We start from the raw sequence: 71,713 nt of genomic DNA, 5'->3' as shown, positions 1-71,713 counted from the left end.
AGTGATGCTGCTTTTCCACAATTTCAGCCCGTGCACGTCGACGGAAGCAATCTATGTGGAAGTCCAGTCTGTTTTTTTGACCTTCAGGAGGAGTCCACGCAGAATCCTTCTTTTTGTAGTGTTGGTAGGAAGGATTCTGTGGGTTAGTATGTTGTTCCGAGGTGTTTTGGAAATATTCTTTGGCTTGTGCTCAAATAAATTTGTTAGTCTCTAAGGTGCCACAAGTACTCCTGTTCTTTTTGCAGATACAGACTAACATGATTGCTACTCTGAAATCTGATTGATTAGGGTTTTTTGAAAAGTTTGCTCCAGCTTAAAGATGAAGCCAGCTGTGGACAGCACTGTCGAACTTGGAGATTCACTGGGCAGTTGAATAGGTGACCATATGTCCCGTTTTGGCTGGGACAGTCCCTTTTTTAAACCCTGTCCCAGCTGTCCTGACTTTTTTGGCAAGAGTGGGCATTTGTCATAAAAGTGGGGTGCAGAAGAACATGCGGGGTGGGGGGGGACAAATGGTGATGCCAGCCCCATGGGGGTGGGGGGGTAGGGCTCCAGTGAGCAGCAATGCATGGTATCCTGTTTTCCCTTTGGGGAATATGGTCACCCTACAGTTGAACCACACGTTGTGTCATCATAAGTGGAATTAGAAGCCTTGCGACCTACATTAGAAACTATCCTTCTTTCTCATAAATGGCTTAAGAGCAATTGTGCTCAACAGAAAAAAACTTCCCCAAAGAGGCCATTGGGGCACTTAGTCCCTTGTTAACCTCACTGCTAGTTCCACAGGAGAAATGTTCAGTTGTTTCTTTGTAAAATGTTAATCTTAGTGATGAACTTTCAAGAGTCACTCTGACGGAAGGCTATAGCAAAAGTCCAATTGTTTACTAAGCTTACTGTCCCTGTGGACCAATGAATGTTAAAATAGCCTCTAACGAAACCTTAGCTTCTGGCTGGCTCCTGGCCTGTTATCCAGCTGTAACAGCTATGCCACTTCAGCGCCAGTTTTCAATTCTACTTGATTAACAATTCACACAGACCATGGGATGGTTGGGATGGATATTAAACATGCTGACACACTGAGGATTAGCTCTGCCTTCATTGTTGGCACCTGGAAGCTGCTATTTTGATACCCATTGTTACTACATCAGTGATCAGATGAGAGACGCGTGGCATGCGACACTAGAAGCGTCTAAAACAACGATCCGCTACGCAGAGTATGTCTCTGCTGCAGTAGCAGTGTGAGACTGAAGCTTGAAAACAGAGCCAAGCTGGCTCAGACCCCAGAACAGTGAAGCTGTGGCAGTCCATGCTTCAAGCACAAGCTCACCCAGAGCCCTGGGAAATTATGGGACTAGGCAGTGCCGAAGCTTGTGCTGCTGCAGCTTCACAGCTCTGGGACTCGCGAGATAGTTAAAGATAGCTCAGGTGTGTCTGCACCAGCTCCACCCACAGCCTGGGATTTCAGTGTAGCCATACCCTCAGAAATATTGATATGGACACTTGAAGTATACAGGTTTCAGAGTAACAGCCGTGTTAGTCTGTATTCGCAAAAAGAAAAGGAGTACTTGTGGCACCTTAGAGACTAACCAATTTATTTGAGCATGAGCTTTCGTGAGCTACAGCTCACTTCATCGGATGCATACTGTGGAAACTGCGGTATGCATCCGACGAAGTGAGCTGTAGCTCACGAAAGCTTATGCTCAAATAAATTGGTTCGTCTCTAAGGTGCCACAAGTCCTCCTTTTCTTTTTTTGAAGTATACAGACCACTTCCTGTTTAGAATGAAAAACAAAAATATCTTAAGAACTCTGTTTTGCTATAAACTATAAATACCCTGGAGCTGTCTCAGCCTCTTGAAACTAAGACAGTTTGAAACTGCAAAACACACATTAAAATACATCAAGCTTAATATAAAAATGTCTTCATGAAAAGCCTGCAAGGGTCGCAGACACTGGTCTAACCCAGGAGCTGGAGTAGCAGGTGCAGAATGGCTGTCCTGCCCTGTGCTCACAGGTTGGGGTAGATTCCATCTCTCTAACCTGCCCTATGTAATTTCTCCAAACAAAGCCTTTCATTCTGGCATCAGGCATAGATGGCTGGGATGAATTTAACCCACAGAAAAGTATTTTTTTAACCCAAAGAACAATTTCACACTAAAGGGAAGTTTCCAATAATTGGTGTTAAAATCCGCATGTTGGATGTAATGACTTAGATCTGTCTTATGCTGGTGTAAATCAGAAGTAACTCCATTGAAGTCTATGAAGCTAGCCCTTGTGTAAAACCAGGTTAAGTTAGAGGAGAATCAGGCCAGGGAGACAACTTGGGTCTTTCTTTTAATTCATTCTAAGCAGGTCCCACTCTAGTGCAGGAACAGAATTAGGTGTTGTAGATTTAAACTTTCACAAAGCTATTCAGAGCCTGTTTATCCTTATGGCTCTTCTATGGCAAAATGGCTTTAGTCCAAAAAAATGGCTTTAGTCCAATGGGAACAAGAAGTAAGCTCTGTACTAGAAAACTATTAACAGCTAAGAAATTAGTAAAAGGATTCAGAGATACAAAGAAAAAACTATCAAAGAAGAAATGCAGGGACAATTTAAAATGGTTGTTTTTCCAGTGGACTGAAGTTATTACATTGGCTAATGCTGAATCTCATTTGTCATTCTTAAATAATTAGTCAAGTAACCAGCTCAAAGATCTCGATAACGTAGGTTGTATCTCTGAAATCAAGGAGAGAAGGAGAAAGCAAGTTAAGCTTATTGAATACGTAGAGAGAGATGTTGGAATGGTAGAGTTACAATTATTGTGCTGTACCTAGTTTACGTGCTATTTCCTGACCTGAGACTAAACACTTTCACAGTTTCTTTGCTTCAGTAGCAGTTTTCATGCTGTGCAAATATAAGGCTTCTATTGCCATGGATAAAGTAGTATCAGTTCAGCTACATGGACAGAGGACAAACTGACATTTGAAAAAGAGGATTGTTTATTTTAAAGCTTAATGTCTTTTTCTTTACTTTATTTCCTTACTGGCCAAAATTCAGAAAAGATCATGACACATCCTGCTGTTGGTTATAACACAGACCTTTCCATTGTTTTCATTGGAAAACTCGATGTACAGATTTCAGAGTGAGGCTTCTGGCCTATAGAGTAAGAACACAAATGTGCAGGGGAACTGGATATGGAGCCTTTTCCCCACTAGGTTGCTGCATCAAGCTCAGGGGTTGTACCGTGTGATTGGAGAATTGCTAACATAGTTCCTATTTTTAAGAAAGGGAAAAAAAGTGATCCGGGTAACTATAGGCCTGTTAGTTTGACATCTGTAGTATGCAAGGTCTTGGAAAAAAATTTGAAGGAGAAGGTAGTTAAGGACATTGAAGTCAATGGTAAATGGGACAAAATACAACATGGTTTTACAAAAGGTAGATCCTGCCAAACCAACCTGATCTCCTTCTTTGAGAAAGTAACAGATTTTTTACACAAAAGAAACACAGTGGCTCTAATTTACCTAGATTTCAGTAAGGCGTTTGATACCGTGCCACATGGGGAATTATTAGTTAAATTGGAAAAGATGGGGATCAATATGAAAATTGAAAGGTGGATAAGGAATTGGTTAAAGGGGAGGCTACAACGGGTCCTACTGAAAGGTGAACTGTCAGGCTGGAGGGAGGTTACCAGTGGAGTTCCTCAAGGATCGGTTTTGGGACCAATCTTATTTAATCCTTTTATTACTGACCTCGGCACAAAAAGTGGGAGTGCGCTAATAAAGTTTGCGGATGATACAAAGCTGGGAGGTATTGCCAATTTAGAGAAGGACAGGGATATCATACAGGAGGATCTGGATGACCTTGTAACCTGGAGTAATAGTAATAGGATGAAATTTAATAGTGAGAAGTGTAAGGTCATGCATTTAGGGATTAATAACAAGAATTTTAGTTATAAACTGGGGACGCATCAATTAGAAGTAACGGAAGAGGAGGAAAACCTTGGAGTATTGGTTGATCATAGGATGACTATGAGCTGCCAATGTGATATGGCCGCGAAAAAAGCTAATGTGGTCTTGGGATGCATGAGGAGAGGTATTTCCAGAAGGGATAAGGAGGTTTTAGTACCGTTATACAAGGCACTGGTGAGACCTCACCTGGAATACTGTGTGCAGTTCTGGTCTCCCATGTTTAAGAAGGATGAATTCAAACTGGAACAGGTACAGAGAAGGGCTACTAGGATGATCCGAGGAATGGAAAACTTGTCTTATGAAAGGAGACTCAAGGAGCTTGGCTTGTTTAGCCTAACTAAAAGAAGGTTGAGGGGAGATATGATTGCTCTCTATAAATATATCAGAGGGATAGGAATTATTTAAGCTCAGTACCAATGTGGACACAAGAACAAATGGATATAAACTGGCCACCAGGAAGTTTAGACTTGAAATTAGACAAAGGTTTCTAACCATCAGAGGAGTGAAATTTTGGAATAGCCTTCCAAGGGAATCAGTGGGGGCAAAAGATCTATCTGGCTTTAAGATTAAACTCGATAAGTTTATGGAGGAGATGGTATGATGGGATAACATGGTTTTGGTAACTAAATATTCATGGTAAATAGGCCTAATGGCCTGTGATGGGATATTAGATGGGGTGGGATCTGAGTTACCCAGGAAAGAATTTTCTGTAGTATCTGGCTGGTGAATCTTGCCCATATGCTCAGGGTTTAGCTGATCGCCATATTTGGGGTCGGGAAGGAATTTTCCTCTAGGGCAGATTGGAAGAGGCCCTGGAGGTTTTTCACCTTCCTCTGAAGCATGGGGCACGGGTCACTTGCTGGAGGATTCTCTGCTCCTTGAAGTCTTTAAACCATGATTTGAGGACTTCAATAGCTCAGACATAGGTGAGAGGTTTTTCGCAGGAGAGGGTGGGTGAAATTCTGTGGCCTGCGTTGTGCAGGAGGTAGGACTAGATGATCATAATGGTCCCTTCTGACCTTAGAATCTATTAATCAAATTTGGTCCCAAGCTTGTATTGACAGAAATTTGTTCTTGAAATAAGGTGACAGTTGCAGCCAAGTTCTAAATGGACAGGTGTCTGCATCACACCTTTGGCACTCACCGGCACTGCGGAGTCTCAACAGAAAGACCAAACTGAATAAGCACTGAAACTGAACACACTCCACCTTGAAGTCTATCCCTTTGGCTCAGAACTGAGGTGAGCTGGAGAAGCTGCCAGTGCTATTTATACAGTTCCCAAAGCACATTAGGAAATTTACAGAACAAAGAGATGTGATCCATGCAGTGTATCTTTACAATCTAATTTAGATATCACAACAAACAGCAGAATGGGGGTGGTGCAAGGGGGCATGAACAGCACCTAGGCTGTGCTCACGCACATTTTGGTTTGTGCATAAATAGGAGTTGGGTCTGAAGGCTTGACAATCCAGCACATTTTGGTCACCCCTATCCCCAAGCACAAAAATATTGTATTATTTAAAATGTCTGTTTAGAGTAAGTTGAATGCTCAATAAAGGTGCTAGATTGACAGCCCTGCAGATCAAAGTCCTCGGCTTATTAATAGACTAGGTAAAAAAACATAGAAGAGTGGCAGCTTCCCCTCACGGCTCTGCCAATGTACCTCAATAGACAGCAATGACCTCAAGGAACCTTCTCCATAGTTGAGACGGTAGCTCATATATTCAAAGCCCATTTGATTGGTGACCCCTCTGCCCCAGCTGCCAATAGAGGGGTCAAATGTAATGGTGGTTCTTGCGATGCCTGTGTTTGGTCATTCATGTGAAATTCATGTTACATAGACAACAGAACAGCTGTTAGATGGCATCCACATTAAGGCCTCAATCCTGCAACTTTACAATTGTGACAGAGTGCTGTCCCTGCATAGAGCCTACTGAAGTCAATGGGGCTCCATGCCTGGATAGCAGAATGTCGGTATGTAAGTTTCAGGATCAAGGCTTAAGTCACTAATAGCGTTAACTAGATTCAATTGCTTAGAACTGTCTGTCTGTGTACCTGTAATCAATACCATAGGTCATCCAGCTACCATTAAAAATGTCTCACCAGTGTTTGGGTGGAATGAGCATGTGAGTGAGTTTGGTGGTTCTGGGTACTGTTTGCTGTTATATTGCTCATTGGAACTCTTCATTTCCATATGCATCTTTGGGATCTTTATATTAAGCATGTGCTTAAGTGCTTTACTGAATCAGAGCCTAAATACCTAACTCTGTTTCTAGTAATAAAGTAATGAGTCACACCCTCAAAATAAGACACAATTTCTACCTATATTCAGAACCCAAAGTACATTTCATCTTGAAATCTCTTGGGTATTACTGCTAATGCTTAAAATAATGGGTTTAGATACAGAATGTTTTCAGAATTTTTTTTTTAAAATGGGGACTTTGACAGGTGGAAGTCTAGAATTGTAAGAACTCCATAACTGGGAATTCCTTTAGGTTTGACTGACAGGGCTATGCATGTGACCAAGCACTCATCATCCCACAGTCATCTGACATAAAAAGTTTTGTCCCAGAAGTTTCATCAGTCACAATGTTGGGGTGACTGACTACTAACTTAGAATGAACAATTTTATTTGACTAAGTAGCAGGAAAATACTATGTAAACATGGAACTGACAAGACAGAGTAGTGATTATTGAACACTGTCTGTTAGCTTAGCTCCCTGACTCTTCCAAGAGAAAAAGTACATATTTAAATCAATTCATATTCAAAGGGTGAGCTCCAGAGCAAAGTTGGCTGTCTTCCAGAAGCATTTGCTTCATCCCTGAAACGCAATATGACCATATAATTTTAAAATAACAGTGTAATTACTGTCCCATTTTTGAGATGTCTACCATCAGTGGTTTTTGAAGCTTAAATATATCTGAAGATCAACCATTCGGGTAGCCTCAGATATGAATGGCAAAGCAGAACATTTACTTCTTGTATCCAAAATTTCTTCCTATGTCTTTGTACGGTGCCTGTCACAATGAGGCCCAATCCAGACTAGGACATCTGAGCACTACCTCAATACAAAAAGTAATTCCTGCAAGGAAATGACCATTCCCATGCAGTTACTGATGCTGTTCTTTTATTCCACTTTCTGCACTGCTTCTGCTGCTCTAGAAATTGCTGTTATTACATGAAGAAAAGGAGTACTAGTGGCACCTGAAAGACTAACCAATTGATTTGAGCATAAGCTTTCATGAGCTACAGCTCACTTCATCCGATGCTTCCGATGAAGTGAGCTGTAGCTCACGAAAGCTTATGCTCTAATAAATTGGTTAGTCTCTAAGGTGCCACTAGTACTCCTTTTCTTTTTGCAAATACAGACTAACACGGCTGCTACTCTGAAACCTGTTATTACATAGTCACAGTCACAGGTTCTGCCACAGGATCTCAAGACATTCCTAATCAGGTTTCCCCTCAGAAGGAAGGGAGAAGAAGAGGTAAACCAAGTACACCAAGAAGAGGTAAACAGCTTGCTGCCACAATCCATTTCTACATCCTCCTCCACTGAGCTGGAGAGCTAAAGGGTGAGTGTCAAAAATGCCATCAGATTTTTTGGCTGCTGTTCTTATCATAATTGTATCTCAATTACTTGTTGTTATATGTCCTCATATCAATACGGACAGCAATGTAAAACAGTTCAGTGGTTTCATAAATGGATATGTTTATTGTTCTGCCAAAAAATTGCAAACCTATACTTTAGCAGAGCTTGTAATTATCTAGATGTGCTGGTGGACGTTATAATCATAGCGTGTGTGTGTGTATATATATCTCAGTGCATTGGCAAAAGAACTGCTTAATAGAAATGGAGTACTGTCTTCTGAATGTAGGGTCTTTATTATTGTCCAGTTTGTCCCACTCCAATCTGCTAACCAGGCCAACATGGTGGGCATTTTTACCACTCTTTTCCTATCCTCACACACAAAAGAGCTGAGTCTGATTAGCAATTGCACTGATGTAGATCAGGAGCAACTTCAGTTAAGTTAATAAATGCCAGTTTCGCACCAATGTGAGATGACAGTCAGCCCCCAGTCCAAAAGTTCTTCTTTTTTGATCTCTGATGTAGTTAAAGCACAATCCGTTTCAGCTTAGTGTTTGTGTGGACAGGCTTTATGTCATACTTTTACCTCCATAACACATGAAAACTTTACCTTGAGTTTTACTTATCATCTTCGGCATTCTTCCCTTCTATGTCACAGTACCATGCTCACTACTTTCAAGAGCAAACAGACTGTAATCAAAATGAATGGAAGAGATGGAACATTTTCACTGACTGTTCCTCCAGGCCTTTCAATAGCCTTCCTGCAAAAACAATCCCAAGTGTATTCTTTAAATGAAAGCAGGCAGACACGCACTTCATGGTTAGGTACACATTGTTTATTGTGTGGGGTATCCACACACAAACCTGACAATGTGGTTTCACCCTAAAAGTGACTTTGTAAAGACAGCATTTGGGGGTCCCATATTCACTGGGCCTCATTGATTTCCATATTAAATAGACTCAGCTAGCAAGTGACAAGTTTTTTGTTTTCCTACCTGACATTTCCATATTTATTGGGTTTAGGTGCAAGGAGCGGAGAAGGAGAACAAACTTGTGTCAGGGTGAACGTAGCCTCCCAGTTCAATGGTTGCACTAACTAAACTGCTGAGGGGGCACTGACCACCCACAGCAACACCCTTCACCACAGCACCACAACTCTCATCCCAGCATGCAAAGGGAAGGCTCTGAGGGAGGGGGACAGCCCTGCACTCCCCCCACAGCAGTGCCTCCTGTCCCGTGGGGCTATGCCCAGCTCTCTGCTCCTTATGTTGCAACCTGGCACACAGGATCACAGTGTCACTCTGGATTGGCTCAGCCACCCTTCCATCATGACGGAGGGGTAGCTGGGCCTACCCTGAACAGCGCTGCAACCCTGTGCACCAGGTGGCAACGCCTGGAGCAGAGAGCCAGCCCAGCCCTTTGGGACAAGAGCCACCACTGCAGGGAGGGCTTGCTCTTCAACTCCCACTACCCTGGGGCCTCTGCTTCGCAAGAGGCTGGAAGAAGTGTATGTTCGCCTGTTTTTACACCCTTGCTTTCATGATTTCTCTGGTTGCAACTGAAACCATGAATCCCCGTAAAAGACCTCCCCCCCACCGCTCCCCACCTTGTGTAATATTACAGGCTTTGATATTGAAGAGTAAGAGGGGATGACCAGAACACACGGAATCAGGCTTTTCCATACTTATCCCTTTCAAGAAAATAGGACAGAGGCAGCAACTAAATCCCCTGGAAAGCAGTAACTCTGACAAGAATTTAGGGGTCATAATGGACCAACAGCTTACCGAGAGCTCCCTGCACAATGCTGTTATAAAACGGGCTAATGCCCATAATGGAGATGTAAACAGGAGTAACGACGTGGTTTTATCTTTGTATACAGCATTGGTGAGAATAATTCTGGAACATTACGTTCAGTTTGGATGTCTACATTTTCATAAGGATATTGAAAAAATTGTAGAGGGTGCTGGAATAAATACCTTACAGCGAGAGACGTAAAGAACTCAATCTGTTTTATCTTATCAAAAAGAAGATTACAGGGTGATTTGATTATAATGTATAACTAGTATAACCACAGGGAGAAAATACGGGGTACTAAAGGACTTAATCTGGTAGAGAAAGTGTAACAAGAACCAATGGCTGGAAACTGAAGCCAGACAAATTCATATGAGAAATAAGGCACATGTTTTTAACAGCAGGGATGATTAACCACTGAAACAAACTGTTAAGGCAAGTGTTGGATTTTCCATCTCTTGATTATTATTATTTGTATTATCGTAGAGCCTTGGAGTCCAAGTAATGGGCAAGGATCCCCTTGTGCTGTACCTGCCCAAGTGTCATCCATTAAGAATAATGGATGCTTTAGCCAAATACAAGTAAGTGAGCTCAATACAGGAGTAACTGGGTGAAGTTTAATAGTCTGCAATGTGCAGGAGGTCAGACACGATGATCTAATAGTCCCTTCTGGCCTTAAACTCTCTGAATCTATGAAAGACAGGATGTGGGAAAATATTCCAATTCTGGTCTTTTTCTGCCTCTTCACTGCTCAGCTCTTGTTGTTTTTTCAGAGAATGAAAATAGCATTTCATACTTACCTGCTCCCTGAACCCAAGGGCCTCTTGATTTAAAAAAGGAAAAAATGGGGACATGTAATATTGCATAGTTTAGTAGTATTAATAATAGTGAGTGACTAGGATTAAGTGAGTCTTACAAGAAAAGACCTCCTTGGAGATATTTTAAGACATTAGCTCATGTTTTCTAACCAACAGCATTTGGTGTGGCATCTGAACAGACCCTTGCGTTATAGATCAGGGCAGGTGCAGAAGACTGTACTATAAATACTTTCACCTTTAAGGAAACTAGCAGACTGTCGGGAACTGCCTTCTTGGATGACAAAAGTTCCGATGGGAACAGAGTATTTTCTAAAGCAAAAACTGTAAAATAATTTTAGAAAATGCCAGTGGTTTATTACCCACTTTGTTATTTCCCAATCTTAAATTAACATCTGCACTGCTCATCTTAGAAACATGACTGAAAACATTCACAGTGGTGACACTGAGAGCTTTTAGTACATGTAGCTGTAATATTCACAGACATTTTTGCATGTGCGTATTATCCAGTGCATTGAGCAGGGAACTGGGAGTCAAGACTCCAGTGTTACATTTCAAGTTCTACCACTAACTTAAGCCTTGCAACACTGAAGTCAGTGGGAGGTTTTGCCATTGATTTCAGTAAGCCCAAGCTCAAGACTGAATTGTGGAACTGTGGGCAGGTAATTTATCCTCTCAGTCGCTTCCGTTTTATTTTCTCACTTTATGCTCTGTATAATATACCTATCTCGCCATAACATTATGTGGTTTAGCTAATTTATTGTAAAGCTCTTTGAGATCCTTAGATGAAAAGATCAATACAAACTGTTGGCAAAGCCTGCCTAATTGATCAGTAGTTATGATCTTTAGTGTTGTATTTGTTGTATATTTTATTTTAATATATAAAAATTTAGTGATGTTTTTTTCTGACCCCCAAAATTCATGTCGTTCTCTCCATCCCAAATTCATTTTTATGGACCCTAATTATAAAAATGTTTCAGATCTCTGTGAGACCTTTGTTCAAATCAGGTTTTGCCTGTACTGAAATAAATTAGTGTTGCTAACTCTCTCCCTGCATGAAACAGACCTATGAGCTCATACAGCTGACCTATTTGAGTGCTTAATCACCTTTATCTGTTTGCCAAGAACTGGCAAAACCAGTCCTCATCAGTAGCTAGGTGTCATGTCTTAACAGCTCAGACAACAGCCATCTAGAGAGAGAAGAACAATTTTTTAAAGTGTAAGTGTGTGTGTGTGTAACCTGACAAATTCAAAAACCCTGTTTGAAATGCATCTGTGATGGTGTAAAGTTTTATTCCTAAAAAACAGCCTTATCAGGGATGTGTTTCAAGGCAATATGCATATGAATACTACATCCACTTGCTCCTTTGTGTGTTTTCAGACTTAACCTGAGCTCTGAACAAAGAGAGACATCCCTCTCAAGTTACATTCCACTGCTGTACTTGGTCTAAGAAAAGGCAGCTTCCAGTCATGTTCTGAGAGGTAACACCATCTGGCAATTAAACTTACTAGATAACAGAATCTTTGTTGCAGGGAAAACTAAAAGTATTGTTTAAACATAGGTTTCGGAGTAACAACCCTGTTAGTCTGTATTCGCAAAAAGAAAAGGAGTACTTGTGGCACCTTAGAGACTAACCAATCTATTTGAGCATAAGCTTTCATGAACTACAGCTCACTTCATCAGATGCAGCATCCGATGAAGTGAGCTGTAGCTCACGAAAGCTTATGCTCAGATAAACTGTTTCGTCTCTAAGGTGCCACAAGTACTCCTTTTCTTTTTGTTTAAACATACTCTTTCTGTATCTTTCTTCTCTGTATTGTCCAACTTTTAAAAAGCCTAATTTATTTAACAAAACACAATATAACTGCAATAGGTATTATCTTTTAGCAATGTCCATTATCTTTTGTCATCTTGCCAGAGACAGGTAAAACTGTTGTTAAGGAGCCAGTGTGCTGGTTGTGAATTAAGAGGGATTACAACCTCAGCTCAGCCGAAGTGCTATGGCAGAGATCTCTGGCTGAAAGTGGTGAAAGAGTAACTGTAGCTACCAGTAACGTATGAGTATTATCATTATCTTGGAAAATCAGTGTTTGTGCTGCATCTTTTTTCAATATTAATAAGTAACTTCAAAACATACTTTCCTCAAGTATCTCTTTTTAAAGCATAGAGAGAGAAATTAATCGTGTATATCTCTTAAATGCAAGGCCTACCTTTTCTAGCCAGATGGAGCAGAAATACCCAAGCAACTTGAAATGTTCAGGTTTCAGAGTAACAGCTGTGTTAGTCTGTATTCGCAAAAAGAAAAGGAGTACTTGTGGCACCTTAGAGACTAACCAATTTATTTGAGCATAAGCTTTCGTGAGCTACGATGAAGTGAGCTGTAGCTCACAAAAGCTTATGCTCAAATAAATTGGTTAGTCTCTAAGGTGCCACAAGTACTCCTTTTCTTTTTGAAATGTTCAGTGAAAGGTAAGATGACTATGTTTGTACATGTTTGTGCTTCTCTTCGTCTCTATCAGAAAAACAATTTAAATCACCTCTAAAATTCAGATCCATGGGGGACCTTGGAGTCATGATATAAACAAACTGCACTAATCAGAGATTTTAGTTTGAGAAGAACCTCAAGATTTCCTTTTTCCTGGGGAGGTGGCAACTTCCTCTAGGTATCTTCCAAAGATCCAAGGATTGCCTCCCCCTTTTCCCCTCCTACCCCTCCCAATATACACGTTACTTTCCAACTTCCCCATCCCACCCTTGAGGCTCCCGGTCAGGGCCAACATCCTTTCAGCTAAAAGGAACTGGATGTGAGTCTTGTCCATGCCTATGAGTCCCACTCCTTAATTGCTATTCAGAATGTTATTTTAATTTGGCAAGACATTAATTCTACCCAGAGGCGACAGAGCTACCGCATAGTATTCCCAATCCCACAGCATTTTACACTTTTAAAGTCATTTTTGGTTTTGGAACCCTAGCATCTGCATGAAACATATTGCTGCATTTCAAAATAAAATCGGTTTGCCATGCAAAATGTAATTTTTTTTAAATCCATACTAACCCAGATAAGAGCCCGATGCTGCTCCCACTGAAGCTGATGGAAGTTAGAGTTGGTCACAAATAAATGACTAAGCAGACAAATTAATTTACAAAGGATTTTTAAAAACAGACTCTTTGTTCCTATCTAGGTATACTTAAAATATCTTTCCCAAAATGTTGTCTTATGACACCTCATCCAGATGGAATTAACCACTGACACGCAGGCTCAGTTGAAATCCATTTAAAAGGAAGACAGAGGGAAGAATTTCATCCTCTAGAGATATCCCTATTACTAATTTTTACTCTTGTAGGACAATCAGATACCATTGCAATGAGCACTACAATTAACCTTTATGCTAGGGATAACAATACAGAAAGCATATCCTTCGCTGGGGAAATTGTACATTCTGTAGTAGAGATTGGTCCAAACACCTTTGACTTTACACCATTTGATATGTGAACTCAGATCCTGCAAATAGCCACTGCCTTTATAATGGGCTGAAACCAGCCCACAGACCCAAACTCTGGTGGGTTGAAATTTAGGGTTGGTTGTTTTTTTGGTTTGTTCCCCCTTCCCCCCTTTGATGCTCTGACCATTGAAATTCAAAGGGAGATGGGTACTTACCTCCCTTGGCTCCTTTGATTCACACCTCTAATTGCCCCAGCTAGGGTGACCAGAAAGCAAGTGTGAAAATTTGGGACACTTTTTTTTTTTTCCAGGGAGGCAGGTATAGTTATCTATACAAGACAAAGCCCGTAATATCGGGACAGTCCCAATAATATTGGGATGTCTGATCACCCTAGCAGAAGGTAAGCATGCTAGAAGCTGTTGGAGCGTGGCATCTGCTATGGCTAACATTGATTCAGTTGAACCAATCATAGCCTCATTGAGGAATTTTCTGCTCAGATTCCTTAATCTGGACAAAAGCCACATGAGGTTGGTTCATTGCCACCTTTGTGCAATCAAATCCTGCAGATCATGCACTTCCCCATACAGCACAATTTACTTTCTTAAATTGTGAGAAGGTACACCTGTGTTGTGTTTGTCAGGGTCAGAGAGATCCTGTTGTATCTTGCTCCTTTTGCTAATGAGACATAACACCTTATTTCACTATGGAAAAACCACAATAGGGAAAATAAGTCTCCATTTAATTATACATCATTTTCTTAATTGTTTTCAGGGTTGCTTGAGTCTCTCATTTTTAACTTAAACGATCTAAACATTTCCTTCATACATTTCAGGTTTTGTGTAAATCTTTTAATTTCGTATGAGAAGAGCCCAGGAGTAGCAGCCATCTATCATTTCACACGCATCTACTTGTCTTCGTTCTTTACAGCACAAACTGTACAAAGATTTACAAGATCTGCCCAACTCCCCATACCCAACCAGTTGCCTCAACATTTTCTGTAGTTTAACTGCCCAGTGAGCCCAAAATAAATTGCTAGAAAGTTAACACTTTTATGTGTAACAGGAGTTTCCCACCCACCCCCTCCCTCCTGGTTGAGCATGTGATGAAATACTGGCGAGGAATATGATAGACCTCAGAAGTGCTTACAAGTTGTTTGGTCAACCTTATCAACTCAGCTATTTTCAGAGGGCCAAGTCCATATCTCTGGGGGCACTGAACAGACTCCTCCTCCTTGTCACAACTACTTTACAGGTTTCAGAGGAACAGCCGTGTTAGTCTGTATTCGCAAAAAGAAAAGGAGGACTTGTGGCACCTTAGAGACTAACCAACACTCAGAGAAATCCTTCTGGCTGCAACATTCTTTTGTCTGGGGGTTGGTTGCAGTGATGCTTGCTCACTGAGAAAACAAATCGGAAAACTGTTGTAAAAAAATAAAATAAAATAAAATAAATCGGTCTATTAGAAGGGACTGTGGGAAGTAGAGATGCCTGTTTATAAATCAATCCCTATTTACAATACTGCATGTTTTACTTAAATTATTATTGATATTACAGTCTCCTAATTGAGTTTTTGTAATTGTAATTGATATTACAGAGGTCCTAGTCAGGATTGTGCTAGGCACTGTACAAACACAGAACATGTGACAGCCCCTATCTCTAAGAGCTCACAGTCTGCCTCCATTCTATTAGGAATATAATTTCCCTCTCCAATCAGATAAACTGATGATTTTTACAAATTTGTCCCCATGTGTGTGCCAGGAGATGAAATATTTTAAATGAATCCCTTTTCTTAAATGCAGAAAGTTAACCTCTAGCAGGCCCTCTTGCCTTCTTTCCCCCTACTGTATTCCCAAATCTGGTAGTTCCAGTAGAAATGTAGTAACAAGCCAGAAGATGATCGGTTCCAGTTGTGGTTGCAAAAATATGACTTCCTCCCTGCGCAAAGGGCAAAAGCGAAGAAAATTTCACCAGCCCTGTACATCATTGAGCCTCAAGGCTCTTTAAGGTTTCCTTAAAGCTGTGTGTGAAAACTGTGAATGGATTTGTGAGCCAGAGAGCCCTCCAGCCTTCACCACACCCCAGGGAATGACCCGACCGAGTTAATGCCTATACCTTGTGGTCTGTTAGAAAGAAGCCTGTATATTACAGGAAGGGAGGAAAGCTCGGTGGGCTCCCGGTGACGTTGGGGCTGGGATTTATTGGAGGGTCCGGGATGGGACGCGCCAGCCCCGCTACGGAGCAGAACAATCACCCAAGCGCTCGGCTCACGCCAGTACTTTGCAAGACGGGCAGCTCAGGCATAACTTCGCTCCCTGCAGACAGTCCGCCCTGGCTCACAGCATCACCCGCGCAACCCGCTCTGGCCTGCCCCCGGCAGCGGCCAACGTCCCGTCCCCCGTGTTCAGGGTAGACACAGGCACAAAACTCTGCCCCTGCCTGCCTGCCTTCCCTCCCTGGCCCATCGGATCCCATATATAGTCATATCCACGGTCAAATGGTAGGCGGCAGCGAATGGGAGAGCAAAGGCCGGAGGTGGAAAAAAAGCTGGGAGTGATGAGAGCCAGGGGGTAGGGACGAGGCCAGGGGGCGGGGGGGAGAAAAGCCCTCTCCAAAAAAGTATTGGATGGCTGGCTTGAGGAATGCAGGCAGCCCCCGTGGAACGTACATATCTGCGCGGCGCTGCCCGGCCGGCGCTCCCACTGCAGCCCGGCGCTCAGCCCCAGCACAGACCCGCCTCCCGCAGCCCGCCCGCCCCGTCCCTTCCTCCGTGTGTGGACTCCTAGCCCGCCGCCACCATGGATGCCATCAAGAAGAAGATGCAGATGCTGAAGCTCGACAAGGAGAACGCCCTGGACCGAGCCGAGCAAGCCGAAGCGGACAAGAAGGCGGCGGAGGACAGGAGCAAGCAGGTCTGCATTTCGCCGCGTGCCAGCGCGCGAGTCGGTAGCCACCAGCAGCACCCCCTCGGGGTCCTCATGCGGCTCGCAGGCTGGAGCAGCAGTCTGTCCCAGCTCTCCGCCGTGTGGGCTCTTACCGGCTGCCTGGACTTTGCTTCATGGGATTCCCCTCCCCGCCCAAAGAGACTGAGTAACTCGAAAGAGCGGAATTTACACCAGTGGAGTAGATTTGAATAACTACCCGAGGGATTTGGGGAGGGGAAAAGGGGGCCAGACAGACTTAAAATGTCCCTTAGAGCCGGAATAAAGTGTAAAAATTAGTAGCTGGCTGGTGATGGACAGCTCTGCTTTGATTTAGCTAAGTGCAAGTTAGCCCATGTGTTCCCCAGCCTCCTCTCCCCCATTTTATGCTAAGCATCGGAAAGCAGAAGTGTTCCCTTGCAAATGCAGCGCCGCTTTCCAGATGTGTTCCACTCCTTTCCTGGGATGGAGTTGGATTTTTTTTTAAATTGCATTTACGGGGAGGTTGGGGAAGGGAAGAGGGGGAAACACCCAGAAAAAATGTATCTGTGCATTGTATTTCCTCTGTGTGCGCCTAGTTTGAGGAGGACATTGTGCAATTGGAAAAGCAATTGCATGTGACGGAGGATACGAGGGACCAAGTGCTGGAGGAGCTGCACAAGGCTGAGGAAAGCCTCTTCTCAGCAGAAGAGAAGGCCACCAAGGTAGCGTGCCTCTGCCAAGAGCAAAAGGGAATCTAACTCTTTCTCTCCTTTTCTCTCTCTGTCCGTCTGTCCTTTTCTGTCCCTCTGCACCCACACTTCTCCTTTGCGCGATCACATTGCCTGCTGCACCCTTCCCCCTCCCCTTCTTCCTACCCCACCACTTTCCACCCGTCTCGCAGCTGGAGGACGAGTTGGTGGCTCTGCAAAAGAAGCTGAAGGGCACTGAGGATGAGCTGGACAAATACTCCGAGTCCCTGAAAGATGCCCAGGAAAAGCTGGAAGTGGCTGAGAAAAAGGCCGCAGACGTAAGTTAGTGCCCCCCTTCCCCCAGTAGACACACACAACGCCCTCTCTACCCTCCCAAACCCTACTGCCCTCTGCACAGGACACATGCCTGTGCTTCGGTCCAGCTGCATCCCAGGGACATGCTTGCTGTAGGGGCCAGGTGTTTCCTGGTCAGAGGTGAAACCACGCTGCCTTCTTGCATGAGGTGCACACACCATCAAAGGCACAGACATGGATTTCTGCTCACTCAGCACATGTGCATTTCAGATGTACTCACCTCTCTAGACAGAGCTTGTAAGTAAGGGGTGGGTGGGATGTTTGTTTAGACGATTAAAAGGAGGGGAGAGGAAAAAATTACCATTTCTCCTGTCTGAGAAAAGTATTTGCAGTCATTTAAAGATGTTTTTATTGGTGAGTTATTTGCATCTGTTTTTCCCTAGGCCAAGAACAGTAAGGATTGCTGTTTTACTCTTAGTACAGGGTCTTTTAACATATACACAGCTACCTGCTGGGGTACAAAAGAGGCCTAACATCAGCTAGGCCTTCACTGAATCATTACAGCTTAGGTTACCCTAACTCCGTGGTTCTTAAATTGAAGGCCATCTCCTAGATTTTAATGTCTGGAGATATTTGAGGTTAATAATTCACCTGTTAAAGGATAAGACAGCCCTCCAGAAGATGATACTTGCTAGGTCTGCAGTCAGTGGGATAGAGATCCAGAGAGCAAGCTGGGGGTTATATATAGCTCCTTGCTTTATATGGTATAGTGTGAAAGCTTGCACCCCACCCGAACCCTCATCCCACCCATCTGTTTGCCCCTTGACAAGCATTAGTTTCATGCATGTAGTACGTACAAATTTAGCATTTCTACAGCTTTACATCCAGATCCCTCTGGCCACCATTGTAGGATTCGATTCCCTATGAGTGAATTTCACCTCTGAATTATAGAATTAGGTGATGCACAACTCTTCCAAATTGATGATGTATTTCCCCCCTTAACTCAGCTTTTAAAATGAATCTCTAAAAATAATACAGTTGGGAAGGAGTTTTAGAGATGATGATGAAGCAAAGTATTTTAGGTGCAGGGAAAATACTTTAGAGGATGAAATGTAAACAAGAAAGATCTAATTGTGTGTGAAAGAAGACAAAACATTTCTGTTTACTTTTTTTTTTAAAGTGTTTCAGTCCCAGTATAGACTGTACAACTTGATTCTTAATTTTCAGATGGAGCTCAGGATCTTAAAAAAAGTGTGTGTGAGAGAGAGAGAGACTCTGTATAATATGGATCAGATGTCTTTCTTTCTCTGTATAAGGCTAAATGGATGAGAGGCAGCTCTCCCGCAGGACGTTTATTTAACTTGTTCAAAGGAGCCGCATATAGATCCAGGGAGATCTTCCTTATAAGGAAAAGTATGCAAACTATTTGGGAATAGCTTGCCTGAAGAAGAAGGCAGGAGAGGGGAGAGACATGTTACTAGATTGCTTTCATGAAAAGAGAGACGTCTCCAATGCAGTCATGGTGCCATTTCCCTTTACTTGGAAGAAAAACACCATTTTGGAATTGGTGTGGAGAAAGCAGTTTTATTTGCAGTAACCGCTCAAGCAGAGGGTAGCTAGGATGCCTGGCTTGTTTTCGAGACAAAGGCAGAGATTTAAAAGCTGCTCTGCAATACTGTGTTTCCTGGTGTATGCAGTGTCTCCTGTTGTGATAAGAGGTTGTGGTGAAGCAGATATGTAGAGTATCTTTGGGAGCACAAATCGTTTATTCAGAGTATTCCTCCTCCTACTGCACATCGGTCCAAGCTTTGAGAGAGAGATCTGTCCCAGGGAGGGAGGGGAAGAGCTCCTTGGGGTGAGCTCACATGAGGGAGTGAGTAAAGTCAAATGACTCACCAGTGCAAAATTCAGTCACTCCTTAAAGCACTTCCTGAGCCTGAGAGCCACCAACCCACCTCCCCTGGGGGCTAACAACCCCCTGAGCATTGCTCGGAGATGTTAAAACCGCTCCACAGCCTCCCTGGCAGGCTCCAGCCTCTGTGCCTTAAACCCCACCACGTGGCATATGCGGTATAGCGTCCCGAGCGACTCAGTCAGCTAATCGGGCCCTTGTCCCTATTCAGTGTTCCTCTGCGATGTAGGGGGAGGGTGGGGAACTCCTGGCCTGCCACCCGCTTTGACTGGTGACTTTTCACACACCGCCACCGTCCGTCCCTTCTCACGCCTTGGGGAACAGCCCGTGGACAGAGGGTACGATGGGTCTCAATGTGGGCGGCAGGTGGCGCTGCCGCCCCTCGCTGCCAGGCTAGATGCTCACTTCCCTCCGCAACGCCCATGCACGCATGGAGGCACCAGGACCGTGCCCACCGGCCCTGCCTCACACCGGCCGGGCTAGCGTCTCCCCGTCCTCCCAGCCTGTTTAGAGTCCAGTGCCTTCCCCCACCCACTGCACGGGCTACTCTGGGATCTTCTCGATCTCCACCCCCCATTGCACATGCCATGCTGAATCCACCGGTGCCGACCCCAGACTGGGTCCGTGTGTCCTCCATCCGCCCGCGCCCATTGCAGAGCCCAGCCTGGGTCCATGTCTCTCTCCCCCTCCATTGCAGAGCCCAGCCTGGGTCCATGTCTGTCTGTCTGTCTGTCCCCCTCCCCAATTGCAGAGCCCAGCCTGGGTCCATGTCTGTCTGTCTGTCTCTCCCCCTCCCCCATTGCAGAGCCCAGCCTGGGTCCATGTCTGTCTGTCTTTCCCCCTCCCCCTCCCCCATTGCAGAGCCCAGCCTGGGTCCATGTCTCTCTCCCCCTCCATTGCAGAGCCCAGCCTGGGTCCATATCTCTCGCGCTCTCTCTCCCTCCCCCCCGTCATTGCAGAGTCCAAGGGTCCTGGTGTCCTCCCTCCACCCCACCCCCCATTACAGGGTCCAGCCTGGGTCCTCCCTCCTCCCCCCGCTCATTGCAGCGCCTAGCCTGGGTCCCTGGGGCCTTTCCACCACGCCCCATTGCAAAGCCCAGCCGGGTCCCTGAGTCCTTCCTCCTCCCCTAACCCCCATTGTAGAGCGGAGTCTGTATCCGCCCCTCCCCCCATTTGCAGAGCCCAGCCTGGGGCTCCCTCTGCCTGCCCCCGCACGCTCCCTGTGGCACCGGCCGGTTTGGGGCTCCGTGTGCAGCCCCGTTGCCCAGCCCGCGGGGCAGCCCCGGGCGCTGTGCGGGCAGCGCAGGGGGAGGCGGGGGAACTTCCGGGGCCGAGGCGGGGCGAGGGGTAGCCGAGCCGCAGCGCAGGGAGCGGCGGTGGCGGCGGTGCGGAGCCGGGGCCATGGCCATGGCGGGGCTGAGCTCGCTGGAGGCGGTGCGGAGGAAGATCCGGAGCCTGCAACAGCAGGCGGACAGCGCCGAGGAGCAGGCGGGCAGCCTGCAGCGGGCCCTGGACCAGGAGCGGGCTCTGCGAGAGCAGGTACCGGACCCCGGGCAGCGCCTCCCAGGGCTGCTGCTGCCTTCTCCGTGGGGTCGGCACCCGGCCCTTCCCGCTCCTCCCCAGGGCTCTCTGCGCGCCCCATCCCCTCTGCCCCCAGCCTTTGCCCTGCGCCCTGCTGGCGGACACACCCAGCGACATCCCTGTCTGCCCCTCCTGGGGCTGGGGGCAGGGCAGAGCTGATTGCAGGGCAGGTTTCTTCTCGCTCCCTGCATGTGGCCTCTGCAGGGGCTGGGGTGGGAGCGTGTGAGTGTAGGGGAAGGGAAGGGCTGTGCTTAGATTCGTAGCAGAACAACAGTATCCTGGAGACAAATCTCAGAGGTGGTGGGAGAGACTAAATTATACCCGGAGGCTGTCCCCTGTTCCCCTTTCCCCCACCCTTTCATTCAGTTCTGTGCAGCTTTTAGGGGCTAGGCAAGGGCACAAACACCCTTTCCCTTTAAATTAGTTTTTACACTGGGAAGCCTGTAGCTGGCCCTTTGCTGTGGGCTGTGTTCTGCTCAGTGGCCTAATGAAGCTTCATAATCTCAATTCCATTGTGAAACTCAGTGCTAGTGTTTGTGATCCTCCTAATTCCTGGGAGGATATCCTGTTTTTCAGATTTGTGATCACTGATGTACAGCAGTCTGTACCTGATCGGTTGCAAATTTCAGAAGTATTTATTGTTGCATTCCTTTTCCTGGACAACTTAGACTTAGAGACTTCATTGACAGTTTTTTCTAACACAATGGTTACTTTAAATGCCAGTTAAATGGGTTCTGTTTTTTTCTGAAGAATGTAACATCAGGCTTCAGACAGACACCTCAAGACAAATATCATTTTTAGCAAGTATGGTTTGGATTTCAGATAAGTACTAGATAATTGTGGCTATTAGTCTAAAATGTTAAGTTTAAAAATAAAAGATTCTGAAGATATTTTAGGTAGACTAGGTTGTCTAGCATAAACGTTGGTACTAAAGAACCGTGAACAAAACGTTCAAAGTTGGGTGCATACAGTGGGGTTCTAAGTTTATATTTAGGCATCTAAATAAGTGGCCTGATTTTTTGAAGTGCTGGGTACCTACAGTTCCCACTGAGGTAAGTACTCAGCTCTTCTGAAAATCAGGTTACTTTTACTTAGGTGACTATGAACTGAGGAAGCCAATTCTGAGCATTTGGCAACAATGTCTCTAAATGCTATACAAATCTGTGTGTCTAAGGTGCTTAGATGGCCCACATTACCCTAGTATCTAAGTGTCTCACAGTCTTAATATATTTATCCTCACAGTACCCCTGTGACGTAGAGAAGTGCTATTATCCCCATTCTACAGATGGGTAACCGAAGCACAGAGAAACTAAGTGACTTTCCCAAGGTCACACAGGAAGTCTGTAAGAACAGTAGGGAAGTGAACCTGGATCTACTGAGGGCCAGGGTAGTGCCTTAACCATCCTTACTCTCTCTAAAGTGAACAAACTCTTTTTTTCAGGCTAGCAAATTATTTAAAGGTCAGTTAATGGCTTAGGTATAAAAAGTAGGAACCAAGATACTCCTTACAGAAATATTTGTTTTGCTCAGGTTTTTATACAGAATACATTACAAAAAACAAGGAGCATCACCCAGTATGTGTCTAGGGATGTGGTTTTGTCTACTGGTTACTGCAAGGGACTGGGAGTTCTATTCTTTGCTTTGCCACTGTCCTTTGGTACTGCTTTTAGTATCTCTATACCTAAATAATGACAGGTTTCAGAGTAGCAGCCGTGTTAGTCTGTATTCGCAAAAAGAAAAGGAGTACTTGTGGCACCTTAGAGACTAACAAATTTATTTGAGCATAAACTTTTGTGAGCTACAGCTCACTTCAGAAAGCTTATGCTCAAATAAATTTGTTAGTCTCTAAGGTGCCACAAGTACTCCTTTTCTCTGTACCTAAAGTTTCCCATATGTAAAAAGGTAAAAATTTACCTCACAGAGGTGTTTTCTGTCTTCAGTGTTTATAGAAAACTTTGTTCTTTGATAATGACAGGTTTCAGAGTAGCAGCCGTGTTAGTCTGTATTCGCAAAAAGAAAAGGAGTACTTGTGGCACCTTAGAGACTAACCAGTTTATTTGAGCATGAGCTTTGCTCAAATAAACTGGTTAGTCTCTAAGGTGCCACAAGTACTCCTTTTCTTTTTGTTCTTTGATGTCACTTATCAGCATTCATTTATTTCATTATAATAGAAAAACTGGTTGTAGGGTCTCTAGTGGCCTTTCCCTATAATCTGGAATTTTGTACGTGTTCTAATCTAGGCAGTAAATGCACAAGCGTGTTATCTGAGGTCCATCAGCAAGTGGAATGCTTCCTGATTGGTTGCAGATGGCCTTCTCAGAGACAACAGTGATGGCTCATTCGAATTCTGTAACATTCTCACCTTTACATTCTCACCAGTCACTTCACATACCATTTTCACAGTTAGAGGCAGATCATGTCATACTTTTGCTAATTTAATAGTTCCCATATTAAACATCCTTAAATATGGATTCCTCTTCTAAGACCTTGAGAACAATAATAAGATCCCTGGAGTAAAGGACCCTGATTTCCCCAATTGAGGTAATAGCTTGATTACGGTGGAATCTTTTAAGTATATAACGAGTTTTGCTACTAAATTATTAGGGCCTGGTCTTACACTATTGAAAACAGTGGCAGTTTTGCCACTGACTTCACTGGAAGCAGGATCAAATCCATACGAGCGGTCTTAAGTATTTTATCAAGTGTTGTCGTTAGAGGAAGTTAGAGGTTTTCTTCCTTTCCTGGAATATTTTATTTAGATTGTGGAAATTCTCCAGAATTTATTTGCATGATATTTTAAGTTCCTTTGAATGAGGTCAGCACTGATGTGAATAAATGGAGAAAACAGAACTGATGGGCACATCTAAATATGTGGCTCTGCTATATGAAATAAGCATCCATGCTGAAGCTGCACTCTGATTCCATTTTTCTTCCCAGAGAATGAACTGCAGCAAGCAGTCTACATGATCCTTTCCATAGTGTATTGCTTGACTTGTATGGCATGTGACCAGCTAGATATTTTTTCTTTTGTGCAAGGTACAGAAATGCAAACAATAAAAAAGCTAAAGCTCTAGCCAAACGATATCATAGCTTACCACTTTTGAACACTAAACCAGACTGTCTTTTCTTGCACCATTGGCTGCCATTTTCTTAAAATATAATAAGTGAATGATGCTCCATTCTACCTTCCCCTCTCTGCGCGGCCCCCTCTCCCCCCACCCCCCCATTTTATACATTGCTAGTGACCACATTTGATGATACATTTTGCACTCCACCCCAATCTGTTATATGACTTCTCACTGTAAAAGTATGCAGTATATAGTGAATGCTGTGGCATCAGTGCAAAGGGTTGTGTTTATCTATTAGCCATGGGAGTGCCCCTCCATGTCATCAGTAATTTTTTCCTTTCCTTACCATATAAGGACAGAAGTCCTGCTCTGCAGCAGAATAACATAGGCCTTATAAGGCCAGTTGGTAAACCCTTGCTGAGTTACTGCTTGTAGAACAGGAAGTAAGACTTGAACTTTAATCGTCCTGTGTTTCCTAAGTATGTTGTGTGCTCTTATCACATTAAGAATAGTTTTAACATAATTGTTAACTTGTAATATTACCACTTTCCCAAGGTGTTTTTAGACTAACATTTGAAAACCCCTTCCCCCATAAAAAGTTGTACTTTTCAAGTTAAAATATCCAAGTGCTTTTCATAAAACCTCTGGCCTTTAATAAGAGTTCTGAACTGTAGTTTGTGGTTGGGAAAAGAATAAAATTGGAGGGAATACTGACACTTAGGGATTTTTTATTTTATTTTATTTTGGCCCTAGTCCTGGAGTCCTACTGTCAATGCTCCCATTGACTTCAAATAGATTACCAATTTGTGCCCTTGTTGTGTGTGCATAATTTCATTCATTCTAGTGGCGGCTGTGCATCAAAGGATAGATGCTATCCAGTACGTAAGCGATCCTCATTTACACCTTGCACAATGGGATCCTGGTCCATGACAAGCATTCCTAGATACTACTGTGATACAAATATTATTGTTATTATGGCTGTAAATGATGGATCCTAAAAAACTTTAATTGCAAAAAGGCACTGACTTGTACCTTTGCCATGAAAGAAATGTGTAGTTTCAATTAGATGTGATTTTTTTAATTTTTTTTATTTTTTTTTTTATTTTCACCTATTTTATTCTACACAAAAACATGATCAGAGAATTCTACTGAGGAGGCTGACCACATCCATGACCGAATCCACCTCTAAACTGGAATTCAGTGATGGCAGGCACCATAATCACACTTCCTTGTTAGAGCAAAGTTAATAAATGTTGAAATAGTTTTCAGCGCATTAAAAGTCATTTGTATTCCTGGAAGTAATTTTCCTTTTAAAATAGTGACCCTTTATTCTAAACACTACTGCCCTTCATATCCTTTGGAAAGAAACAGAGAGGCTTAATAAGGGAGTTGTTTACAAAATGCTGTCACAGTACTTACTCTGTGACTAGAACAAATGTAGCTTGGAAAATGTCAGAAGTGAAAGCTTGTAAAGATAAGAGGCGCATAGTCTTGGTGTAAATGTTACACAGAAGATTAAGCAAATCTCTAATGCAAGTAAAGCAAAGCTGAGGGTAATATGCAGATAGTATTATTAAAATATGTAACCAAATGTGTTGTGAGAGTTGGTGAGGCCAGGATTCCTGTGTTAAAGTAACATAGGCTAGACTCTTGTTTTTCAGCCTTGTGTCCCCTCCTGTGAACAAAACTCATTAGTATCCAGTACTGCATGTTTTATTTTTGGGGTTTTTTTTTAGTGTTCTGTTCACCCTTTATGAGCTGGATATTTGCAAATACCTTCACCCATGTATTGTAATTTTGGGTGTTTCCTCTATGCCTTGTCATAGAGATGCTGCTTCCTACCTTTCTTAAGCTCTAGGAAATGTTCATACAACTTCCGTTGTTAAAAGAAGGGCAAGTTCCCACATACAGATTTAAGATATAGGATTTAAAACCCTTTATATTCCTATAATATGTTCTGGGTAAAGTGGGCAAAACGTAATTTTGACATTGTTTAATGTTTACGTAAAGATTCTGTAATCTGAGGATATGTGCAAGCTGAATACATAGTAACCAAAAAATAAACATATACTCACTGAACACTTGAGTTTCTTAGGGCATGTTGTACAGTATTTAGGTATTTCATATCAGGTGAAAAATCGATCAGTTGTCCTCCATTATGAGATAACTACACAATTCAGTGAAGGAGTAGGAGAGAGAGAGCGCGCAAGTGAGTGTGTGCTCGCAGATCTGTAGAGATACATAAAAAATATCTGTTGGCCACTTAACCAGTTAGACTAGTGTTCTCTCTTAGTACATTCTCCCAACTGTTGTTCTAAAACCATCTAAATGGTCCTTTACAAAAGAAGACTCTTAGGTTGTATTATGGATTCATTTTCTTTTCTGCTTCTACTTAGGCTGAGAGCGATGTAGCTTCTCTGAACAGACGTATCCAGCTGGTTGAGGAAGAGTTGGATCGTGCTCAGGAGCGTTTGGCAACTGCTCTGCAGAAGCTGGAGGAGGCTGAGAAGGCAGCAGATGAGAGTGAAAGGTGGGTATGGCCTGATTCATGTTCTCATTTGAGCAGCAAGCTATCTTTATGACAAGCCAAGTATTGTCCAGATGTGGGTTGGATAAAAATAAATTAACCACCTTTCTATATCTTGTGATTGCATGTAATCTACTGTGCCTTTACATGCGTTGACTTCAATCAGTTAAAATTTGGAGGAACATGTTGAACGTGCAGACTTTAGTCCTTGTTTATATGTCAGGTTTTGAGATAACTTTACAGATATCCTGTGACCATTAAGCTTGGTGCTTTGGCTTTTGATGTGTTCTGCTACCCTTTTGAGAGACCCAGGTTAATCCAACCCCAAGACTTTTGTATCTTGGGCCAGGAGTTCTGTGGTGGTGGTGCACACTCAGTCTCCTGATGGGAGACTGTAGAGTCCATCTCTCCAGAGCATCCAACTGAGAAGCCCACCCAGAGACTGGCAAGCCTTTGAAAAGACTGCTGCTCTGCCTGTGCATTAATGTGCATTAATGCAGTTTTGTGCTTTCATGGCCAAGGAAGGGGAGAGAAACAGTCAGTCCAGACTGGGATTTGAGGTAGGGTTTTCAAAAGTACTTAAGTGAGTTAGGAGCCCAGGGTCTAAGTGCTTTTGAAAATCCCACCTGTAGACTTGTAAAATTATATTTAATACCCATAATAGTGCCTTTCGTCTGGAAAGGTCGCTAAATGTTTTCCAGACTCACTCTACACCATTATTCATCATGCAGCCACCTTTTGAGGTGGGAAGCATTTGACAGACACACAGCACATGGCACAACAGTTGGGGAAGGGAATTTTAGTTTAGCAAACTGGGCAAATCCTGGCTCTTGAAAAAATGCTAAATGTTTTGTTTGTACGGATCAGAAAGGACTTTAGGTTCTAAGGTGCAGATACAGTAGCTCACAAAGAACTTTATTTATCTACCTCAGAAAAATACCCAGCAGGGAGTTGAACGTGCAGTGCCAGAGAGTTGAGGCTTAAGCTACATACTTTCACTGAATGCATCCGATGAAGTGAGCTGTAGCTCATGAAAGCTTATGCTCAAATAAATTTGTTAGTCTCTAAGGTGCCACAAGTCCTCCTTTTCATATTGTCCTTAATCACTTTCTTAGGATATCAAAAGCAGTTCCCTTTTGTCATTCACCTTTGGGTGAGGGAGCACTTTAACTGAATTGAAGAAAAATGTGGTCAGGCTGCTGATTGCAAACTTTCATGTAATGCTGAGTTGTGCAAGCAGCATAATGAACCACTCTTGTTTAATTCAGATACCATTAGTTTCTTATCAACCTCCTATGAAAGCACGCAGGGAGCCAGGACTAGACCTGAGAAGTTTTGCCTCACAGTTTGTAAAATAAAATGACACCTCTGACATGCTGCATCCATCTCAGTCTGTCTTAGAAAGATGCACTCCAAACGGTGTCAGGATTGGAGATAAACTAGGAAGCACTAAGCCTTGTATTTCCTGTTTTTCCTGACTTTCAGAGGAATGAAGGTCATAGAGAACAGAGCCCAGAAGGATGAGGAGAAAATGGAAATCCAGGAGATCCAGCTTAAAGAGGCCAAGCACATTGCTGAGGAGGCTGACCGCAAGTATGAAGAGGTCAGTTCCTGAGTGCAAATCGAAGAGCTGAGGCCTTACAGGCTTTGACTACAGCTTTTCTCTTTTGTTTGCCTTAAAGTACAAAAGGTCACAAGCATCCCTGTCAATAAGAGAGCAGCACTGTTCCCACAAAGGTTTGATATGAGAAATAGGCTCCTGAGTGCCTCGAGAGACAAGACTGCGGCTTGTCTGCTAGAGATCTGATCCATACTCGGATTCCACTGCACAAGTATGAGTGGAGATCTGTGCTCATTCCTTCACAGAGAGTAGCCCACTGCACAGAACCATATTTGATAAAAAGGCAGACAAAAATGGACAATAATAGCACAGACAGGATTAAGCACATGTTGGCCTGTCCATCATCCTGTTATGTGATATCATGACATCGCATACCAAGATGCTGGTGCGTCAGCTATGATTGCTCCAAAATGGCTGAGAGAAGGATCACTGCTGTCTTCAGAGAAGCTATAAAAAGAAAATTTTATTTTAAAACTGTCATGTTGGTGAATGGGAATAGGGGACATGAAAATCTTGGTCAGGCGATGCAGACAGGCCTATATAAGTAGCAAGGGTCTAGTGCAGCCAGGAACCCATTAGATTTCCTTGAATCAGTAATTCCACGAGAAGTGTATTGTCCCTGTACGTAGAACATTATAGTGAGAGATATTATCCAAGGCTTTGGCTGCACTAGCATATAGTGTGCAATAATGTGTGATTTTGTTTGTTTGTTTTATTTGCCTTACTCTAGGTGGCTCGTAAGCTGGTGATCATTGAGAGCGATCTGGAGCGTGCTGAGGAACGTGCTGAACTCTCAGAAGGGTAAGTGCTGTGACTTCCCGGAGAGGTGTGTGAGATGCTGCGAGACCGTACTATACTTGCACGAGATGTTGGCAGTACACTTCTTTGTGTTCAACTCAAAGCTATGTTTTGTTCATTTACTGTAACGATTGAGATAAATGTTAAACACCAAAGTAAACGGGTGTAGGTGTATGTGTGTGCGTGTGTGTTTTTTTTGGTTTTTTTTTTGTCACTGCATGCCCTACCTGCACACTGATTTTGTGAATGGCTTTTGTGCATTTCATGTGTTCACTAACAGCCAAGTCCGACAGCTGGAAGAACAATTAAGAATAATGGATCAAACCTTGAAAGCATTAATGGCTGCAGAGGATAAGGTACTGATACTAATATACAGTTTTCAGGTTTAACTGCAACCCAAGTCTTTGATGAGCTTTCATAGCTGTTAGTTCACTCAGTAATGATGAATGAACCTTCACTGCACTCTTTACTCTCTTTGCATCTTGCTTTGGTGGCTTTCTTTGGTCTTTTTTATTTTATTTTATTTTATTTATTTAACCTTTACAACTGATCTTTTGGCAGCCAAAAAGAAGCTGAACTATCTCATATTTAAAGGGTCTGTCAGTACTTTCAAGTAAGCCTGGTGCTGTAGGTAACTTGTTTGTAATGGGGTTTGTTTTTGTTTTTTAAAGAGAATTCTGGCATTGTAATGAATTGCTTTCAATTTGTGATGGATTCAGCTGCTTTTTAGGCCGTTCTTTTGCTCTGTAATTCAGTTTTCATTTTTCTCAATCTTTCTCCCCCCTTTTTTTCTATTTCTTTTGCTTGACTGATCTCCCACCTGTCCCCTTTCCTGCCTCTGTTCCAAAATAATAGCAAATGTGCTGAGCTTGAAGAGGAGTTGAAAACTGTGACCAACAACCTGAAGTCGCTGGAGGCTCAGGCAGAGAAGGTAGGCTAGGGCCTTATAACCCCAGTGGCCTGAATTTTTATGCATTGTCCTTAAATGTTTACACCATATTTCAATAAGGCTTTTGGTAAATGGAAATATCTGACATTAATACAAGTATATAATCAATTATATTTAAATATGCATAACATTAATTATCAGTCAGTGTTACTTAAAACTTTATAGCTTTCAAATGCAATTTGTGTGCTAAGATATTAAATTTTTTCCAACTTGTCCTCCTACATTAAAATTATAGTACCAAATGCTGCCCTGAGTTACCACTCAGCAACTTGGGCAAAATGTGGCCCTTTTAATAAATGACAGCAAGACCACTATGTCTTGAAAGATAAATTAAAGTACATCCATACCTAGAACTAGTATATGGTTATCATTACAATGTAAGATTGTCATACATGTTGTATTTTCATATAGAGAATATTTGGTCTGACATCTCATGCTCTTTCTAATTACAGTACTCACAAAAGGAAGACAAATATGAAGAGGAGATTAAGATCCTGACTGACAAACTGAAGGAGGTAAAATTAGAACAATCCTCTATTAATGGATTTTACGATACTGCTCTGATTAATGTGAAATTTAACTTGTCAGTGTGGAAAATAGCATAATGTTAGGTGCCAGCATCAAAGCTATACCGCATTAGACAATATTGGAGGATGATTGTGATTTTACACCTATTTCCTATTATTCTGTCATTGAACATACTTTTTTTTTCTCATACTCATTGTTACCTTTGTATTTGTAAATATCATGAAAGTTTCCTAATGTCATTTGTATAGTTTTTGACCTTGTATGTCTTTTTAACTCCAGGCTGAGACCCGTGCTGAATTTGCTGAGAGGTCAGTAACCAAGCTGGAGAAGAGCATCGACGACTTAGAAGGTATGATTGTGCTTTATTGTTCACGCTTCCTGCAGAATAGAAAGCTGATATTCACCCATGGGCTTCGTCTAGTGCCCAGTCCTACAAATCTTTATTCCATGTGACTAGTCCCAAGCAAATAAGTAGGACTACTCACATAATTAAAATGGGCAGGATAAGATCCTAAATGAATGATGTGTTTTCCAATCCAAATTTATTACTCCCATAATTAAACATTTTAGCTGGACAGTGTTTTGCTCTTGCCTGTTTCTTGTTCTTTGATATTCTAAGACTATTTTTTGCTTTAAACTCTTCTACTTGGATATTCAGATAAGGAAAATGATCAGATGGTAAATGTTATTAATATGCTAGTTTAATTACTTTAAAATATCAGCAATGAGTAGTATGTTTGTTGTAATTAGGAATATTGAGTTAATTTAATTTATGACTGAGATAAGTGCAGGTCAGGGCAACTATTTCGTGGCATAGAACAGCTGCTATTTTCAGTGAAGTTAATGGTTTGTATACACATTCAGGGGCACAGCCTATTTAACGCCACACAGTTTGCATTTAGGGCTCTGATAAATCTATCAGAATTGCAGTAAAGGGAATAGAATTCTCTTTTATCTCAAGAATAGAATTCAATAGTGCTTTGTAATTAAAGGTTAAGCTATATGAGATTTACTCCTAAAATTGTGTTGACTTTAAGTTCAGTATTGTAAGAACCTTAAGTGCTGATCTAGAAAGCTGACTTGTGCAAGAGGTCTTTAAAGGTTATAAAAGAGCCAGCCAGCTGCAGAGAATTTACAGTCACTTTCTCAGTTAAAAAGAAAAATAAGATGCTTGGGAAGAACTAACCCTCTGGAAAAGCTTGAGGGTATGACATCATTCAAAACCCAAAACATTTTTAAGGCGGAAGTGGGATACCTGGTTCTCCCTAAGCACCATTTTCAAGACTCTTCCCTCTCCTGCTGGCTTGTAGCTCATTGCATGTGCCTTGATAACTTATATAATGCAAGTTAAATACAGTTTAGGGAAATGGGAATTATTTTTTCGTCGCACACTTTATTTTTTTTCGGCTTTATCTATATCTCAGCTTGGCTAGCTGATGATGCAGTAATTTTAATTGACTTTTCACATAAAGCCTTTCACCATTTGTATTCCTTCCTAATTTACATATTGTTTGTTTTTGTTCTCTGCCTGCCATACCACTTCCTTCTATGCACTGTTCCCCTTTTTTGATGCTGTTTCCGGATGGTGTCCCATCCCACCACCTTCACATTCAATCACCTGATCATTCTCCATTTCCTTTCACTTCTGCCTTCCCTGGTGAATGTTAGATGAGTTATATTCTCAGAAACTGAAGTACAAAGCAATCAGCGAGGAGCTGGACCACGCTCTCAATGATATGACTTCCATGTAAATGTCCTCTCAACCTGTGCCTGCACCTGCTTCTCTACCCTCATGATTGTTCATTTGCAGCCTTGCAAAATTATACTTGCTCACTCTTTAGGGGGAGGAATACGTTGAATGGGTGTGATTCAGTGTTAAAGCATCATTAGTATTTTCTTCATCATGCTAAAGGGTGGACAAGTATTGTGCCTGGCCTGGTAAATTTCCTGACAGTTTTGCAAGGGTGGCTTAATCAACTCACTTTTACCCATTTGTTTTGTATCCATAAACCCTCTTTCCCTTGCAGTTATCTGGCTCATTTCCCTTTTGGTTGTTCTTTTACTTTCCACTTCTGAGTTCACTTCTGTTCAAGAATTTCTACAATGCTCATCATTTTGAAGTTGCCAAAAGATAAGAGTCTCCTTACATGCCATTCAGAGAATGTTTTTCATTTTATCATAATGATTACCTCTTTAAGACCATTTTTAAAAATAGAAGTGACAGCTGTTGAGATGTGGGTTGTTTCTGTGAAGAGCATTTGAAAAATAAACCTTCACACATTTGTTAGTGGTGAAATAAAGTAGTTTGAGAGAAAAAGTGGTGAAAGTATAGAGTATTGGCTTGAGTAAAAAAGCAGAAATTTTTACTTTGAGTAGAAAAAATGAAAAGGAGATAAAATTGAAAGATATGTAGGGTCTGACCAACCAATGTCTTGTTTGGTTGGTAGAGTGTTGTTTCAAGCAAACTGAATTTTCTTGTGTGCTTTGAAGACATTGAACAGAAGTCAGCTATGCTGAAACCTTTACGTTCTCTCCCCCTCCCCATACTGATAACTCTCATGTGCACTAATTTTTTAAAACTGAGATCGGAAAACCCTGAACACTTGTGGCTCTGTCTAAAGCACACCTACCTGTAGATGTTACTTTCAATTTCTACACTTCACTTTCAGCGTTCAACACATTTTAGCCTTTGGTTAGAGCCACCAGTGTTTTTTGCATGTATTGAAGGTTTTACATTTTTTCACCCTGCTTAATTTTTTTTTTTACATCCTTAAATATACAAACTCATTTTTTTATTTTTTTTCCTAACTTCCAAGTGTTGGAACTTCTTGGTTATGGCCTAATATTATCTGTTTTGTATGTTTTGATTCTAAGCTCAGAAATACAGTTCCACACAGTGATTTATCACACTAATGTCCTTATAAACAGTTTGTAGGACTGTAACAGCTTTATCTCCATTTACAGAGAATAACGTGCAGTGCCTTGCATGCAAAATCTTCTCGCTAACAATTGTAGCATAATTTAAATTTGGGAAATTTCCAGTTTGAAAGTAGGCTTAAAATCTGAGACAACACCATAAACGTTGAAGGTTTAGTAACTATAACTGCATTTCTGTAATTATCTTTGAATTATAGGTAACTTTTTTTCGTAAATGGAGTTTAACAAATGGAACGATAATCAGGAATTGACTCTCAATTGTAAATACATTTCTCCATGGTTATGTAAATGGAGGCATTGCTATAGCGTTCCAAAAGGAGTGTGGTGTGATATTTCACTAGGAATCATCTTGGCATGTTTGCTTCCACTATGCTATTGCTGCTGCTTTCTGAGTTCTTTCCATTATGCCACTTTTATTTCCCACCTTTTATCTTCATGCAGATAAATTTCTTTGCTTCACCTCTCCAAAGATATCTTCATCAAGCTGGATAAACCACCTTTCCAAGCTCTTGGATGTTTCATGGGTTCATTGTCCTGTCCTCCAGCTTATTCTTTCCTTTTAGGCTCAGGACATTGCTCTCATTGTGCCTTCTATTGTACAGAAACTCTTACTTCTTTCAATGTAAAATAAACATCCCACTGTGTAAGATGTATCCCTTTTGCTATTCCTTTGCCTTTTATTTATTTACATGATCATTTCAACTATTAATCATATTAAAAATCTGCCTTTTTTGCCAATAAGGAATTATTTTTGATTTTTTCTTTGTTTTTCTGCTGTCCTTTCCTCCCCCTTCTGACTGACTCCAGCAAACATCTTGCCAAAATATCAACAATGCAGAATTTCAAAATGAAAAATACCAGTCTATGGCATGATAATGCTACTCTTGGCTATCTTAAATTGGTCGCTTTTGGAACGCGATCCTCTTTTTCTCTCAAATTAAAATTCAGATGATATGACTTTTTCCTTAGAGTATAGTGGTTTTTTAGAGTCTTATTGTTGGGCCAAAATCTGCAAGGACACAGCTCCCTCTGGGGTCATTCGGTCGTGGGAACATAGCTGAGAGTCCAGTTTGGCCTTTAAGCGTTTGACAGTTGTGTTTTTCTACAGTCCAAAATTTCCTACTAGCTTGAAGTCTTGATGTGGAAGACTTCCTGCATTATATAAGTTTGTTGTTTAACTTCTAGTAAAAGAACTTTTAAAGGGGTAGCATGAGGTGAAAAATCCTATGTTTTTTTTTTTTCTTTTCAAAATAAGATAACCAAATGTCCCTATCTGTGTTCATTAACAACATGGGTTATAGAATTTTAAAAATTGATTGATCTATCACCATAGATAGGTACTGTTAGTTTGCTTTTTACATTTCACTGGGGAGATGAAATACAATAGTTTCACTTTCATTCTTAGTCAGTTTCACAGACTGTGCTAGGACAAAGCTGCAAGTTCAAGTTGCAGAGACTTCAGGGGAATGTTTTTAAATCTGAACAAAAAAAAAACTGTATCATTGTCACGTATAATTAAAATCTTTTCATTGATCTCAGGTTTTGTAAAATTTTGTCTGACAAAACCAAAATGATGGGTTCAGATTGACCTGACAGTGTTCCTTTTAAATACAAACCACTAAATACTGAGGTTTCTTGCTCTCCTACTGTAATGTACAACTAAGCCTTAATGCTGCTTCAGGAGGACTTATGTTCATTGTAACTATTTTAACTTCATTTCCTTCACAATGGAAAAAGTCCTTTTTTTAATAGCTTTACATTAAAGTGAATATCAATTGAAACTGAACTGACTACTAATTATTGCTTTCATTTGATTTTGTTGCTAAAGTTCTAATGCTCAAAACGTTTATAAGCTCTGGCCAATGTACTTGAGCTTGAATTTGAGGGTGGTCCATTTTAAAGTTGTAGAACAGTAACTTTTTAATTTGGCTATGTCTCATTCCAGTTTGAAAGATACCATCAAGTAACCTGATGTAGAGCTTTTCCATTTATATTTTTAAAACCTGCCATTAGTTGCAATTCTCCATGAGGCTTGAAAATACTTCCTTCATCCCTCCCTGCTGTTTCTTCTCATTTAGTAATTGTTCTTTACTCCCTTCATTTTTTGAATACAGTTGGAAATTACCTCTTCCCCTTTTCTTTAATAACTTCGGCTCATGTCATCTTGTCAGCTCAGTATATCTGTTTGTTCACCCATGTTACTGCTTATTAGAAAAAGTTCTGGAACCAGCTGTGGAGGGAACACAATGGGTTTATTTATTTATTTATTTATTGTAACTTCAGTAGAGTCTAACCAGATAGTTGCTATGATTGTGAAGACTGTCCAGATTATAAACACATTTATTTTTAAATTTGACTACGGCCTTGCCAATGGTTTTTCTTTCTTTTCTTTTTCTAATTTAAATCCACTAGTTATTAAGGTTAAAAAAGCCCCTAGTTGGCTTTTTCCCCTTTTATGTATACATTTAAAAGTTAGTGAATTAAGCACAAGATCAACATTTCCAAGTGTGGCTAATTATTTTAAAACTAGTCTCAATTTGGGCACACAGAAAGATTGGGAATCCTTACTTCAATGATTTATATAACTTTAGTTTTGACTGACACAGGTAAACATTCAGATTTTAATTCAAATTGTAACACAGTATTGTTTCTATAACCACTAAATGCATTTTGGCATTTAAAATGGAAGCTTAGCTACATCTAGGTTTGGATACAGTTTCCAAGTGTATGTCAATATAAAACATTGATGTGGGAAAAGAGAAGGTAAAAGAGAGAAATTGAGGCAGTCTGGTAGTGGTGTTCTGGTATATCCTCTGATCTTACTCTCCTGGTCAGTGGAGCCTGGGTTCTCAGGAGTAGCAGTTGGTGTTTGCCTCTCATTACACAAGTGCGTCCTACAAACTAATTCATGGCAAGGTCTTGCCATCTTTGTGAGGTGCTAGACACCTATCTTCCAGGGAAAAGCACTGCAGTTGCAGCTATCAAGAAGGGTAAAAGAAGCAAAATGGATGGTTCCCCACAATTGAATAAGTTGTGGAGTAAGGATGTTCAGAAATCTGTGTAGACCTGTCTCAGAATTCACAGCCAGGCTATCAAGAAAAATACACTAAAAAATGAAAGGGAAACTGAATGCAACTTCATGGAATAGTCCTTTCCAGATTTAGTGTCTAAATACTGTAGAGTTTTGTCCAGTCTTGAAAATGAACTCTGTTGACGGTCCTTTAGTAGTGTACAAGAAACACATTCAGCTGTGAATTTGCATGCTATCATTTCATCTATAACATGAAAGGTGTCTTTTGTGAAAGCTGTCAAAGGGGCACTTGAGAGTTTTTTTATTCCAGTTTAAAGACCTCAAAATCTCCCTATTTCAGTAGCTATTTCACTATACGTTCTCTTCCTAAAGTACCATTTCAACTACCAAATTGCACAATAAAGAGAACATGCAATGAAGCATGTGGATCTTGAGCAAATTCCTGTTGAACTCAATGGTGTAAAACTCCAAATGGGAGACTCAGTGGAAAAGCTCCAGTGATTTCAGTATGACTTGGATTGAGCCAAGAAATAGTGTGCTGTTGACTATGGCATTTCTGCTGCAGTGAAGGCTGATTATACTATTGCTTTTAGTTAGCTAGTATTGAATACAATTCTGCCACCCCTTCTACATCTGCAAGGAGTCCTGGCATTCATAAAACAAGTAAACCCTATGTACATTGCTCATGTATGTGAATTCAAGCAAGGAAGTTTGTTTCACGTGGCTTCACTGAGAATACTGTAGCAATTGTCCCATTTTTCTTCTTGTTTTCCTGACTCACAAGCCTACTCCACAAAAGGGGTCTTAGAGAAATCCTATATAGATTGTAAACTGTTTCTTGAGCTTTGGAGTAAGTATTTAGTCATCAGAGAGCTAGAATATAAAGGGATCCCTAAGGTAAAGATTTTCTCTCAGTGTGTAACTAGTTGCTGAACTGTCTGTGGTGTGACTAGTTTCTTTATTAACTCTTGCTCTCCTGTTTCTCTTCTAATCTTTGTTCATTCTGCCTCTCTTTTTCTTCTAACCTGCTTGCTGACTGTACAGACCAACTCTACCAGCAACTTGAGCAAAACAGTCGCCTAACTAATGAACTAAAGCTGGCATTGAATGAGGATTAAACTTTAGTGTGAATAAACTTAGTTGTGTCTAAACATACTTACTCTGAAGTTCCTCAAGAATGAATGAGTGAAGGTAGAAATATGCAAGAAACCTATAAATTGATTTCCAACATATTATAACTGCTGTAAATTAATGGATGAAATTCTCAGTTCACTCTTGGGGAAAGAAGTGCAAGTGGAAGAAGTAACGCTTCTGATAAGGCTCCCGTAGTATCTTGGAGCAGCCACAAATTCTCTCTTTGCCTATGTAATAGTGTCTTTCCACTTCAGTACCAGTTACAGTAGGTAGCTGATGGTATTTTAAAAACAAGCCCCCCTCTTTGTAGAGAGGTCATAATCCTTTTTAGCTGATGTCACAAATTGGAGTTTTACTGGTAAATAGAGGAAGAAAAATATTAGCCAAGATTCAGGTTTCAAAACCAAAATAAAATATATTCCCAGCTGCTTTGTATCTGGAAATTTAATGCACTCTTTTGAATTACAATAAAATTGGCTTGTATTTGAATAAAAGCAGTCCTGAAATAGAAACCCCTTTTGGAAATACCTGGTCAGTTTAGAGGTATGCTTGCATCAGAATAAAGTCGGTTTTACTGGATTCTGGTAGCATGTAGCTCCAGAACATTGTGCTCACATACTATGTCACGTAAGAGTGTTAAATGACTGTTCTATTAAAAAAAAAAAAAAGTGTGCATGCAACATAAAACTACTAACTGCCAATAAAACTGTTGTTGTTTTATTTAGCAGCTAATATAACTTGTTAATTTCAGTTTTTGGTTCTTTTGTTCTCATTCTCTGCAAGTTATGAATTATAATGCGACTTCAAAAGTGTGGCACTGCCTAGAATACAGATTAGCAAAGTCTGTCATTTATTAGCCTGTTCATTAAAAAAAAATTAAACCTCCCCATTTCCACAGCACATGGCTTCTGGAATTTACAAAAATCTAGTCCATTTTTGGCAATGTGTTGTTTTTAACATACATAGCTGCAGAACAGTTCAAAACTTGCATCACTTGCAGTTCATTTTGTTAGTTGGACCGTTCCCTTGCTGTCTTGGCTGGGAACATTGGTATTTATGAGCATGTACATTTCTTATCATAATAAACCCCTCCATTATAAGTGATGATTGCATGCCTTCATGTAAAGAAAATTGATGTGTCCAAAGAGCTGCTATTCACATTTTGATTTTCTAATCCCATAACAGAGAAAGTGGCGCATGCCAAAGAAGAAAACCTTAGTATGCATCAGATGCTGGATCAAACTTTACTGGAGTTAAACAACATGTGAAAACCTCCTTAGCTGCAACCACATATATATTTCTTTGTTTTTACACCTGCTTGCCATGAAACCCCTTAAACATGTTTTTATTTTAGTTTCACCACAGTCACAGGAACATCTGCTAAATACTAGGCAGGGGTCAGGAAAACACCAAAATGGGCAAGCCATATGCAGGTTGAACTATTATGGTTTCAATGTGCCATTTCCCAATATAATGTTGCCTACACTTTGTAGAGAGTTCAGCAACACCAGTATGCTTAGTCTGTCCAGGCATCTTTGATGTGTCAGAAAGAATATCACCTCAAGTGCCAGCTATATAACAAGACAGTTAATGTTGGAGAGACAAATCAGGTGTGGACTGGTGCTACTTTGAACAAAAGGTACAGCTGTGGTCTTTTGTTTGATATTGTACAAATCAGAAGTTAGTCCAGCATGGTAATTTATTTTATCTGAGTTTTATTGAGCTGTGCTAATTCAATAAAACCAAGGATTTGTAAACCACATACAATATTTAAGACTTTTTGGTTTTTAACTTGTATACCTGCAGCTCATTACAAATGTGTAGGTCAGCATTTCAACTTGAGTATCCATTCCATTGTATTTTTCATGTTGAAATGAAAGATTAAGTAAATTCTGGAGAAAACATAAATTTGGGAGATTGTTTTAAAATGTATTTTATTTGTGTGGAATTGGGGGGGAATTTATAAATTGGTATTTGCCTCACTTTATTTTACACACATACTGAGCAATTTTCAAAGTATACCTGTATGTAAACGTTGTATAATGATATGAAATAAAACGCACATTTTAGGACATTTTTTAAAATTTTGCTGTCCTGTGATTTATATTTTTAATCTTTTCAGCTTTTTGTCTATGTAAAGCATGAGTATGCATGGATGTGGCTCATCGGGATAAAATATATTGAAAAGCTGGCTTTCCATCTTCTCTAAAAGTAAAGTGAAAACTATGCCAAAATGAATAACATATTACATTTTGTTTGCCCTATTACTAGAGGGTCACAGTAGTTAACAAATTTTTAAAAAACTATATGTGCTATAATAACATGCTCTTAATTTTTAATTATTGTTCTGCGTGTATATTCTTAGAGATTGGTCCAAACCAAACCTCCCAATCCAAACACACTCAGGACTTGTCTTCACCGCAGAGTTAAAATCAAATCATAACTCAAGTATTGCCCCTAACTTGAGTCTGTCCAAACCCTTATTTTGAGTATGGTAGTGCTTTTAACTCGAATTGTCTGGCTCCTTGGGATAGTTAGCATGTCTTGCCAGCTGCTAATATACCATTCTGTGTAGCTTGAACATTATTTCACAGTCAAGTAGTTAACTAGGCAGTAAAGACATGTATCCTCACACTCTGAACCAGTTTTACAGTTCAGACCCATCTCTCTTTACTGGTGGATAGGATTTTCAAAAGGCCTTGGCCTTGGCCTAACTCGGTTCTCAGTGAAGTCAGTGACAAAACTCCCAACAATGAGCGCATCTGAAAATCCCACATGGCATATTTGTATATCTTAGATATTAATGTACTTGAAATAGTAACTCTTTGAAAGTTCTGTGGTCAAGCCCACTCTGAATGAGCTATTCTTTTCCTCCCCCCTCACAGTTTCAGCAGCTGGATTCTAAACATGTATTTGTCTTTATTTTAATTGCCTGCTCTGGAAAACTTGAAAAAATGGGGAGTGGGTGGATTGGTGACTATTATGCCTCATCCCCTTTTTCTTCTATGCACACAACCTGGTTGCTCGGAAAGGGGGTACGCTACCCATCCTTCTTCCTTTCTCCCAGCAGCCAGGATAGTGGAATGAGAGCAAGTTAAAAAGATGCTTCTAGATCATCCAAAGGTTTGTACTACTGGATCCTGGGCAACTGATGGAAACTAAGGAACTCACAATGTCTCGTGCTCTGTAAGAAATAGTGGAAGGATAAGGAAGCATGAAATGTTTTCAGGTAGTAACTGAGGAGGAGGGAAGATATACTGGAGCTGCTTCTCCATTGCCCCTGGCCACTATAGAAAGGGGATGGAAATAACATGGCAGGAATATTTCCAGTGTCACAGGCCTCCCTCAATGGTGCAGAGCTACTGTCATAGCACTATATCTGCCCCCCACCAAGTCCCGAATGTAAGGGTGGGCTAGAACATTGCCAGAGCAATTCCCTGCTTCAGCTATTGTCTGTTTCCCATGACCCATGGCTATAGGCCATGGCTATAGGAAACAAGCAGAATATGTTAGAGGAGCTCTAGGTCTGATCTAACTTGGATGGGGCTATCCCTCAGAATATGTGAAAATACCAGAGGTGCAAAATAGATTAATAATAATAACCCTTCCTTAGTGCAAGGTTGGAATGCCAGATAATGGGGCTGTAAGAGTCCAATCCTGTGCTTGCTCACTGTTGTGAAGTTGATGGGACTGCTCACAGTAGTAAATCCTATGCTAGGTAGTATTGTTTTGTAGGACTGGGCCCTAGGCCACGCAGTGAGTCATTGGGTGGGCTGGGATGTGAATGGAGGCATTCTTGGCTCTCAGCCCTTAGTTAAATGTTGCAGAGTATACTGCCTCTCCCAATGGCTGTTTTAATGGTCCTATAGACTGTCCTTGTGTGCTTAGTTTTAAACTACTATACGCTTGAGTAAGGACAAACCTTTTATGCATGCACATTAAAATCTCTTGCCTTCAAGGAAGCAATGAATAATGCTTCCCCCTTCTTGTGTGGTTGTTACGTTTTCAATATCTCTGAATGAGATGATCTTAAAATGGCAGATGTCTGCCAACAGAGATGTGAATTCAGCTGAAAGTCACATTCTTTCTCTCAGCTCCTGTAGTAACTTTCCTCAAGTGAAGTGCTGTGGTGGTTATTATGAACCTTCACAATAGGCAAATAAATGCCTGCCTTCTCCTTGGAGAACTGAAGGTAAATGTGAGCTCTAGAGAATGAGCCAGCCGCACGTGGCTTTTATTTGCTGACTCTAGCCCCAGGCAGTGCACACAAACGTACACTTGTATTGGCACAATAAAATCTGTTTGGATCATGCTAATCATGTATTTCATACCCCTGAGCCACTTGCCATTGTGGGCCCACTCCTATAGTTCTTTAGCAGGCAAGACACATGGATGTTTGCATGCAGGATCAGTTGTTCCACTTTTTAGACCCAAATCTAACTCCTAACAAACATGGGTTTCTCTCCCTACTGCTGTTGCCCATTCCTTACAGCAGAAATGCTAACTCAGGAAACTGAGTTAATAGAAAATTGATTTTGTTAAATCACTGAATCCCATGTCATTTTGAGTTTTCTGCAGCGTACGTTCTCGTGTGACAGTCCAATTCATTTCTTCCGTGAATGCCAGAACACATTTGGCAGATTGAAATCTACCATTATGTATTACTTGTCTAGCACTTTAAACATGCTGTAGTGCTTTGCAATTATAATGTCTATTAGGTACTTTTTCCAGTCACCTGTGATCTGTCCTTTCTCACTAAAATATTGTCAGTCCCCATCAATGGGACATGACCCTTTAGAGAATTAGCTCTAAGAGGAATTTAACGGGCCAATTTCTGCTCTCATTTCCACTAGTGGAAAACTGGGTTAAGATCACTAACTTCAGTGGAATTACTCTCAATTCTTACAGGTGGAAGTAAGAGCAGAAGTTGGCCCAAAATAATTAGCAAGCAAAAAAATACAAAGAATCAAAAGAGGAGGAGATTAAAAAATATCAGCCAGTCCACTGTGAAGTGGGATATCTTTCCTCAGACTTTTTTTTTGGACAAAGATTTGTATTTTGAGGGGGTTTTTTATTTAATAAAATAGGAACATCAATGAAAGAATGATTGGGAATTAAGGCAAAAAGGTTAATGAAAGGTTAATATTATAGAGAAAATAAGTGGAGATTTTCCATCCTAATATGTTCTCTTGGAAAACACACACAGGAATACTCTTTTTTTTTTTTTTTTTTTAATGGAGGAAGGCTGTGTAATTTTCCTTCTTCAGTGTGTTTTGTGTTCTTTCCAAGAGTTACGCTATGGAAAATCAGTATAAACGTGAATAGGATTCTTGGCTGCAACTGAAAACCTATCTCATTGTCTCTAAGCCAGAGCTCTGCCAATTTGTAAACTATTCCTGAGTATTGCATAAACATAGCGTACCCCTAAAACTGAATGGTGCTTAGTAAGCAATGTGGATGTGGGTCAGTTGATTTATATAGGGGAGAGCATTGAAGAATTCACAAAAAACCTTTTCTGTGCAGAGAATTGAAATGCTATTTCTGTTAATAGTTAGTAAAATGTTGACCTTGGCTGCTCCATTTCCCACAGCCTCATAAACTGATTTCTGTAACCCACTGAAATTCTACATCCTTGTAACCTAGGAAGCTATTGCGTTCAAATACCGCATGTCCTACAAAGGCCAAATTCCCATTGATTTAAGTGGAAGATTTGGCTGTATAAGGACACCCTTATTGGGTCCCATTTTGTCACTTCTTCACTCATAGGTCATCTAATGCCAGGAGTCGTTAGTGTAGCATTAATATATATTGGTCTCTTCTTCCTACTTTGCAATTTTTTTTAAATAGCAGCTCCTCCTGAACATTGTTAGTCCACTGCAACTGACAAGTATAAGATGAGATGCACATTTCATACAGCAGCTTGCAAAGTCGTATGAAAATCAGTTTCATCTGTATACAGCATTGAACAGCAAATATGAGATACAAGTATCGGGAACAAAAAACTAACTGTGGCCCCAGTCCTGCAAAGTGTGGGCCCTTATTCATATGCAGAGCCCTGCTTAGAAACTGCATTTGCAGATCTCTTTGAGGATCAGCACCTTTAACAGTGTTCTCCAGTTTCCATACTAAAATGCTACCAGAAATAATTTAATTGCAAGCTCCTTTTGGCAGCAAAGACTTGGCCATTTTTCACTTGCAAAGTGTTATGTATACTATGAGCTTGATGAAAAGTCCCCTGAAGTCAATTAGTCTTTCAACTTCAGTGTTTTTTTGGATGAGGGCCTAAGGCCAAGTGAGAGCTCTGATACAGTCCTGTAATATTTCTGAAAAGAAATTTGTGGGAGAATGACCATAATGGGGCACTCTACCTCAAACATCCCCTTACAATATGTGCTAACTACTTATGCTAAACAATCTGTTCCAGTTTGCATTTAGCTGTGCTGCTTGAAGTACCTTTCCCAGCCCTGAAGAAGTGGTCTGTATGACCTGAAAGCTTTTTTCTCTCACCAACAGAAACTGATCTAGTAAAAGATACTACCTCATCCATCTTGTCTCTCTAATAGTCTGGGACCTACACAGCTACAACTACACTGCATACAAGCTTAACTAAAGTAACTCCTTGCTGAACGTGTAGTTATGTTCCTGAAAAAATGCTACTTTAAGCGAAACAATGTTAAGCGAATCCAATTTCCCCATAAGTATTAATGTAAATAGGGGGTTAGGTTCCAGGGAAATTTTTTTCACCAGACAAAAGCCTATATTTTATATATAGATATCTACACACAGTTTAAGTTTTAAGCAATTTAATACTGTACACAACGATGATTGTGAAGCTTGGTTGAGGTGATGGAGTCAGGGGGTGGAAGAGGGTGGGATATTTCCCGGGGAAAGCCTTGCTGCTAAATGATGAACTAGCACTCGTCTAAGCCCTCAAAGGTTAACATGTTAATGTAGCCTCACACTCTACACGGCAGCACAAACGGAGAGAGGAGACACAGCATGGCAGAAAGACAGACACACTGTGTGTGTGTGAGAGAGAGAGAGAGAGAGAGAGAGAGACGCACATTGCCTCTTTAAGTATGCTGACCCCACTCTAAGTACACTGCCTTTTTAAGTAGATCAGCAAGTTAAGGCAGCAGCTGCTGCCAGCAAGCTCCCTCAGTCTTGAGCTCTGTCCTGTCCTTCCCCCTCTCCCCCCACCCGTGCTTTGTGGAGATGGGGTACAGGAGCAGGGAGAGTGGGACACCCTGATATTAGCAACCCTCTGTCATAAATATAAAGGGAAGGGTAACCACCTTTCTGTATACAGAACTATAAAATCCCTCCTGGCCAGATGCAAAACCCTTTCACCTGTAAAGGGTTAAGAAGCTAGGATAACCTCGCTGGCACCTGACCAAAATGACCAATAAGAAGACAAGTTACTTTCAAAGCTGAGGGGTGGGGGCGGGAACAAAGGATCTGTCTGTCTGATGCTTTTGCCAGGACCAGGTCAGGAATGCTCTTCAGAACTCCTGTAAAAAGTTAGTAAGCAATCTAGCTAGAAATGCGTTAGATTTTCTTTTGTTTAAATGGCTGGTAAATAAGCTGTGCTGAATGGAATATATATTCCTGTTTTTGTGTCTTTTTGTAACTTAAGGTTTTGCCTAGAGGGATTCTCTATGTTTTGAATCTGATTACCCTGTAAGGTTTTTACCATCCTGATTTTACAGAGGTGATTCTTTTACTTTTTCTTTAATTAAAATTCTTCTTTTAAGATCCTGATTGCTTTTTCATTGTTCTTAAGATCCAAGGGTTTGGGTCTGTGTTCACCTATGCAAATTGGTGAGGATTTTTATCAAGCCTTCCCCAGGAAAGGGGGTGTAGGGCTTGGGGGGAAGATGTCTCCAAGTGGGCTCTTTCCCTGTTCTTTGTTTAACACGCTTGGTGGTGGCAGCATAGGGTTCAAGAACAAGGCAAAGTTTTACAAGCCATGTTTTTTGTTTTTATTAACTCTCGGGTGTAAAGTTAGTTAAAAACAGAGAGGCTAAGATGACAGAATCCAAGGTGGAAAAAGCCAAAGAGGCTGCCCACAGGAGAGCTATGGAGGTAAAGGAAAAAGAATGGAAGCATGCTGAGGAGGAAATGGAGGCTGCCCACAGGAGAGAACTGGAGGCAGTGAAAGGCAGAAAAAACCCAAGAGACTGCCCACAGGAAAGCTATGGAGGCAAGGGAAAAAGAAATGGAGGCAAGGGAAAAAGAAATGGAGGCAAGGGAAAAAGAACGGGAGGAAAAGGAAAAAGAGAGGAAGCATGCACTGGAGATGGAGAAGGCAAAGGCTCAGCAGAATATACCAACAAACCCTAGCAATCCTCCAAGTACCGCTTCACATCCCAGGAAGTTCCCCACCTACAGGGCAGGCGATGATACCGAGGCCTTCTTAGAAAACTTCAAAAGGGCCTGCCTTGGATACAGCATCTCTACAGACCAATACATGGTTGAGCTGAGGCCGCAGCTCAGTGGACCCTTAGCCGAGGTGGCGGCTGAAATGCCTAAGGAACACATGAACAAGTATGAACTGTTTAAAACCAAGGCGAGAGTCAGAATGGGGCTAACACCCAAGCATTTCTGTCAGCGGTTCAGAGCCCTAAGGTGGAAACCAGACGTGTCATTTACCTGACATACCTACCACATTGTGAAACATTGGGATGCCTAGATATCAGGAGCAAGTGTTAAATCTCCAGAAGAGCTGCCCTTCCTAATGCAAATGGAGCAGTTCTTAGAGGGTGTTCCTGAGGAAATAGAAAGATACATCCTAGATGGGAAGCCCACAACTGTAACTGAGGCGGGGGAGATTGGAGCCAAATGGGTGGAGGTGGCAGAAAAGAAAAAAACTAGTAGCAGTTGGGGCGAATATCAGAAGGGGCAAACTGGAACAAAACGGGTGGAGGGAGGAGAGAGGAACAATCCTAATTGCAGTTGGAGCGGAGACCAGAAGGGACAACCTCTGACCTCACCCTACTAGCGGGGACAGCCCAAGGCCCTAACCAAGGAACACTCCAGACACCTTATCGTCCTGCCATACCGTTATCCAGCAACCCACCTCACCCCAGTGATCCATCAGCTGGATGATGATTTAAATGTAATGAGCTGGGGCATGTAAAGGCCAACTGTCCCAAGAACCCCAACAGATTACAGTTCATTGCCCCAGAATCACACCAGAGGTCCTCAAGCCCAGATGCCTCCCAGATACCCTCGGAGTGGAGGGAAACTGAGAGTGTGGGCGGGAAGAAGGTCACCACGTAGAGGGACACCGGAGCACAAGTGTTGGCTATCTATGCTTCCTTAGTGGACCCCCATTTAATCGACCCAGAGATCTAAGTAACAATTCAACCCTTCAAGTCCAACTCTTTCAATTTGCCTACAGCCACGTTGCCTGTCCAGTACAAGGGCTGGTCAGGAATGTGGACTTTTGCAGTTTATGATGTTTATCCAATCCCCATGCTGTTGGGGGAAGACTTGACCAATCATGTGAAGCTACCCAAGAGGGTGGGAATGGTCACCCGCAGCCAGGCTAAGCAAGCTGTCACGCCTAGCTCTGTTCCGGAAACTTCTACCAGGACCCGGTCAGAGGTAATGGAACCGGACCTCATGCCAACATCTGCAACAGCAATAGTGGAACCAGTCACAGAGACCCAGAGAGAGCCAGTCTTGGAACTGGCGGAACAACCAGCACCAGAACCAGTGCCCGCACTGCAACCCCAATGCCAGAGGGCCCACTGAACCTGCACCAGCAGAAGCAGATAACCCTATACAAGAGGCTCAGCCAGAGCCTGAACCCCAACATAGTGCACCAGCAGAGAGCGGTTCGCAGTCAACAGAAACAGCCCTATCGACAGAAAGCAGGAGTCTCCCAGGAACAGCTCCAAGGCAGAGGGCAGGAGCAGCACAGGGCGGCGCGGGGAGGGACAGCTGAGCTGCCCGGCAATTGATAGTCTGATGGGCGGCTGCTGCACAGGGAACTTAGGGGAGCTGGTACGGGGGCTGCCGGCCCACCCTGGTTCCGAGCCCCCCACCAGCTAGCTCCAGCAGGCTGCTCTTCCTGCAAGCAGTGGCCGAAGCGGGCGGCTGCCAAACAATGTTATAAGGGAGCATTGCACAACTTTTAACGAGCATGTTCTCTAATTGATCAGCAACATAACAATGAAATAACATTAATCCTGGACCACATTAAGTGAGGAGTTACTGTATAGCTATGTCTACACTTCCACTTATGTCACTCAGGGGTGTGAATAAGCCACACACACGCACCCCCGAGTAACATAAGTGATACTGACCTAAGTGCTGGTGTGGACAGCACTATGTTAGCTACCAGCTCTCATTGGATTAATGAAGTTAACTGGAGAGCTCTTGTTGGTTTAGGGTGGCAACTACACTGCTACCCTGACTACACTGTAAGATGTCTAATGCAGCCATAGCCTGAGTCTATCTAAGCTGTTTATGAACTCCTGTTCGTGTCAGAATTTACGGAGACTCAGCAAATACATTTCTATTTTAAAACACAGTATTCCCTTATTGCTGAGCAACTAGTTTGTGTGGTTAAAATTAGCATTAAAATGTTCTACCTTCTTTTGAGAGAAAAAAGTACTATTACAGTGTTACAGGAAACCTGCACAGATTTTTCCCTCCTCACCCTTAGTGCTACTCTACCTGTTTACATGCTAAAGAGTATTATGCACATTCCAGAGTGTGAAGCAGACAGGAGAGCAGGATGATTTTATTTGTGCAGATAGTTTTGCTGTCCAGAAAAAATCAAAACCAGGAAGAGAAATGAACTACAGAAAACGCAGCTAAACAAGGGAAACCATAGGGCAGAGCTCTGCACAGGAGGCTAAGAGCCAACCAGAAATGCTGTCAGGGATGCTATAAAGGGGAGCTGTAGGAACCTCAGGGGGTAGGGGGAAATCCTCCCCTTAGGCCTCCTGCCATGTATTGCTACTGCTTTGGGTCTGCAGTATCACCCATCCTCCCAGCCAGTGCACTCCTCTTCCATGGGTGAAAATGGCTGGTAAAATACAGGTAGCAGCAGATCCACTGACTGCCCTCCCTTGACTTTTAAAGCTCCTGCAGCAGGCTGGAGCTAAAAGTCCCTGCAGAACAAAGCCCTGTGATGCATCCAGTATGTGGACTCCTGCTTGAGTTCTTCAGATTCTCCCCACTGCAATCTTCATGCAGCAGAACAGTGTGGGCTCCTGGGACAAGGCTCCAGAGACTATGGCCCAATTTGGCCTTTGGTGATTTAGCTACTGCACCATTGAAAAACGGTTTTGTTTGTCCCAGTCTCTGTAGCAACAGAGTTGCCCCATTTCCCCAACGAGCAGGCACACATTCCTTACTGCTATTTCTATACCCCCAAGAGTAAACTAACCTGGCTTCACTAATGGTGTTGGCGGGTACATGCAGTGGATTGTAAGGTATTGCTGACTGCTGGAGCCAGTATTGTTTCTCTTTGAATGGCCTTAAGTTTCAGAAGCTTGTGGGGTTTTGGTTGGTTGGTTTGGGGCGGGGGGGGGGAGAGAGTTTGAATTAAGTTAGCCCAAGTGCTGTAAATAAGTCTTCAGAGTTCCCAAGCCACAAAGGACCTTGCGTTAGGCCCCAATTACCCCTGTTGTCTTTGGCTGTCCAGATGAGATCAAACCATGTCCCAGAAAGAGTTACAGCCTGAATTCCAGCACACATCAGCAACAACTGCCATAACACAGTTGGGTACAGGCACTTGCTGTGTTACAACACAGTCCTTAGACTGAGTGCTCCTCAGAGCAGGACTGTACTGAAGCGCTTGGAAAGCACCCACAACATAAGTCAAGGCTACTGCAAATTAATAAGAATAATTCTCAGGGTTGTTCTGGCTGCCTCAGTGGAACCTCACTGGGCTAGGACTTCAAAACCCAGGAAGTTTCTTGACTGTTTAAAAAAGGCCAGAGACCCCACCCTTTTCCCCCATTGCTTTTTTTTTTCCAGCTGTCAACAACCTGGTACCAAATGAGTGAGTGAGCGTATTTTGTATGTATGTACGACCCCAGTACAGGGCATTTCTTGGGGATTAACAACCAGCTGCAAGGGATTGTGGGTGCAAGGTGCAGTGCAAGGGGCCCCAGCTGGTCATTAATCCCCAGGAAGTGCTCTGTTTGGAAGTTGTTATTGCTGTAAGGTGAAAATGAGCCCCACACAGGCATATGGAGCTCTTGTTCCTCAAGGGTGATGCAGTTTTGGTGGGTATGAGAGCTCTGTCCATTAACCAATGAAATTCTTGAATCCTCTCCCCGTCCACGAGTTCTGGCCACAGAGAAGCGGCGCATTCCATGGTGCACAAGAAACCACACAGACCGTCGGATCCGTCGGTACCGCTGACTGAACCTCACAGTCCTTCCAGGCTGACACTGCCAAGGTCCAGGGAATCTTCGGTTCCATGGCAGTTCTCCGCTCCGGCTCCCATACCAGGGCCGGTTGCTGAGGAGCGTGTACCTCTGACACTGGAGAGACTTGGGCCAGCCCCTGAGCCTCATGAACTGTTTGCCTTAGCTGAGGAGAGGTTGCCTCATCTGCATGTGCCATCGCCTCCTCACAGAGTGTGCTCCCCCCACTGAACTTTCCTCCTTCAGGCCATGTGCCTACTTGCTCCCTGGAGGCTCCTGCACTTCCGTCAGTTCCGACAGCGCCACCATTTCAACCAGTCTCAACCAGAAGTGATTCCTGCAGACTGCAACATAGGCTACATCATGGATGTGTGGGGCTCAAAGCTAAATGCTTCCACCCAACCTCTGGAGACATTTCTGATTTTACAAGAGGCTTTTTCCTTTTTCTTAGTGCTGTTGCCTGAAAGTGCTTGGTGAGTCACTTGTGCCTGATGGTTCATAAACAACACTAAAAAAACAAGGAGTTCTCATGGCACCTTAGAGACTAACAAATGTATTTGGGCATAAGCTTTTGTGGGCTAAAACCCACTTCATCAGATGCATACAATTGTTGGTGATTCAGGTTTCAAGGCTCAAGCACAGTACTTTAAAATCAAGTAAAATGACAAGGGCCTGATCCAAAGATTATTGAAATCAGTGTAAATCTTTCAGTTGACTTAATAGGGCACCACCTTACACGGAGAAGTAGAGCTGGATTTCAGGCACAAAATGTGGCTCTGGATTGGAACACCTTAAAGTGTGAGAGTGTTTAACTCTGGGGTTTTGGTTCAGGTCCAGCTCTAAGAATGCAACAGATAAGACAACATATTATCGTGGGAAGAGGATGAGTGAGTGGAGTATGAGCACTGAGAGTGGAGCCAAAAGTACAGGAGCCCAAATATACTCAGACCATATTGCTGGGGGAAGAGTCGATTCATTTCTATATCTACATGTGTATTTTGTATGAACTAGAGAGAATACTACAAAGAGATGCTAGAGCTTCAAAAGCAACCAGAGAATTTGGAAAACTTGGGTCACTTCCCAACCAAGACAACCTATTTTGTGTCCTGACTGTAGAACAGAGGTGGGAAAACTACGGCCCACAGGCCACATCCGGCCTGCATGCTGCATGCTGCCCGGCCCCTGAGCTCCTGGCCTGTGAGGCTCAACCCCAGCCCCTCCCCTGCTGTTCACCCTCCCCCGCAGCCATGCGGGCAGTGGGGCTGCAAGCTCCTGCCGCTCTGAGTGGCATGGTAAGGGGGCGGTGGCGGCGCGCATGCAGCAGTGTGGGGGTTGGGTAAGGGGTCCCGGGGGGCAGTCAGGGGACAGGGAGCAGGGGGTTGTTGGATGGAGCAGAGGTTCTGGGGTGGTCAGGAAACAGGGGGAGTTGGATAGAGGGCGGGGTCCCGGGGGGCCTGTCAGGGGGCAGGGGTGTGGATAGGTCGAGGCAGTCAGGGGACAGGGAGTGGGAGGCTTGGATAGGGGGTGGGATCCCAGGGGGGACAGTTTGGGGCGGGGGGTGCGTCCCAGGAGGGGGCAGTCAGGGGACAAGGAGTAGGGGGGGTTGGATGGGTCAGGGATTCCTAGGGGGACAGTCAGGGGGCAGGAAGTGGGAGGGGGCAGGGGCCAGGCTGTTTGGAGGCACAGCCTTCCCTGCCTGGCCTTTCATACAGTTTCGCACCCCGATATGGCCCTCAGGCTAAAAAGTTTGCCCACCCCACTGTAGAAGAAGAATGAAGGTAAACATTAATATGTGCTATACATTTCTCAGACAAGCACCTGTGCAAGGATTTCCATACACACCCAACAGAGAGCTTGGAAATATGTTTTTGACACCACTAGATATTATCTGTATTAGATCTGTTGTGCCTTATATTTTACTTTCATCCATCTGAACATCTGCTGTGGACATGGTACTCCAGCATGTCGCTTCTGAATGGCTGGATGCCATTGGCAGGCATGCTCAGCTGCTGGATAAGCGATCCTGTGGCAGGGAGCCAGAGTAGCTGTCACCGTGTTTCTGGCTTACGGTAATTAAATGGATTGTTTTTCAGGGGAAAGGGGTTTAATCACTGTGCTTCTAGAAGCCAGTCTATCTCCTACAGGTTCCCCTGTGCAGCATTCTGGAGTCAGAGGGCTTTTCAGGGGGCATTTTGAGCTTGCTTACTATATAAATTGCATCTTTGGGGTTTAAGCTTGAGAATGACACTTTCTGCCTAATTGTTTATGGAATTTATTAGCCAAATGGGGAAGGGAGATAAACACACAGAATTCTCTCTCTTACTTTGAAACTTTTAGGCCTTTATACATGAAGTTTAAAACTCAAGTGCTTTGGTTCCAAGGCTATTCTAGGAAAGCCATAGTCAGGGCCAGATTAATGCAGGGGCTTTAGGGACTGCAGCCCAGGGCCTCGGGCTAAGGGGGGCCCTGCAAAAATAAATCAATAATTATATACAATTCAGTGGTCACCAACCCGTTGTTCATGATAGACTGGTCAATCCTTGAGTCTTTGCCAGTCGATCGCGATCTCTGGGCCGCTAAAAGTCCAGTGGCGCAGCAGCGCTCAGGCTGGCTGCCTGTGTGCCGTAGCCCCATGCCACTCCCGGAAGTAGCCAACTGCTGGCACGTCTCTGCATCCCCTAGCGGGGCAGGGGAGGAAGCAGCTCCACACGCTGCCGCTGCTGGGCCAGTGCTTGTGGGGGCAGACAGCGCACAGAGACACGTTCCCCTCCCCCCACGGGGTGTGCAAAGACGTGCCAGCAGCCAGCTGCTTCCTGGAGTGGCATGGAGCTGTGGCAGCCTGCCTGAGCCCTGCTGCGCCACCAGCTGGAATCCGCCTGTGGTACGCGCCTCCCAGCCATAGCCTGCACCTCGCACCCCCTCCTGAACCCCAGCCTCCTGCCCCAGGTCAGGATCCCCTCGTGCACCCAAACTCCCTCTCAGAAAGAAACTAATATCACAGCTGTTCTAAGGTAAGAAGTAGGCTATTTTGAATTAACTTAACTATATTCTACATACTTTAAGACTGAAATGTAACCACAGAACGGCTTTATGTTAATTAAAAGGCAAGTTTAGTATAGCACTAGTAGCCTCATGCCATAATTGTGATAATTTTGTTTTAAGTTAGGAAAATCTAATAGCCCTGGGCCCACAGGAGAGTTAAGCCGGCCCTGGCCATGGTGTAGAGGAAGCTTACAGTGTGAGCTGCCCATGCTATATACCTTTGTGTATACGCAAATGTGTGCGCGCACACAACTGCAGTTTCCAGGGTGATCAGTGCAGCTCTTTTGATGAAAACTAAAATAGAGGCGTTGAATGAGGAGAAAAGTTGGAGACTAGCAAAGAGGTCAAAACAGATAATTAACTGGCTTTACTTCTAGTTATAAACCCACTTTTAAGGATCAAATTCTGGACTTCTTACAGAGCCCAAAAACACCTGCGGACTACAAAAGGGGGGGTTGTCTGAAGAGAAATTCAGGAAAATCAGGAGGTAAACCTGATTGTTATTTTTATATTTTTATTTTTTACCCCGTTAAAAGATGTCTTTCCCAAAAGTTTCTCCCACCACTTATTTTTAATTAGTAAAAAAAAAAAAAAAATCTTTTTAAATCCCAGGAGGATTAAAATGGTCTCAGTACAAAGTATGTAAAATCCTCCACATGAGAAAATGGAGTTTCTAAATAATTTTCTTTTTTTATGAAGACATTACACATCTGTGCCCCTCTGATTTGCCTGCAACCAGACCATGGTTTCATCAGGATTATTTTCCCAGGCATCAGGAGTAGTAATAATAACTTTCCAGTGCCCATTCATTGTGCCCAGGAAGGGTGTCAGTCTGATATAGCAATTAAGTAGCACTGTGGTGCTGCAAAACATCCTCATTTTCTATATTATTTAAAGTCAACAGTCTTCAGCGACTAACATCCCATGCACATACAGGAAAGGGGAGTAAATCAAGATTTAATCACATCACTTTTGTGATATGTATAAAGAAACAATAAACAGCCTATGGTTGTACAATACCCAGGGGCTGCACAGAGGAAGCCATTTGCAGTGCATAACCGGTTCCTACAGTACCTAGGAGCTGTGCTACATAATTGTGAGTACCACCTACTGCAAGGATGGGCAAACTTTTTGGCCCAAGGGCCACATCTGGTTGGGGAAATTGCATGCAGGGTCATAAATGTAGGGCTGGGGCAGGGGGTTGGGGTACAGGAGGGAGGGAGTGCAGGATTTGGGAGGGGGTGTAGTGTGCAGGAAGGGACTCAGGGCTAGGGGTTGGGGCACAGGAGGGATGCGGAGTGTACGAGGGGGCTCAGGGCAAGGGGTTGGGGGGCAGGAGGGGTGCAGAGTGTGGGAAGGGCTCAGGGCAGGGAGTTGGGGTGCAGGGAGGGGTGTGGAGTGCAGGAAGGGGCTTGGGGTGCAGTAGGGGGTGTGGTGTATGGGAGGGGGCTCAGGACAGAGAGTTGAGATGCAGAGAGGGGTGTGGAGTGTGGGAGGGGGTTGGGGTGCAGAGTGCAGGAGGGGGCTCAAGGCCGGGGGTTAGGGGGATCAGGGCAGGGGGTTGTGGTGCAGGGTTCAGGGTGTGGGCTCCGACCTGGCGCCACTTACCTGGAGCGGCTCTGGGGTGGCAGCGGTGCACAGTGGGGCTAAGACAGGCTCCCTGCCTGCCTGACCTGGCCCCACGACCCACCGCACCACTCCTGGAAGTGGCCAGCACCACATCCCTGCAGCCCCTGGGGAAGAGGAGGGGCAGAGGGCTCTGTGCACTGCCCTCACCTGTGGGTACCTCCCCCGCAGCTCCCATTGGCCAGGAACAGGGAACCACGGCCAATGGAAGATTTGGGGGAGGTACCCACAGGTGACGGCAGGATGCAGAGCCCTCTGCCTCCCCCCGCATCTCCCAGGGGCTGCAGGAATGTGGTGCCGGCCGCTTCCAGCAGCAGCGCGGGGCCTGCGGCATCACAGGGGTGGCAATCCTATGGGCCGGATCCGAAGCCCTGATCCGAGTTTGTTCACCCCAGCCCGCAGGCCATAGTTTGTTCACCCCGACCTACTGCCACCTTATCTATTAACTACTTACAGATATAGAGCATTCCTATAACACCAGTCCTGCCACAGTTATATCAGTGGTCTTGTCTAGGCTAGGAAAAGGTCATGCTTAACTAGACTAGGCAGGATGTAACACCTTTAAATTGTGTTGGCTGGCTGTGGTCCAGCTACAGTTAATCATGACCATCTAATTCATTTTTAACATTGTTAGAATTGTCTGTTAGTGTTTACAGAATTCTTAGTTAAAAACGACTTTGCTACCATGTTTTTTAATGCTACTATTTTGCTAGTCTAGGTGTGGACAATGGGCATTTTACAACTTACTTCAATGGGAGTAGGATTGAGTCCATAGTATCTTGAAATTAAATAAGCATTGGTGAGAAACAGTTGGCTAGTCTATCCTGCATTTGATATGGGGAAGGACAGAGGAATGTGTCGCCAAACATACCTATAAACTCTGTACCTCTAAAAAGCAACGGGTCTGCTTTTTAGAGGGACAGAATGAAAACAGATAGATCTTTTGCTTAAAAAAAGCCAGTTGATGATGCATATTAGAGCTGGTCAAATAGTTATAAAGCAAACAAACCCTGATTTGTAAATATTTTTATGAGTCAAAGCCGTGAGTTCAATTTCTTGGGTCATGTTATTCATTATTGGTAAGGCTGCGGGTTTGTCACGGAGGTCACGGAAGTCACAGCTCAGGCAGCCCCTGCACCAGTTATTAGCCAAGTGGGGTTGCTGTTGCTGGGGCAGTCTCGGGCCACTGCACCCCTCCCCCCCACAGCAGCAACAGAGTTTGGGTATGGGAGGGGACGGGGGGTTGGGGCATGGAACCGGGTGAGGCAGGCTTTGGGCAGCACTTACTGTGGGGGGGCCCTCCCCGGAAGCAGTGACATCTCCCTCACTCAGCTGCTAGGTGGAGGCATGGCCAGACAGCTCTGCGGAACCCTGGCCAATGGGAGCTGTGGAGGCGGTGCCTGCCAGCAGAGGTGGCCATGCCTCCACCTAGCAGCTGAGTGAGGGCGATGTCGCTAATTCCAGGGAGCCCCACCAGGTAAGTGTCTCCCAGAACCCGCCTTTCCCCGTCCCATGCCCCAACTCCCTGCTCTCTCCCACACCCAAACTCTGCTGCTGGGGGTGGGAGGAGGTGCGGAGCCAGGTAGGGAGCCTGCTGGCCCCACTAAACACCGCCCCACCCCAGCACCAGCAGAGGTCCTGGGCTGTGTGCTGCCATTCCCTCCTTCCCCCAGTATCCAGGCCGCCCTTCCCCAGTCCCTCCTCCCTCCCAAGTTTTAGTCAGGGGTATATAGTAAAAGTCATGGACACGTCACAGGCCAGGAATTTTTGTTTACTGCCCATGACCTGTCCCTGACTTTTACTAAAAATACCCATGACTAAAATGTAGCCTTAATTATTGGTGATCATTCAGACAACCTCTGTGAATTGCTGAAAAGGTTTGCAAATCCTGCAAGCTTCAGAAATGTTTACACACCTGTAAATTCATGCTGGAAGGGCACAATGCCTTATTTTCCTATTTTAAAAGATTCGGTCAGCCAACCAAGAAACAGAAACAAGACCATGTGACTCAGGGTTTGTCTACACAGGGAGTTATTCCTAATTAACAACGTGTCTGGACACTCTTATTCTGGAAAATGTATCTCCCCACAGAGGACTTAATCAGGACCAATAGGTAGACAAATCCACACAGGAGTGAACAGTTGGGAAACAACACACAGCTTCAGAATTATTTGGGAAAATTATTTGGCAAATTATTCTTACACAAATGTTCAAAGAAAATCAGGATCCGTTTGCAAATGATTCACAAATGGGGGAAAGGAGGTGAAATATGTAATGCATATAATTCACAACAGATGGTTTACATCCACATCCACATAATGAATGGTGCAAGGCAGGTTTTTCCTCTCAAAGCAAAAGCTGTAACTATATAGCCACTTACGTACCTTTGGTGAAGGAATGTCTGGATTTCAGCCATGTCTCAGCATCCAAGCACAGAATTCTGTTGTTCCTCATTGGTGAGGACAGCACTACTTCTGTAATATCACACACCCAGCAATAATACTTAGCTTGGAGATTCAAAAAGCTGAAAATTGTAGTTGTTGCCCATAGCAAAAAAATAATAATGTGTTTGGTTGGTCAGTCTGTTTTAGAGCCAGTTTAGCCAGTGTGTCAGCTAGTATAGCATCCCACTGTAAGGCAGCTATTTCTTTTTCTGTTACCGGTTGATTATACCAATAAGGTTTCTTACTGCCACCTACTGAATGAATATTCCAAGTCAAAGGGAATTTAAAGTTCCATCCCTTGGTTCTCCAAAAAAACAAAAAGTCTTTCTGAAGAAAAGATGAAGGAAAGTAAAGATTGATTTCTAGCTACATTTAACATCTTCTTCTTTACTTCCTTTCATCTTTTATTCAAAAAGAGTTTTTGTCTTGTTTTGCAATGTCCCTTTCATAGTCTGAGTGCAAAAGCATCAGATGTGGTCAAGTAAATCACCAACCACATGCTGGCTGAATCTTCCACTAACATGTCTGTCTTCCCACAGAAAATAACCATGTACTGATCTGCTGAAAATGCCTTAATCTCTCCTAGTTCCTGAACTTTTTTATTGCACAATAAATCTTTAAATTGCAACCTCCCCACACCCTTATTTTCCTTCTGGCATTTTCTCTCTCACAAATAATAAATTAGATTCCTAGTACTGTAATAATTTTCTCTTTGCATATATTTATAGGGACCTTTCCACTTGATTTAACTTGCTGAAACATAGAAGGGAAAAGTTGAGGACCTAATTTTAATTTATTTGTTTTAAAAACGTTTTACAACTGTTACAGACCCTCATATGAATGAAAAAATAGAATGTGTCAGTCACAAAATTCCTCTCACATCAGTGGCTCCTAAATGCTTTAAATTTGAACCCCCTCTTCAGGAAAATTAAATCAGTTGTGCTCCAACTGCAGATTCATTGTCTGGTGTTAAAGTCAAAATGAGTGGACACACTGTATGATATATGTGGCACTTCTCAATATGATATTTCTTCTTTCTGAGGCCTGGTCTACACTACGAAACCACCTTGTGTTGACTTAGCTGTGCATATGTTCATGCTTAAATTTGTCTCCCACAGATGAAAGCATCCCATTATGGCAACAGACTAACACCACTTATCCAAGGAGCATTGCTCTTTGGTGAGGTACTGAGGTCAATGTAATGTGAGTGTAGACATGGTGTGACCTATGTTGACCCTACCAGTTCTCCAGCAGCTGTCCTACAATGCCCAGCGGTGACCGCTCTGGTCACAGTGGTGAACTTCACTGCCCAGAGGCCATGGGTACCGGACTCCCCCTTTAAAATTGTTGTGAATTTTTGGAATGCCTTTTCCTGATTGCCCAGCTTGGTGAGCACCTCCAGCAACCTCCCTTGGTGTGTGCTACTGCCCAGTCACCCATGTCAGCTTAGGGTGACGAGACATCCCGATATTATTGGGACTGTTCTGATATTAGGGGCTTTGTCATATATTGGAAACTATTCCCCTCTCCCACTCCCTGACAAAAGTGTGTCCTGATTTTTCACACTTGCTCTCTGGTCACCCTATGTCAGCTACATGCTCCAGACGTACTCCTTCCTGGAGTAGACAGGAGGTATTGGATCTCCTGGGCCTGTGGGGAAAAGAGGCTGTGCAGGCACAGCTATGCAGATGTCATAGAAACATCGACATTTATGAGCAGATTGCACAGGGGATGCAGGCAAAGGGGTACGACAGGAATCAGCAGCAGCCCAAACTCCTTCGACACTGCTGTTTCCATGGGCAGGGGGAGGAGATCCGCCAGCTCAGCACTGTGCTGTCTTGTGGCCACAGCAGGAGTAGAACAACCAGCTGGGAGGCAAAATGTTACTGAATGTGCTGGGAGCAGGGTGGGGCTTCACCCTCCCACCCCCACTTGCGGCGTCCCTGCTGGGAGGTCCAGCCATGCTGCAAGCCAGGACATGTTTGAGACTCCACCACAGTCCTGGCAGTTGAGCCTGGGCAAGCCCGATGCAGGGAAAAGAACCTCGGATAAGTATGTGATGCATGTCCAGTTACAACATTTCAATGTACCGATGGCACCCAACTGCAACGTAGCAGGACACAGCTATCAGCTTTTCATTAATTTACTCATACTAGACAAGATTGCAGTACAATGAAAAGAGGCAGAGAGAGTTATAATCAGCTTTTCATGCCCCTGTAGAGTTCAGCAGGAGTGGGACATGCAGAACAATTTGCTTACGTGCACAGGGATGTCCCTTCAGTCTTCCTGAGAGATCTTGATAAAACATACATGGAGGTACTCTGCAATTCTCTCCCAAAGGTTTCTAGGGAAAGCACATGCTGCATGCTCCTTGTTATTGTACAGGGTACCAGAACTCATGGGATGAGTGGCAAATACAGTATACTAATTATAAAGATACAGCAAGCACTGCAAAATGACTAGGTTCATTAACAAACAGTGTTATCATAAATATACACCAAGCACCATGCAGTCCTTAATAGCCTGGTGATAGGGTGTATTCCCTACACTGGCCCTGAGATGGTAAATTAGGCCAGGCAGGCCTAATTAACCAATTGAGCAGCAAGTAGGTGAGAGACACAGGCTACAAGGAGGCTACTACTTAGAAGCAGGCTCAGCTGGGCAGGAACAGGAGGAGACTGTATAAAGCCCAGGAGCTATGAGCACCAAAGGTGGGCTGTAGGGAAGGAGTCCACAGCTCCTCTCTGAGAGGAGCGAGCCAGAGCCAGATATGTAGGAAGAAGCCATGGGAAACTGCAGCAAGGACTCGGACAGTCCAGGCGTTGGCTGCATGTTGTAGGTCCCTTGGCTGGAACCCAGTGAAGAGTGTGGGCCTGGGTTCCCCTAGGAGCCACTGGGCAGTGGAACAGGGCATTAGAAACATCATCTAGGACAGCTGGTCTGGAAGGACTGTGATTTCCCCAGAAGGGAAAGAACTTAGTGACCTGGCTGGAGGGCCGAGCCATGAACTGGAGTCAGAGAGGCTGCGGACTGAGAGAAGAAGACAGGTAGAGAGACCACTGAGGTGGTGCAACACCTGGCAGAGCTAAACCCCAAGACAAGCAGGAGGAGGTGACATGAGTGGTATGGGGACCCCATCACAAGTCCCCCAGATGTAAGGGCCAGGTGGAGCACAGTCCACCACACTGCTTTCCTGTGGCTGATGGTGAAAGTGCTCTTTCAAAGCTTCCCTCAGTCACAGAGCTCCATGCTGAGCTCTTCTAATAGCCCTTGTGTCAGCCTGTTCAAACTTGGAAGCCAGCCATTCCCCCTCTACCTTCTTGGCAACCTTTGCCTCACAGATATTATGCAGGAAACAATGGGCAGCTATAATTATTGGGTTCTTTTTTTTTTTTTTTCCACTGAGATCCAATCTTATGAATAAACAATGCCAGCGTCCCTTTAATCTACATTCAGCTGTCAGTCTGCATCTGCTGAGCTAGTAGTTGAATCTTTCCTGGGTGCTGTCGACGTGGCTGACATACAGCTTCATGAGCCTGGGGAGCAAGGGCTGGGTCTTTCAGGATGGATCACTGCTGTCATTTCAACATCGCCAACATTGTAATCCACAATCTTGCAAAGAAAGTACCTGCTTGCAGCTTTCTGAACAGTCCTGTATTCTTAAAGATGTGTGTGTCTGGCACCTTCCCTGACCAGCCAACACTGATGTTGGTGAAGTGTCCTCGGTGATCCACCAGTGTTTGCATAACTATAGAAAGTAGCCCTTTCTGTTGATGTGTGGCCGTGTGGGCTGGTGCCAAAATAGGGATATGCATGTCATCTGTTGTTCCACTGCAGTTCAGGAACCTCATTGCTGCAAATCCAATGTGTCCTGTCCGTTGCCAAGAGTCACTGTCCTGTATAGCAGGAAACAATTAATGGTCTTGCACACTTGGAAGACAATGGCCGCCCCACTGTGGATTTGCAAACTGTCCAACTCATCCAAAATGATTTCCCACTGACAGGTAGCAATCTGGCATTGAAAGCTTCCATAGTATAGTCACCAGTCACTTCTCCACTGTCAGCTCTCATTCGGGTGTCCCTGCACTGGATGGGTGGAACAAGCTCAGCACACAGATCCAAGAATGTGGCCTTCCACATCCAAAAGTTCTGCAACCACTGCTCATTGTCCAAACCTGCATTGCGATGCGATCCCACCAGTCAGCGCTTGTTTCTCAGGCCCAGAAGGGGAGCTTCATCATCTACAGCTACTCTATGAACACCGCCAACAACCTTGAATTGGTTTTCGCTATGTTGCACAGCAATCTGTCCTCCATGAAATTGTCATGTTCCCTACTACTGTGGTTCTTCTTGCAGCCCTGCAAATACCAGAGGATTATGTGTCCTGTGTTTGCACTGCTCATGACAATGGTGCAGAGCTGTGCGTGCTCCATGATTCCATCAGCGATGGCAGTCCAGTGTCAAGTCCTGCATCGGTAAATGAAAAACAAAAAGTGAACACATAACATCAGTAGTGAAAACTAAACTCAGTTAATAAAGTCCTGCTTTAACAATCCAAGGTATTGTCAGTAACACATATAAGGAAATAATTGCAATTATATAAACAGTATAAGGACAAATTCTTTACTGTCTTCCATCCTGTGCCATCCATGGACATAAGTGGGGATGAATGGGATATAAATCAGGGCAGAATTGGGCATGTGATTTTTTTGACCTAACATTGTTACTTTATTCGCAGACTATTATCTACAGATGACTTCTTCTTCTTCTTTTTTTTTTTTGTTTTACAACGCTACCAAAACAAAACATTACACTGCACACACACAGTTGTAGGGGAGAGAATGAACCATATGTGACAGATATTTGTCATGTTGCTTAGTGCACTACTATAAAGCAGTTGGATACTATGGGGATGAGGGTGGTACAAGAATTAATAGAGACTAACAGAATGACTTCAGTTCCAACACAAAAATTTCCCTTAGGATCCATTAAGGTTGTATCAGAAATGGAGGAATGTCACTAGAAATCATGGAAATGTTTCTGAGACTGCCTTTCATAGTACCATATCTGGAAAAAGACTGAAATAACTTCTACTGAAACCTGGCTCTTTGTTATCCTTTCTAGACCATGCCGTCTGTAAATTTGAATTAGCACATGAAGAAATTAGCATATCACTCTAATTTGAGGGGGGGGCAACTGTTTTACGTGCACAAGTGCAGTACAAAGTAACAGCTGCTGCTTGGGCAAGTTATCCATTCCCCAGCTCACATGCTAACAATATTATGAATGGGCAAATTAACACAATAGTCTTCAAATACCAGAGCAGGATAATTGGGTGGATGCATGAGCACTTTGTTTCAAAGACTCATCTTGTTGAATCTTTTGTGTTTGCCTCACTCAAAGGCGCTGAGGCCTAAACGGCTTCTCCATGGTGAGGTGGTAGACTGGGGCTGAAATTAGCCTGTGTTGAAATGTTAGCACAGCAATGTAAGTGAACAAGGACATGGTTTGTGTTGCTGCTTGTCCTGCAAATGTGGAAGAAATGTTTAAAGACAGAGTTTTATGACACTTCCTAACTATCTTAACTAAGGCCCTCTTTCCATGCAGGCTTTTTCAAGCTTGGTGAGTCATACAGCATGGGGGGGGTGAGAAGGGGAGCAGAATGGTGTAAGATCCAGCTATGCTGGGTTTAAACCATCTGGTGTCTCCCCTATGCTAGAAGAAGCACCAGCTGGGGCTTTCTAGCTGCTTTCCAGCCCCTTGAGTGGCACAAAGAAGCTAGATCGTAGCTGAGAATCTGGCCCTGTATTTCTGGGTACCATGTGAAGCCAGAAGAGGCATAATACACTATTGAACAAAACTGACTCTTTTCTTTTATTCTTTTATTTTCTTTTAAAATTTAAAAGTGAATAAGTGTCCAATCCTGCATAGTGCTGAGTGCCCTCAACTCCTATGGAAGTCAATGGGAGCAGAGGGCATTCAGTAATTTACAGGATTGAAACCTACAACTCTAAAGCACACAACACAAATAATTCAATTAAAATGGCAGCTTTGAGGAGTCCCCTGTTTACCATAGAACTATGGGCCATATTATTGCACTGGTTTTTCTGCAGAGCGCCCCACTGAAGTGAATTAGAAAACTATGGCAAGATCTAGTCCGGGAAGATTACTGTTTATAAGAATGATGCTAAAGAGTCACCCTGCTGAACAGGTTAATTTAAGAATGCAGCAAATCCTCTCACTGCAAACCATTTCATTTGTAAGTAACATGATGAAATTAAATGCTGTGCTGCAAGAAAAGGGGTTCAGCCCTTGTGTATGTTAGGTATGACTCTGCAGTGTGATAAACGACCAAGCTTTATTGAGAAAATAGTAAGAAAAAAAATGAAATGTGTATCATCTGTTCCGCATTTGACTTTACACATGAAAGCTATTTGGTCTGGTTTACTGCCAAATCCTCTAGTTTGAAAGATCATCAGATGTGGGGAAGGATGTCAAAATTCCTTAGGCTAGATTCCTAGAATTTTCTCCTAGTTTATTTTATGATGAGTTCTAACAGCTCAACCCGCTCCCTGCAGACAGACAGACACCCACCCACCCACCCTCATGGCTCCATTTTGTTGCAGTTTTTAAGCTGTCCTGTTTCCAGTCAATTGTAATAAGATTTATGGAGTGGACATTGTTAACACTCAACAGCTGTTGTGCTGGATTACTTAAACTTGCATATATTTTTTTAAAAGTCTAGGGGCCACCAAACGAAATTAATGGGCAGCAGGTTTAAAACAAATAAAAGGAAGTTCTTCTTCACTCAGCGCACAGTCAACCTGTGGAACTCCTTGCCTGAGGAGGTTGTGAAGGCTAGGACTATAATAGGGTTTAAAAGAGAACTAGATAAATTCATGGAGGTTAAGTCCATTAATGGCTATTAGCCAGGTGGGTAAGGAATGGTGTCCCTAGCCTCTGTTTGTCAGAGGGTGGAGATGGATGGCTGGAGAGAGATACTTGATCATTACCTGTTAGGTTCACTCCCTCTGGGGCACCTGGCATTGGCCACTGTCAGCAGACAGGATACTGGGCTGGGTGGACCTTTGGTCTGACCCATTATGGTCATTCTTACGTTCTTATGTAAAGTCACTATTTAAATGTCCTGAAAGTCAAAAAAGGAAGTGCAAAACCCTGGACAATCCATTTAATATGGCACTGTAGGTGTTATGTATAATGAAATGTCATTGCAACAATTTGGAGTGAAGCTTCCAGCATTCCTGTCTGTGCTTTGTCTGTTCTATGGATCATTAGAGGAGTTCAGGCTCCAGTGTGCTGCCATTAAAATAACTAAATTAAAAAGGTTAATAATAAAAGTCACTGTGATAATTTCTCAACCTTACTGAGTACTTTATTCTTTCACCCCTTAGTTGTATGTCATCAGAAAAAACCTTTGGCCTCGTCTTTCCCTATGTTACACCATCAAAGAGAGATTGATGTGCAGAGTTGAAAGTCCAGTGATTTGTGTATGTCTTTGTCTCTTGGTTAGCTGATAAGATCCCCGTCTTGCTAACTTGGCCACTTAACTACTTACTGTTTCGCTATCCAGGACCGGCTCTAGGCACCAGCAAAGCAAGCACATGCCTGGGGCGGCACATTTCCAGCCGCGACATTCCGTCCATCCTTTTTTTTCCCCTGGCCCTGTTCAGTCAACCAATGAGCCCCTGCGTGGGGTGGGATGGCGGGCTCAGCACGGGGGCCCCAGCCTGGGGGTCCCAGCCCGGGGGCAGTCCCTGCCCTGGCTCCCCGTAGCCGGGGGACTGGGGCGATGTGGCTCCTCCCCGCCCCGCCCACCTCTGCTGCATGTATCACAAGCTGCGGAGGAGCCGGAGCCGAGCGGAGCGGAGCCCGGGATCGGGGCAGGAGCTGCGGCCAGTAAGGGATCCGCTGCCCTAGGCGGCTCAGCACTGGGCAGGCTCCCCTGGTCCGCCCCCCTTCCCCGTGGCTGACCTGCCTCCCAACCACTCTGTCAGTTACTGTCCCCTCTGCTGGGGTGGGGCCGGGTCTGAGATCGGGCTGGGGGCCCACAGGCGGGATGTACAGCCCCGAGCATTTCACTCCAAACACTGCGATAGCATTATACATTCTTTTAACAGTACTAGTATCTTTGGCTTCTGGTGAGCGCAGTTTCTCAAAACTGAAATTACTAAAAAATTATTTGAGGTCCACCAGTCTCAAAATCGTTTGTCAGGACTCACATTAATTTCAATTGAAAGTAGATTTCACTGAATTATTAAAAGACTATGCAAGTATAAAAACCAGAAAAATTCAGTTCATATACATTCTTTTAATTTATGAGAAACTGGGTGCACCGGAAGATACTAACGTTTTTCATCACAGTGTATAGTTGAACCCAAATTGTTTGTAATTGTGATTTTGTTAAAATTAAATGAGTACACTAATAGGAAATTGTTTTATTTCACTAACTACAAATTTTCTGTTTTCATTTTTTAGAAATTTTAAACAGTCAAAACAAAACAAAAAAACATTGCAAAGTGCAAACGTGTAAAAGCCAAAAAAAAAGGAGAGGTGGCCAAAATTTTTTTTGCTTGGGGTGGCAAAAAACCTAGAGCTGGCCCTGTCACTATCAATCAGTATCTGGGAGTAGATCATCCTGTCCATGGAAAAACACAGGTAAGGGGCCCAGAGGGAGGAAAATTCAAAAGCCCTAGTTGAGTAGTTCCCAGATTATTCTGAGAGGACATGGTTAATCCAGCTCTCCTCTCAGTTGAAATAAGTGAAGATTTAGCACTGCCAAATTTGCAGATCTCCCAAGATCTACTAGAAGTTAGGGCCATTTGTGTAGAGGCCCTGTGCATTTACACTGGTTCTGCAGCCTCTCAGGACCTTTCTGGGCCAGGAACAGAGCCATAGCCAGCCCAGCAGCCACGGCAGGGGAGGGCCAGAATCTGGGGATGCAGCTGCGGCCGTGACCGGAGCAGAGTCGGGGGTGGGGAGAGGCTGGGTGGTGCTCCCTCTGAACCCCCCCGTGGGGGTTGACCTGGGGCCCGCTGCACCTCCCTAGAAGATTCCTCCAAGTCTGGGGACCTCTGCCTTAGCAGATCCTGGGGAGATGGTGTTCTTCCACCCCTAAATCATTTGACAGAGCCACTATAGGAACAGCAACTTGTCCTTTTGATTAGCTCACTAATGTACTAATGAGGGAGTAGTATAGGCTCAAATGTTAGGTTTTGTACAAATCCTAATAAATGTTTTCATAGTTTGATAATGCCAACACCGGTGTTTTTTAGCATTTCTCCTCCACTATGTGCACCCCAAACACTGCAGCAATGTGTTAATACATGAAAACCAGGACATGCCGCGCTGTGTGTGGAATGCTCATGTTCTTATGTAACGTCACTATTTAAATGTCCTGAAATTCATCTGTAATGGGAAACTGTTTACTTTTCTGAATTTCACTCAGTGGGGACAATGAAGAGGTCAAACAGTATCAATGCTGAAAAGATAATGAGATTTTTACCATGATTTGGGACTGGTTCTGCTCTCACTTCTTCATATTAATAATTTTATAGTACAAAAATGATAGGCTCATGAGAGTGGAGGACAGAAAAGGGTTAAAGTTAAACATTAAGGTGATGGGATTGCTCAGCAAAGGGTCCAATAATAAATACAGCTCTTTGTCAACTCACTTAGGGCATGGCTACGCTTGCAGATGTAGAGCGCTTCGAGTTAAACCCGCCTTCGGAGAGCGTAGTAGGGAAAGTGCTGCAGTCTGTCCACACTGACAGCTGCAAGCGCACTGGCATGGCCACATTTGCAGCACTCGCAGCGGCACTGGGAGCGGTGCATTATGGGCAGCTATCCCACAGAGCATCTCTTCCCATTCTGGCACTGTGGCTTGTGGGAAGGGGGTGGGGGATAGTCTGGGTCCTGGCCCAACGCCCCATGATGCATCAGTTCGCAACCCAGCAATCCCTGTGCTTCCGTCCACATTTGGCACCATCTTTCAACGTTTTTTTGTACTACACGCTCAAGTTCCCTTTCGGTCTGTGGGAATGAAGCCTGAACTGCTGAGGAGTATGCTGATGAGTCTCGCTAGCACGTCACGTTTGGCAGTCGAGTTATTCCTTATGATCCAAAATGACAGTGAGGGCTCCGACGATGATATCGACTTGAGTAACGCATATAACACGAGTTTGCTTGTGACATTCACGGACATGCTTACCACTGTGGAACACTGCTTTTGGGGTCTAACAAGCACTTAGTGGTGGGATCACATTGTCATGCAAGTCTGGGATGGTGAGCAGTGGCTGCAGAACGTTCGGATGAGAAAAGCCACTTTCAAGGGACTGTGTGAGGAGCTTGCCCCCACCCTGCGGTGCAAGGACATGAGACTGAGAGCTGCCCTGACCGTGGAGAAGCAGGTGGCTATTGCAATCTGGAAGCTGGCAACTCCAGACAGCTATGGATCGGTCGCTAACCAGTTTGGAGTGGGGAAGTCGACTGTTGGAATCGTGTTGATGCAAGTTTGCAGGGCCATTAATCACATTCTGCTCAGAAAAACCATGATTCTGGGTAACGTGCACGACATTGTGGATGGCTTTGCACAAATGGGTTTCCCTAACTGCGGAGGGGCGATAGATGGTACACATATTCCATTTCTAGCACCAGCCCACCTAGCCTCCGAATATGTTAATCGGAAGGGATATTTCTCAATTGTTCTCCAGATGCTTGTGGCTCACCGTGGGCGTTTCACTGACATTAACGCAGGCTAGCCCAGAAAGGTGCATGACTCACCCATCTTTCGGAACACTGGCCTGTTCAGGAAGCTGCAAGCCGGGACTTTTTTCCCAGACCAGAAGATCACCATAGGGGAAGTCAAAATGCCCATTGTGATCCTTGGAGACCCCGCTTACCCTTTAATGCCATGGCTCATGAAACCCTACACAGGGAGCCTTGACAGCAGCAAGGAGCAGTTCAACAACAGGCTGAGCAGGTGCAGAATGACTGTGGAGTGTGCTTTTAGCCGTTTAAAGGGCCGCTGGCGCTCTCTGTATGGGAAGCTGACCCTGGCCGATGACAGCATTCCCGCAGTTATATCTGCGTGCTGTACCCTCCACAACATTTGTGAAGGGAAGGGTGAATGATTCACTCAGGCATGGAACTCGGAGGTTCAACACCTGGAGGCTGAGTTTGAACAGCCAGAGAGCAGGGCTATTAGAGGGGCCCAGCATGGGGCTGCAAGGATTAGGGATGCCTTGAGGGAGCAATTTGAAGCTGAAGGCCACCAGTAATATCTGGTGCCCTGCAGGGGAGTAAAGTGCAGTGGTTCCAATGTTAGTAGGAATCTGTGTTTGCTACGCTGACTTGCAGTGCCTGTTTCTTTCCTGGGCTAAGGTATCTTTTACTTTATGCAATAATAAAGAATGTTTTCAAAGCCAAAAAATCCATTTATTGAAAAGAAAATTCATTTATTGAAAAGAAACACAACTGCTTGGGAAACAGAAAGGGCAAGGGGGTGGGGTGGGGAATGTTACAATCACAGATTTGTGTATGTCCTGTTACCATACTCAGCCTTCCTGTCTGGAGTGCTGTGCAATGAGTGCTGCACTTCAGAGTGGCTATACTGCATGGTGATGGGGGTTGAGTGCAGTGGGTAAGGGTTGTAGTTTTCAGGGCGGGGTGGTGAAGCTACAGGTGTTGGAGGCAGACCTTTGAAGAGATCACTGAGGCTGATTACCGTGATGTGAAAGAGCACATCAACACCCTATTCCGCATCTAGGCATGCAGCCCTAACCCTCCTCGCCCCAAGAGCCCACACTGAATAACTTCCTTCCCAAAATAAAAGCCATTTACTGGGAACCTCCTCTGATGTTTGTCCTTCCCCAAGCACCGGCCACTGTGACTGGCTACCTTCCTCCTGGCTTGAAAACAACTCCTGGCTGCATACAGCTAGGGATTCTGGGGTGTCTTCCTCCACCTCAGCACCCTCCCTCCCGCTTTGCTCCTCTCCTTCTGCCATGTTGAACTGGGCTCTGAAGCATAGGCGCTGACTCCATGGGTGCTCCGCTGCAGGGAGGGGTGGAGTTGGGGCAGGATGGGGGCAGGGCGGTGGCAGGGGCATGAGCACCCACCGGCGCCGACAAAAATTGGTGCCTGTGCTCTGAAGTGCCCATGGTGGTACTCGGAGTGGAGGTGGAGTCGTCCCCCAAGTATCACGTCCAGCTCTTTGTAGAAATGGCAGGTTGCATGGGCAGAACCAGAGCAGCTGTTTGCCTCATGGGCTTTGCCCTAGGCATTCCGCAGCTCCTTCACTTTAACCCTGCACTGCAGTGTGTCCTGGTCATGGCCCCTTTCCATCGTGTCCCTTGATATCTGCCTGAAGGTATTGTAATTCCTATGGCTGGAGCGCAGCTGGGACTGGACAACTTCCTCCCCCCAAACACTGATGAGGTCCAGCACCTCACCATTGCTTCATACTGGGGATCACCTGGCATGGAGGCATGGTCACCTGGAAAGATTCGCAGAGAGCACTCCATGCCTGGCTGAGCAAACAGGAAGGGGATTTTCAAAATTCCCAGAGAATTTAAAGGGAGGGTCTGATGGTTGGTCACCTGAGGATAGGGCAGTAGAGTTCAAAGTGATGACCAGAGTGATTAGAACAGGCATTGTGGGACACTTCTGGAGGCCGATCAGAGCGCACTAACAGACCAGGGTGTCTACACTGGCGCTGCGGCACTCCAGTGGGGGCACATAAAATGTTATTCCACTCATGGAGTTGGAGTACCAGGAGCGCTCTAGCTGTGGAGTCAGAGTGCTCTACGTGCCTTGCCAGTGTGGATGGGTAGTGAGCTAGTGAGCCCGGGGCTCCTTTAATGCACTCTAACTCGCAAGTGTAGCCAAGCCCTGAAACTGGTGTAAATTGGGAGTAATTTCACTGATGTCCAGGGGGTAACTCTGGATTTGCCCTGGTGTAACTGATGTCAGAAGCAAACTCTTTAATGTTAATAATCTAAGGTCTCTTTAACTGTCAACCAAGCTACTTCCAAAAATTGTCAGGTTGCCAGAATTTCAGATTTAGCTGCTTGGGTAGCTCAGTGGAATCCTGACGGTTGGACCCAGACTCTTGGCTAACTGCCTGGCTCTTGGACTTGGACCTGGTTGACACATAACTCACCAGTTGTCAGGCTGAATCTGCTGATGAAATGAAAATCACTTTTCTCTCTGCCTTCTTGATTTTTGTTCACTGTAGTCTCTGTATTTTTCATTCCCTTTTTAAATCAATATTCAAACTAAGTAGCAAAGTAAGCTATTAAAGGGTACTTGGAAAACAATTATATGGAAAGGCTAGTGATATCCCCAATGTGAGATGCTTTAAAAGTGTCATTGCTAGGAAACCTAAGTTTCCTAGTCTCAGCCCATAAGAAAGAGAATAACTATAGGAAAGACTGTTTTTAAAGGGAAATGCCTGCTTTGCCATTAAAATGCTCTGGTCTGAAAATTGACTCTAAAAATGGCATTAAGGGGTATTATGTTTGTAATCTATCTCAGTGATTCCAGATCAAATGTGTTCAGGTTACAGATAAAATGTTTTATCTTACTGCCAGCCTACTTTGGGCTCTGAGAGTCAAAAGGGTTATTTCTGGCTCACACATCCCCAGTGATGAAGATTTTTCACCTGGAATTTAGATCTGAAATGAATCCTGCAAACACTTGCTACCCAGTGCAGAGTTTACCATCAAGAGTGATCCCATAGTCATGCTGGTAAGCACTTGGGTTACAATTGGTCCCTTTACTATACCGCTGATGTGTGGGGACAGAATAGAATCAAGTTCATTCTCCAAATGCTGTATTGGTGCAGCAGTGCTAATGGGGTAAATAGTAGTATCAATTTATGTCAGTTGGTGCAAGCAGCAGATAAGATTAATACACACTGGGAGCAGAATGGTTGAGTTAAGGCGATATCACTTTTACAGGCACTTTTCTGAATAGAAATTCATTTAAAATCAAATCAAATCAAAACAAACAAACAAACAGGCAGGAAGAGAATTTATGATGATTTGACTAATCTGGAGGGGCTGCAAATCACTCATGACTGTAGATGGGAGTATGGACTTTTTTAAAAAGGATAAGTAAGCAAAAGTGCTATTAAAAAGATAAAATTGTTGCTTATCAACTTTATCAGCTATAGTGAAAATTCCTTTGGAATATAATCCTTGCTATCAAGGGTTATAATCAATGGTCACATACTTCTTCAAGAGAGAGCTGTAGCCACTCATTAGGAGCACTGGCTCTTCGAAACTAATTCCCAGCCAGCCTCCAAAAGCAATAAAGCCTGCAGGGCAGGGGCACAGGTCAAGACTATTAACTAGCAGCTCTAGGGCTGGTTAGATCAATCTATTTTTTCCCCAAAATTAATTTAATCTTTGTAAGTGTGGATTGAATTGTTCCTCTGGCTGACTTAAACTTGCATTTATTCAGTAATTGTCTACAGTTAACTCAGTATTTTTATGGGTCTGATTGGGGCTGGAGGATAATAGGGGGCTTAAAAAGCAGCCTTTCATGTATGGAAAGCAGAGCTTCTTGGGATTTAGGCCGTGTCTATGCTACCAGGGTAAGTTGACCTAAATT

The 71,713-nt window shown here is 43.6% G+C and overlaps 1 protein-coding gene and 1 long non-coding RNA gene across 28 annotated transcripts; one reads left to right on the top strand and one right to left on the bottom strand.

Moving 5' to 3' along the window:
* The first annotated feature begins 16,203 nt into the window (after positions 1–16,203).
* TPM1 (tropomyosin 1) lies at positions 16,204–39,671 on the top strand. Of its 27 annotated transcripts, none has more exons than XM_073303611.2 (10): positions 16,205–16,494; positions 17,082–17,207; positions 17,387–17,512; positions 26,447–26,580; positions 28,063–28,180; positions 28,929–28,999; positions 29,852–29,927; positions 30,398–30,460; positions 30,753–30,822; positions 32,142–33,042. In XM_073303611.2, exons 1-10 carry the CDS (start codon positions 16,381–16,383, stop codon positions 32,222–32,224), a joined length of 981 nt encoding a protein of 326 aa, XP_073159712.1. In that variant the 5' UTR covers positions 16,205–16,380; the 3' UTR covers positions 32,225–33,042. The 27 variants fall into 27 exon arrangements, with proteins under 27 accessions (XP_073159715.1, XP_073159712.1, XP_073159698.1 ...); XM_073303610.2 differs by lacking the exon at positions 29,852–29,927 and adding an exon at positions 29,277–29,352 and having other exon boundaries at positions 16,209–16,494; XM_073303609.2 differs by lacking the exon at positions 32,142–33,042 and adding an exon at positions 38,761–39,671 and having other exon boundaries at positions 16,210–16,494.
* LOC140894856 (uncharacterized) lies at positions 25,158–52,614 on the bottom strand. The gene is made up of 3 exons (XR_012153961.1): positions 52,480–52,614; positions 35,536–35,640; positions 25,158–26,279 (listed from the first exon to the last, which is right to left on the bottom strand). It is a non-coding gene; the product is annotated as an uncharacterized LOC140894856 (long non-coding RNA).
* Positions 52,615–71,713: the final 19,099 nt, after the last annotated feature.

This window comes from Lepidochelys kempii, chromosome 10 (genome assembly GCF_965140285.1).
Source record: "Lepidochelys kempii isolate rLepKem1 chromosome 10, rLepKem1.hap1, whole genome shotgun sequence".
Taxonomy (NCBI): domain Eukaryota; kingdom Metazoa; phylum Chordata; order Testudines; family Cheloniidae; genus Lepidochelys; species Lepidochelys kempii.
Note: the sequence above shows the minus strand (reverse complement) of the source record. Positions and strands in the feature narration are given on the sequence as shown.

Bases quoted from the DNA above. Each gene is read 5' to 3' on its own strand.
- TPM1 (XM_073303609.2), top strand. From the start codon at position 16,381: ATGGATGCCATCAAGAAGAAGATGCAGATGCTGAAGCTCGACAAGGAG. The intron at 17,208-17,386 runs GTAGCGTGCCTC...CCCGTCTCGCAG, and splicing joins CAGAAGAGAAGGCCACCAAG to CTGGAGGACGAGTTGGTGGC. The intron at 30,461-30,752 runs GTAAAATTAGAA...TTTTAACTCCAG, and splicing joins TGACTGACAAACTGAAGGAG to GCTGAGACCCGTGCTGAATT.